Source organism: Populus alba, chromosome 18 (assembly GCF_005239225.2).
Source record: "Populus alba chromosome 18, ASM523922v2, whole genome shotgun sequence".
Classification (NCBI taxonomy): Eukaryota; Viridiplantae; Streptophyta; class Magnoliopsida; order Malpighiales; family Salicaceae; genus Populus; species Populus alba.
In genome coordinates, this window is record NC_133301.1 from 1,121,010 (window position 1) to 1,193,098 (window position 72,089).

Below are 72,089 nucleotides of genomic sequence, written 5' to 3' on the forward strand. Positions count from 1 at the left end.
AAAACAAGTCTGGCTCTTCAACCTGCTACAGTTTCTTCGTGCTGAAACTGATGGGATAAATATTTGTAGCATATGCAATTAGTAAATCCCCTATTGCACTCTCAACTTGCAGCATCATAAACAGATTTTTGTAGAAAAAGCTCTGCCATGTTGAAGTTCGATTACTGCTCATATTTTCAGACTAGGCCTAACTCCTCAGCCTACTACAATGTTTTGCTGGTGCCACTGGTGGGAAAAAGTTTCAAAGCGTATGAAATTAATACATCCCCTTTTGCATTTCCCATTGGCAGATCCACAAATAAATCTTTATAGAGAGAGCTCTGCCACGTAGAAGTTCAGTGTCTAATCATGGTTTTTCAGACCAACATCTTGTGCTGCTGAAATGGAATTAAGCTCATAATTGGGGTGGCTTCAAAGAAGACTAATGCACCATGTACAGGAGACCGGTAGTTGTTTGGTTCCATTAGATGATGTGGAGGCGATGAACATTTAACAGTGCAACACTTCAATTGGACGTGTACAAGCAGTGTTCCCACAGAAGATTGTGCAGACACTCTCTTTCCATTTAATGCCCAACACTTGTTCGAGCAAATCTGAGTCCAATTGCTTTGCCTTTGATGCTCTGAACTTTAATCTGATAATGAGCCTCTATCTGACATCTTTCTTCACTTTCATCATCTTTCTTCAATCACATGCAGCACAGCTTGTGCAGGGGAACCTACTTTTCAACCCGGTACATGCATGATAAATGTATGAATATGTAATCTATATGATGAACTCACCCTTCGAGAGGTGACAATATGGTCGTAACTCTTGTATGATGGACAAGAATCGTGATTTTTGCCCAAACTCTACAATGAAAATTTTCGGAGCAACGGCAAATGTGTCACCCACAAGTCTTGAGTTCAAGATGCTTCAAGAAGGGTTTGCCTTTATGCAAAAAACGATAGCACATACAACCTAAGGACAAGTTCTATTCATTATGTGAACATGGGTAGGTTTTCTATCTGGTCTCAAAAGGGTCTCATATCTGCCCAGTGACGTTCTTCGTAAAGACAGTATGGGGGCGTTGCAAGGAATGGTTAAGGCACGTATACCCACCATTACCAAGCAGGCACTCAGATATAAGTTGGGTGTTTCACGCATCTGAACCCTGACCAATAGTCTTAGGGCAGATCGCTGGTTCCCCACCTAACCTAGAAGCTTGTGTGTGCTTTCAAAAGTAAATACAGGTGATGCATGAGACAATTCTATAAAATGTATGGAAAAAAATATTAACAAAAAGATAAAAAATGCAAATATTTAAACACATCAAATACACAAAGCTTAGTCCAATAATGTTAGAAACAATACCTTCCCCCGTGGAGTCGCCATTCTGTCGCACCCCAAAAAAAAAACTTTAGCGCGCGGCATCGGCTGGCGATTTTTCGTCTCGTTGTTGTTTGCTTGAATTTGGTTCGTTGGAGTCGCCACCTAGTAATTGATTTCGGGCTACTAGGAAACCGGATGTACTGGTCTTGTCAGAGATTCGCATGTAAGAGACTGGTTGTGGTTAGGGAAGGTATTAGCACCCCTAACGCACCCTACCTGAGGTAAGCTGCTTCGTGGCTTTGACGTGTTAAAGAAGTTTTAATAATTGTCTTTTCATCGGAAATTAGAAATATCACTTACGTATAAGTTAATAATTCTTAACCGAGATCCGATCAAAATATTAAATTCTTCTTTAATATATTTGCAATTTTATCATAAAAAAATATATACAAATAAATAAAACAAAATACAAAGACACACACATACACTTCCACTATTTTTGTTTCTTTTTCTTTTTTTTTCTTTTACATCCATATTTACAAAATACAAATTACAAAAACTGAAAACTAAACAAATATTACATTAAACCATTTGGAAATTACAAAAATGACCCAAAACAAATTCAGGAACAATTCTGGGCTGCATTCTGGGCTGCCTGAACATTAGCGGCGCGTGGACCCCACGCCCCGCCGTGACTGGCGGCGCGTGGGCTCACGCGCCGCCCCGAAAATCAGGCAGCATGAGGGGGGCTGTAATGCTTCCTCCTCTCTTCGATCTCTTCACCTGCAAATCCAAAAAAAACACACAGCTAGGGCAGTCGATTTTAAGTTTTTCTTAGTTTTTCAAATCTGTTTTTTTTTGTTCTTTCTCCGCCGTCTTCGATCTGCCCCTCTCTGCAGCTTGTTTCTGTTTCCTCTTCTTCTGTTTAGATGGCCGGCGGTTGTGGGTGTCTTCTTCTCCTCTATTTCTGGTGGTGGATCCGGCGGTTGCAAAGGGGGAGCGACGATGCTGCTGTGTTACTGGCGGTGGCCTCGATGGTGCTGGAGCTGCTGGTTGCGCCGCGGTGGGCGCTGGGTTTCCTCTTCTCCTCTGCTTCCGGTGCGGACGGCGGCGCTGGAGGCCGATCTAGTTGCTGAAGATGAGGTCTGGTGACCGGCGAGAGGGGAGCTGGCTGTCGAGAGATGACTGAAAACGCCGAGGGGAAGTCTCCGGTGTTGATGGAGAGGAAGCCGGCGAGAGAGGATGAAGGAGTGGCCGGAAAAAAATGAGAAGCAAAGACGGGGAAGGGGGAAATGGTAATGATCTGTGATTTGGGGGAACGGAGTGGCTGATCCGGCTGTTTTTTAGAGAAAAATCCAAACCGGGGCAAAAATAATCACCCGGCAAAGGGGGGGAGTTTCGGTGGTGGTGTGGTCGTTTCGGACGGCGGTTGTGGGAAGAAGAATTTCAAACTGGGGCTGTTGTTTTGGCCGGTTGAGGGAGCTCGAAAAAAAATGAGGGGCTGGCAGCTTCTTTGGGTCGAAAGTGAGAGGGTCCGGCTGAAGGGGGTTAACAGCCGGCTGAAGGGGAGTTTCCTTCTTTGCTGCTGTTTGTTTGGCAAGGAAGAAAGGGGAACAGTGCCGTTCAAAACGGCACCGTTTAACCTTTCTTTTTTTTTTTTTTGTATTTGTCATTTTTTTATGGGGACCCAAAAATGGGTTACAACAGTTGCCCCCTCTTTACAATGCTTACGGAGCAAAGATTTGTGCATAGTAAGTGTTGTAAAGAAAAAATAACATTGGTCTTCCGAAACTGGTCGTCTCAAAATTTGATTGACCTAAAACTTCAACCGGACCCAAAGTCCTGTGTATGGTTGGGCTAAACTGAGATTCCTTTCGCTGATCCCCCAGAAAAATGTTGGTGAGGGCTCAAAGGCGCACTCAAAAGGAGGTAGGGTTAGAAAACGCACTACCGAAGGGATGAGGGCTCAAAGGCGCACTCAAAATGGAGGTGAGGGCTCAAAGGCGCACTCAAAAGGAGATAGGGTTAGAAAACGCACTACCGAAGGGATGAGGGCTCAAAGGCGCACTCAAAATGGAGGTGAGGGCTCCAAGGCACACTCAAAAGGAGGTAGGGTTAGAAAACGCACTACCAAAGGGATGAGGGCTCAAAGGCGCACTTAAAATGGAGGTGAGGGCTCGAAGGCGCACTCAAAAGGAGGTAGGGTTAGAAAACGCACTATCAAAGTGATGAGGGCTCAAAGGCGCACTCAAAATGGAGGTGAGGGCTCGAAGGCGCACTCAAAATGGAGGTGAGGGCTCGAAGGCGCACTCAAAAGGAGGTAGGGTTAGAAAACGCACTACCGAAGGGATGAGGGCTCAAAGGCGCACTCAAAATGGAGGTGAGGGCTCAAAGGCACACTCAAAAGGAGGTAGGGTTAGAAAACGCACTATCGAAGTGATAAGGGCTCAAAGGCGCACTCAAAATGGAAGTGATGAGGGCTCAAAGGCGCACTCAAAATGGAGGTGAGGGCTCGAAGGCGCACTCAAAAGGAGGTAGGGTTAGAAAACGCACTACCGAAGGGATGAGGGCTCAAAGGCGCACTCAAAATGGAGGTGAGGGCTCAAAGGCACACTCAAAAGGAGGTAGGGTTAGAAAACGCACTACCGAAGGGATGAGGGCTCAAAGGCGCACTCAAAATGGAGGTGAGGGCTCAAAGGCGCACTCAAAAGGAGATAGGGTTAGAAAACGCACTACCGAAGGGATGAGGGCTCAAAGGCGCACTCAAAATGGAGGTGAGGGCTCGAAGGCGCACTCAAAAGGAGGTAGGGTTAGAAAACGCACTACCGAAGGGATGAGGGCTCAAAGGCGCACTCAAAAGGAGGTAGGGTTAGAAAACGCAATACCGAAGGGATGAGGGCTCAAAGGCGCACTCAAAATGGAGTTGAGGCCTCAAAGGCGCACTCAAAAGGAGGTGAGGGCTCAAAGGCGCACTCAAACGGAGGTAGGATTAGAAAATGCACTACCTAAGGATGAGAGCTCAAAGGCGCACTCAAAATGGAGGTGAGGGCTCAAAGGCGCACTCAAAAGGAGGTAGGGTTAGAAAACGCACTACCTAAGGGATGAGGGCTCAAAGGCGCACTCAAAATGGAGGTGAGGGCTCAAAGGCGCACTCAAAAGGAGGTAGGGTTAGAAAATGCACTACCAAAGGATGAGGGCTCAAAGGCGCACTCAAAATGGAGGTGAGGGCTCAAAGGCGCACTCAAAAGGAGGTAGGGTTAGAAAACGCACTACCAAAGGGATAAGGGCTCAAAGGCGCACCCAAAATGGAGTTGTGGGCTCAAAGGCGCACTCAAAAGGAGGTGAGGGCTCAAAGGCGCACTCAAACGGAGGTAGGGTTAGAAAACGCACTACCTAAGGGATGAGGGCTCAAAGGCGCACTCAAAATGGAGGTGAGGGCTCAAAGGCGCACTCAAAATGGAGGTGAGGGCTCAAAGGCGCACTCAAACAGAGGTAGGGTTAGAAAACGCACTACCTAAAGAGGATGAGGGCTCAAAGGCGCACTCAAAATGGAGGTGAGGGCTCAAAGGCGCACTCAAAAGGAGGTAGGGTTAGAAAACGCACTACCTAATGGAGGTGAGGTTGAAACACTGATCTGTGAATGTTGCAAGAGAATGCATTATGATTGATATGCATGTATACTTACCTGAGAAATATAGACCCCCATTTCTTCATGGTGTCTTTCTTTTCTCTCAAAAGTTGTAGTGTTGGATAGTAACTTCGATGGCTTTTCCACTTCTGCTTACTCGGGTTTCATATTGTGATCTTGACCTCTGGGAAGGGTTTGATGTCATCATACATCTTTGTCCTTCACCCTTTATCTCAAGAGTTACCAATTTTGCCCGACACCTTCCTTAGAAAAGGAATCATGGAGCCAGCCCTACCATGTGTTTTTGATTGCCCCCCAGCTTGATCATGCCCCCCCAAGTGTTCAAGTTGGGTTTAGTTTGGGGTGAGGATATGTGAAAGTAAGTTTTGGTTTTTTGGTACAATGAAATGTTTTCATGTAAAAGTTTTGGAACTTCCAAGTTATTCCAATCACAAAAATAATTTTGACATTGGTTCAAAATAAACTTGTTCTAAAAAATTCAAGTGATTCCTATGGACAGGTTTCCTGAAGTGATGAAAGCCTTTTTTTTTGCTTTTGGTTTAAAGATGAAGTGACATCTGGTTGGTCACAAAAGGTTTAAATGTCAATTTGAGGGTTATTGAGAACCGAGTTGATTCAAAGCATTTATTTTTATTTGCATGAATAATGATTTGACTCGCATGAGAAAGCACTGCATACCGATCCAAATTGCTTGCCTTTGATCGGAAAGGGCTTTATCAGGTATGTAATGTAGGCTTTGGCTATTGGCTATGAAGAAAAGGATATTTGTAAGCTCAAAAGGTGTTTGAGGGACTTGAAGACTAAGGATCACTAGTGCTTATATCCCAAACTCTTTTGTTCAAACATTTCTGGACCTTGGAATTGATTTGTAAAATGGTCCACGATGCCCCCTAGTGTTGGGCTTGAGCTCTTTCTCTTTGTTTTTGTTTTCTTCATTTGATTTTGAGCATCATTGCATTGGCCTTGTAATTTTTGCTCAAAATTTTTGGATCCTTTGGATCTTTCTTCATGCCCCCTAGCTTTGTATGGGCACCTTTGATGATTGAGAACTTTCTTTTATGCCCCCCAGTATTGTTTGGGCATTTTCATTGTTGAAGACTTTTTCATGCCCCCAAGAGGTATTTGGGCACTTTCAATCATTATGGATTTTTTTGCACTTGCCCCCCAGTGTAGGGGTGTGATCCTAGCCAGGGTTATTTTTCAAGAAAAATTTATTAGGCTCAAAAGGGGACTGCAAATGATATATTTTAGCTTTGTGAAAGGATTATCAAAGATGGCATTTCTTCATCTCAAATGCATGCATTTAGGAGCGGTAAGCCTTGCTTTCATGCGAGTATGCAATGTGATTTCTCATTATTCATGCAAATAAAACCTAGCTTTTGGAGTCACTTAATGTTTTTTTTTTTTTAGGTGTATGGTTACCTCTCTAAGGAATCACCTGAATTTCCAGAACTCGTTTGTTTCGGACAAATATCAACACGATTTTTGTTTTTGTACTCACTTTGGAGGTCCCAAAAAAAAATATCCTTGAAAACATATGAGATTAATGTATGGGTTTGGAAGAAAGGAACACCAAAGGATTCTTCATGTTGTAGTGTTGTGAGCAAAGTTGCGCTCAAAATGTTATTTACATGTAATAACAACAAAGAAGAGTGATGTGAACACAAGAAAACACATGATCTTATTTCACAAGAGAAACTCATTAACAGAGAAAGTCTTAATAAAAGGAAATAACAAGGCAGGCTTCATTCCTCTATTTTGGCGAATTTGCTCTTAGGCTAGTCTCCTCTCAAAAGTTCTGTGCAGGGGACTCAAAGACAATGCGGAACAACACCATGGTCAAAATTTGAGTTCTACAAAATTCAAGCTATCATGCTGGACCATTGATGCTTTCCAATTCCCCAAACATTCCATTCTAATATGTTTCAAGCATGATTAGGCAGCGGGTTCGTATTCACATTGGGGGCGTCTTCCAATTCTATCCAGCCAGCCTTGATTAATTGCAGAAGCTTTCTCTTGAAGGCGTTGCAGGTATAGATGCTATGCCCAATAATACCGGCATGGTATAGATGCGTTGCAGGTATAGATGTTATGCCCAGTAATAGATGCGTTGCAGGTGATCGGTTGATTAGAAGGACCTTCATCAGAGGTATTTCTTAGTGTTTGCTTGAGTAAGCTAGTGAGGTGAGCCACACTTATTTTCAGAGACTCCAACTCTTCATGCAAATAGGCATCACGTTGAGCACGCTCTTCATTTTCCATGTTTCTTGCTCGAAGTCGGGTGTTGTAGACTTTTTGGGGACCTATATTTCAATCTGACATGTATGCATGTTAAATGTATGAACATGTAATTTATATGATGAACTCGCCCTTCGAGGGGTGACATATGGTCGCAACTCCTGTATGATGAAACAAGAATCTTGATTCTTGCACAAACTCTACAATGAAAATTTTCTGAGCGACGGTCATTGTGTCACCCATAAGTCTGGAGTTCAAGATGCTTCAAGAAGGGCTTGCTCAGATGCAAAACAATGATAGCACATGCAACCTAAGGACAGGTTTTATTATGTGAACACGGGTAGGTTGGCTATTCAGTCTCTAAAAAAGGGTCTCTTGCTGTCCCAGTGATCGCCCTCGTGGAGGTAATATGGGGGCTTGTAGGCAATGAGATGGCACGTGTACCAACTGTTACCAGTCTAAGCACTCAGCGAAGAGTTGGGGTTTACACAAACTTAAAGCTTGGCTAAAAGTCGTAAGGTAAGCTGCTAGTCCCCCACTTAACTTAAAGTTTTTCAGTACAAACTCTCATATGAATGATGCATGACACAATCTATAATGCATGAACAAATATGTACAAATTTAAAGCATATGAGCAAATAACTAAGGGAAATTCATCTTAAAAATAAAACACAATAAATCCAAAGAAAACAAAAAACTAGACAAAACAATGCTTAGTCCACAAGGTCCCCAGTGGAGTCGCCATTCTGTCGCACGTGTGCGGCGGCGCGGCGATCGTCCAACCCTTCATGAGGGTATAGTATGTTGTCTATTTGGCATGGAAAATATGGTGAGACAAGGAGTTCTTTGTCTCTAAGCTAAAAATGGACTGGGAGTCGCCACCTAGTATTCTGGTTACTAGGAACCCTTACTGGTCTTTAGAGATCAGGTACGGAGACTGGTTGCGTAAAGGGAAGGTGTTAGCACCCCAACTACGCCTACCTAAGGTAGACTGCATTGTTTTGTCTAATAAAATTTAAGTCATATTGTGGTTTCCTATTGTCCAAAATATGCATTACATGTAATGTCATACCCCGGGTTCTATTGTCCAAACAAAAAAAGAATTAAATATCCAGAATACGCATTACGTGTAATGTCATACTCCAGGTTCTATTGTCCAAAAAAAAAAGAATTAAATATCCGGAATATGCATTACGTGTAAAGTCATACCCCGGATACTAAGAGACAAACAAAATAAAATTTTTGTTGTTTTTGAAATATTGGCTAATATTCTCTTGACTTTAATAAACTGGTTATTAAAGCCAAAATGCATGCTAAAACATTTTTTTTGGTGTATGAAAAATACAATATGAATTTTTAGCTTTGAGACACTCGGCCGTATGCACAAAAACATTTTTTTCTCTTTTTTTAATTTTTTTGTATTTTGTGGAAGTTTTTGACGAAAACCGTGTATTTAAAAATCAGATTTTTGTATTTTTAACAACATAAAAAAAAAATACCACCAAATATTAATCAAAATGACATAAAAATTACGCGGGAAAAAAGTGTAAAATGCTGAAACAAATATTTTTTGATTTTTTAAATGGGCCGGATCAGGCCCAAAAATATGGGCTGGGCCGAACCTGGCCCAAAGAATGGGCTGGTTACTGTGCACATAGTAACCGGGTTACTGTGTGTACAGTAACCAGAGAATTAATCTGCGGGTTACTGTGCACATGCACAGTAAACGTTCTGCATGCAGATGAAGCTGAACGAAAAAAAAACGACGGGAAAGGCTACCTGGAGCGGTGGTGATGTTGGCAGCAACTGATGTGGCAGGGGTGACGGTGGCGGAACTGGCTGTTCGCGGTGGCCGGTGGTTTTCCTTCTCTCTCTCTCCTCTGTTTTTTCTGTTTTCTTCTCTGCTTCTTCCTTTCTCTTCTCTGCCTTCTCTCCTCTTTTCTCTCGGTCTTCTCCCTCTCTTCTCCCTTCTGTTCCCTCTTCTGTTTCCTCTCTTCTCTTCTTTCTCCTCCCTGTCTCTCCCTTCTCCCCTCTATTTATAGAGCCCGTGAGCATGTTTTTTCCATTGTGGAGCCAAGGAACAGGTTATGCGGCGGCTGGTCGGGCACGGCTGTCCAGGCGTGCCTCCCTTAGTTTCGGCGGTGCGGTAGGTGGTCGGCCAATGTCTTCGGTCGGTGGGCTAGAGGGACCGGCGGTCGGTGGGCTTGAGGGACCGGCGTCATTAAATATGCGTTCTTTTTCCTTCTTTGCTGCTGTATGTTTGGCAAGGAAGAAAGGGGAACAGTGCCGTTCAAAACGGCACCGTTTAACCTTTTTTTTTTTTTTTGTATTTGTTATTTTTTTATGGGGACCCAAAAATGGGTTACAACATGATGTTTCAGATCTCTGTCTAATACAAGGGCCAACGTTTAAGGCCGATTCAATGCACAAAATGTATCTAACCCTGCGCCCAACGGATTTAGTAATCAAATATTAAACGTTAAATTTTTGAATCAATACATTTTAAGAATATAACTCAAAATATCAAAAAGGTGAAGTTCCACTTCTATCCCTCTTCTTTATAAAAGGACAAGACTTGTGAGTTATAAATACTCTATGAATTCTTCAAGTTTCAGGTTCACAATCTCTTTATTTTTAGTTTTTTTCAATATATATATTTTAAGAGTCGACCTCTCTAAAATATCATTACACTTTTTCTTTTTACAAAGTTACTGATTTAAACAACAAAGAGTCCACACATTCATCAAAAAAAAAATTTCCAGGTACTAACTATCAGCACCACCTACTACTAGCTACTAACTATCTATGTTTTCTATATCAAGTCATCAAACATCTTGGCTGGAAAAAATAAATGAAACTGCTTAAACTAAGAGATAATTCAATTATTCAACACATCAACTTTATTTTTAAATATCTTGATTTAGGACTTATCAACTAATATTTCATATAGACTAAGAGTCCTATAAATTTTAGGTACCATTTTCTTCTCATGAAACGCTTTTTCAAGACAAAACTTGTCAAGATACTGTGAACCCGAAGGTGGAACTTACAATACCTCCTCTTGAGGATCAACCATCTAGCTGATTCAAACCAGCATCATTAAATATATTTAATTTATTTGTTAAAAAAAAATAAATTGGAAGAGGAGGATTCCGACCCATTTGCATTTACTAGGAAATTTCTCATATTGACATCTAATGTCAAGAAGACATGTAAAACAGATGCACTTGGATGTATGGATAGATCGCGTATGATTCTATATATGGAGTAGTTGCCTAGCTCGGGTTTGCTGGAGTGGGATTCATACTAATCAAAGATATTCGTTGTCTTATTTCATTGCGTTTACCTTGACTAAATCAAAGTACATGCGTTTACATCAGCATCAGATTCTAATTTTTAAGGTGTCGTTGGAAAGGGGTTACGCTCCCCCTTCATCTTCTTGAGTTTCAATTTATTAAGACGTTATCAAATTGTAAATACATTAGTACATATAATTGCGGATGACTTATTTAATATCTGAAATTTCTTAGAACATTGTGCTCGCATGTTATTACTTTGAATGTGAATTTAGGAAGCTGTAAAAAAAATACTTACAATGCAAAAATTGAATGGTTGGTGATGATGCTCTAGAATCTAGTATGCTAAGGAACCTGAGTTTTTAAATGTTTGAGTTTTTGAAAGTTTAGTTCATGTTAATTTTCTATTCTTCATAACTGATGGCTCAGAAGATTCCTGCAAAATAGTCAATGTTAGTGGGATTTTAGAATCTTCCAATGATTAAGTCAGTAACTTCATAATGAAAAGTTGTAATAAATAAGCATTAAATTCTAAAAACAAAAATATTTGTTGTTAGCTCATGTATTATAAATGCTAAGAATATATTGTAAGAGAATAAATATTGTGAACCTCTTACATGGATCGTTCAAAAAGTATTTATAATTTTTGTATCTGAACTTCTTTTTTTAGGGTTCGAAAGTCTTTTTTTTTCACATCCAAGTAGGGTGGGAGTCTCTTACATCAACATTACGTTAATGTAAGTGTCTTCTTATATAGAATTAATGTTGAGAGGAGTACCATGTGTCTATAGAAGATAGTCTTATGTCATTTTGTACACAATATTAATATTGATGGGATCAACCCTTATAATCAATATTAATATTGATTGACACATAGCCGACTTTTAGAGGAATTTTACAAAGTTAGAGCATAGGGAGATGATGACCCTGGGTTCCCCTATTTTACGTTTAGGCCTGGGACGATCCTAGACCCAAGGATATTGAGTCTAACATCATTCTAGGTTCAAAGGCATCTGGATCTAACACATAACTAAACCCAAAAAAATTGGGTCTGATATTTTGTCAAACCCACAAGCATTTGGGCTTGGCATATGACCGAGCCCATGGAAGTTCTATGTAAGCTGAATCCACCAGTGGGCTTGGCGTGACAAATTCAGACAGATTAATTCCACTGTGGTCATTCCGTTCGTTTTGTCTAGAAATTCTGTAGATTAAGTCCCTTTATATGAATTTTTAACAGTATGAACTATGTATGCACTTAAATGAGCGTAGCAAAACAGAGAAATAGGAAAGTGAACTTACAAAGCCAAAACCGCCTGTTTGAAATATAGGAACAACTGCGGTGTATTTAGTGCAATACTCTGACAGAAACACTTTCGCACATCGCAATTCACCGAAAGCAGCAGCAATACCACCATTTCCACTTCCTCTAGAGTAAAGGTTGTCGTATTCTTCATAAGATTTATACCCCATGAGCTTGGACTCTTCGAATCCCAAGCCTCTATAACAACATTTCCAGAAGAAAAGAACTTATCTGATAGCCCATATATTCCTCCTAAAATTAATGTTGTTGAAGAACTCCTATGAAGCGTTTAGGCTTGATTGAACAAAGCTTTATATTTTATAGTCATCAAGCATAGACAAAAGAGGCTTGAAAATTTTTGAGAGAATTTCTTTACTTGATGAAAAGAGAGATTTCTTGCTTAAGAAGCTTGTTTTGAAGAAAATTTGTATCTTCAAAAATTCCTTATTTCTCTTTCTAGGTTGAGACCTTCTATTTATAGACGTTTATATGGGCTCTCAGGTCTTTTTTTAATACCACATGACATGATTTTATTGATTGTCTTTTATTGATATGATCTTATATTTATGACAAGATATATCTTGAATATCTAATTTTAATATCAACCTTTCATTGACCAAGAAATATATGAAAATTCATTTATTTTTTATGTTATTTATTTCAATTTTATTTTATTTTATTATTAAAAATAAAATAAAAATAACATATATATTGGAGTACTGCTTCATCAGGAGAAGAGATTCATAAGGGGAAGGAAGATTACGTTGTGCAAAACCAATGGTTGAGAAGGAAATATTTTATTTCTTTTATAATAATAATTGAAATTAAAAAGTATTTATGTTTGTGTGGTAGTTATTTTTTAAAAAAATATTTTATTGTTTGTTTCGGCACTCCCAAACTAGAGCCAGCTAAGAATTAAGACTTAAGAGGGTGTTTGTTTTTCGTGGTTGCTTATGTGTTTGAAGCGAATCACGGAAACAAATTGTTTGGTAAAATCAAAAACGTTATTTACTGTGTGTAGGACTCACCACAATTAACGTTTGAAACGCAGGTTTGCTGAAAGTAACATTTATCTGCTTTTTCCTTAACGTTGGTGCAAAGTGAATTAATTCACTCTGCACTATTCAAGGAAACAGTGCAAAGTGAATTAATTCACCCCGCCTATTCACTTCAAGAAAAGTGATGCAGCAGCTGCATTAGTTGCCTTGAAAGATCAAGCAAATCTGCTAGTGAAGTTAGATGAATTTGGCAGAGATATCAACTTACAAAAACGGATGGATATGGAGAAAAGGGCTAAGGCTCGCCAACGCAAGGAAACTCGTTTTGATTTGAAGAGATTGTCATACATGGAGGTGGATAGTTCTAACTAGAAAGTTAAGGGAGAATTGAGCACGGATTAGAGTGACAGTGACAGTGAAAAAAATGTTGCTTCCCAGTCAACCCATGATTTGTTGCTCTGGACTGTTAGTGATGCTTCTTCTAAAGAATATTCCCAACTTTCAGTGGCGAAAGAAAGATTTGAAACGTGGAAGACAAATATTGAAGTTAACAGTGCCAATGAATTAATTTTTTTGCACTGTTTACATTAACAATGTTTTTATTGTGTATTAGACCGTCCAGCCCGGTAAAAAAATTATTTTTTTATATTGTGTTTTACTTGAAAAAATATTGTTTAATATTATTCAATAACACTACATAAATTTAAAATATATCACATAATGACATAGCATTTGTAGAATTTGATCGCAATTCCAATTTTAATTTTAATAATATTTTACCTGATTTAGTTGGACGCTCAAAAAGTCATGAAAATTATAGTTCTTATTGGATGAATTTCATACGTGATGAAATTATAGATAAGTTAATGGAACAATAAAAAATATTTGATATAAAATATTATTTATTTAATAATATAATAGTTGTACTTAAATCTATAATATTTAAATTAAAAACCATCAATATTAATATATATTTTTTAAAATTATTTTATAATCTCAATTTTAAAAACATTCTTAACCAAACACATTAAATTAATTTTTCTTCAACCTCAATTTCAACCATAGTTTTAACCAAACACCTATTTTTTCAAACCAACCTCAACTAGAAGTACTTTTTTATAAAATAATTTTTTTCAAACTACAACCACAATAGCTACCGCAATATCAAACACAAGAGTGTGTTTGGATGAGAGGTAGCTTGTGCTTTTTAAATAAATAAAAAAGTCTTTTAAGTTTTTTGCGGTGTAATTTGTGCTTAAAGGATATTGTACCTTCTAAAAAAACCATCATATCTACCTCCAAGCCAAATATATTATTAAAAATACATGGACTAGTGACAAAAGACTATTACTAGAACACATCTTTAATGTTTTTTTTAGAGATAATTTTATTTTAAATTATATGAATATATTGATTTAAAAAATAAATTTTAAAAATTTTATTTAATATATTTTCAAACAAAAAATATTTTAGAAAAACAATAATAAATGTAATTTCAAGCATTATTTAAAATTACAAAATGTTTTATAAAATATTAAGTGCTATCAACCTGCACTGTCCCATCAAAATAAAAATATGAAAACAAAAGATTCCTTTTACCCTTCACCTAACAAATAAGACAACCTTAAAATTTAGAATGACATATATTAGATGCCATGTCCCCTTCTTCCTCCTTTCAAACCGACAGACAGCCCGCAAACCATCCGATCGCTTCCCAAAATCCAAACACCATTACTAGCAGCAGAACCGTGAAAACCCAGTTGTGCCACTATCCTCGATACTAGGAAATTTATTTAATTAAAAATAATTTTTAAAAATAAAAAAGTATTATTTTAATATATTTAAAAATAAAAAATTATTTAAACCACAATAAATATCACACATACAAACACAAGCGTTACGACCTGCAACAAAAAACACACTCGATTTTGGCCAGAAATTGCAACCCAAAAGAGAAGAACTACTGGCAGCTGAGTGAGGGAAGTCGCCTCCGAATATATGACCACTGCTATGCATCTCTTTTTGGCTTACCCACAGACCCATCATCGAAACCCCAATGGCATACTAACGGTTACCTCAGACCATCCCTCTGACAGCCCCCAAAAACTGATTTCTAGGCCGATCTGATGGTGGCACTTCAGTTGATACAAGTACTTGCCATCAAGAAAATGACTAACAGCTAAAGGTATAAGAACAGGGACAACAGAAAAAATGGAGAGTTAGAGAAGGACCTGCGGCAGCTGCTCCGACAACATCTGTCTTGGTATTGGAGTCCCTAGTGGTGGGGATCAGCCTGGTTTTGTAGTCACCATGAGTGGCATATAGAAGTCTGAGAGGGACATTATAATGCAACTCAAAGCAATATTGACATCAAAACATTCCACGTCTAGAACCACACCAACGTTAACTCCAACATATGCTGTTGAGTTTTGGGCCAACCCCATTTCTATGAACAGTATCCTTAAAGAAAGAAATAAGAATACCAGAACATGCTTTGAAGGGTACCTTTTCTTCGTCCTCTAATTTGTTTCCAAACAATTTAATAAAAATCATGACAAAAACATGAAGATGGTTGGAAGTATGAGAGGGGTTTCTTTAAAACATGGTAACTTAATTTTGGATAATGATTTTGTTTTCGTTTTCACAATATAATTTATTTGGAAAGTCTGTAGAATTTATTTGGCCGCAAACAAGGAATGCAACTGCTTGCATTTTCACAGTATCTTGGGAAATTGCTGAAGAACATCTATAATTTGTGATAATAATTTACTAATTCTGAAACCCCATTTTGATCATGTTGGTGGGAGAAATAACTGATAATAGCTTTGGAATACTTAGAGGGGATAAAACACACCGTTCTATTTCAAACAACAAGATTATAAAATACAAACAAAAACTCCTAATATACACTATTTCTTTCTCTCTAGTGTTTCTCTCTTTTCTTTCACATACTCAATAGCATAAACTGAGCTACCCATTTATACACAAATTGAAAGTAAAAAAATTCAAAATTCAAGTGGTGTTAAGGTAGTCGACAATTGGTGGCTATAGGTGATAGTTGGTGGTTGATTAAGTTTACCACAACAAATTCCCTCTTTAAACTCAATTGAGGGATGTCATGTCAAGTATGAACTTCAATCTGATAAATATTTCTCCCTTCAATGGTTTTATAAAAATATCTGCAACTTGATCATTTGTTTTGCAGGATATCAGTTCAACTTTTTTGTTCTGACGTGTATAATGCTTATGTTTACGTTTTCACAATATAATATCTCTGGAAAGTCTGTAGAATTTATTTGGCCGCAAACAAGGTATGCAACTGCTTGCATTTCCACAGTATCTTGGGAAATTGCTGAAGAAAATCTATAATTTGTGATAATAATTTACTAATTCTGAAACTCAGTTTGATCCTACCTAGCTATAATTATGTTATATATAGTAATTCAATATTTAGAATTTGAAGTTCGAGTGTCACAAACGAGGAAATCGAACAGAGTAATATGTATTCTATAGCATTGCCTCCTGCATGTTCCTTTGGACTTTCCCATGAATTGCCAGGCCTCTGATGGCCTCCAATTATATTACAATGCTACAACTGCATCTACAGGTCTATAAGTTTCCCAGTGTAAAACTGTCAATGGTATCATCTGAAAGTCAATTGTGATCATGTTCTACTTCAAAAGAAACCCGTCTATCTTGATTTGGGTTTGTAAGGTGATCAATATTTATTACTACCTCTTGAGATGTTTGACTATCTGGACCGGGGAAAGAAGTAGTTTGAACTGAAGTGGCCGATGGGCTCGGCGCACCCATACTAGGCCCACTTTTTCTGAAAGTATGGGATTTTAAGTCCCTCTCAATAAAGATCCTGAAGAAATTGCTGACTTTTCTCCTTATGGAAATTGTGGAATTTAAAGGCCTCAACACTTTCCTTTCCTTGTAGACAAACATGACCATGAATATAATGAGAGCTAAGAGGGATGCTATTCCAGCAATTAAAAATAAGCCCCAGAAACTCTTGAGACTAAGGCTGTTAGATGTAACCGAGTTGCTTTGTTTTCCAAACCGAGCATTCTCGATTTCCTTCATTTTATCTCCCTCTGTTATGTTTAGAACTGCCCTTGATACATCTGGTACCAGAGGAGAACCTTTAGGGAAGGCCTGAAAATCACAACACAAAGCAGCAAGCCATTCTTTATCAGGGTTGACAATACATAAAGAGAAATGGAGAGGGGTGAATGAACTTACAAATCCGAAACCGTCCGTTTTAAATGTAGGATCAATCATGGCATATTTAGAGCAATACTTCGACAGAAAGAGCCTCGTATATGGTACTTCATCAAAAGCAGCAGCAATACCACCATTTCCACTTCCTTTTGATAAAAGGTCATCCCATTGTTCTGTGGTATTATACACAATGAGCTTGGACTCGTCGAAACCCAAGTCTAATAGGATTCCCTTAACAAAGCAACCGTGCTGGTAGCCTACATACTCCCCCTTCTTAATGAGCTCGTGTACATCCGTAACTGTAGGCCGCAGCTGCTGGACTGTAAGTAAACTAGTTAGACTGGCAGTGTAGCTTTGTGTGAGAATCAGCACAACAAAACACCATATGATTACCACTGCTCTAGACAAGTTGCTAACAACTGTCTCCCCTGCAATCATAGTTGAAAATAATAAAGTTGAAGTCAATTTGGTGTTTGAGACACTAAAACAAATATGTTAAACGAAAGAAGAAAAATTCAAAAGGGAAAGGGAAAGGAAAATTACTTTGTGCAAAAACCATGGTTGAGAAAGAAAACCAGAAGCTAGTGCCAGCTTGATGTGAAGCAGGCCCTCTAAAATCTTCATTGATTCTGTGTTCAAGAACCCAGATCACAAATCCAATGAAAATAAAGAAACAAAAACTTGTCACCCAGAGATCCCATGTCAGAGGCTTCAAGAAAACCCATGCATTTTTGCTGTTGTTGTCCACAATAGGGACGATCATGGAGACACCACTTTCAGTGTAAGGCAAAGTAAAATCAACATACTGGGATCTGTTGAAAAGAATAGTTGTATCTCCAACTACAGCATCAAAATTCTGTTGATAGCGAGCAAAAGAAACAAGATATCAATAAAAATTAGATTTGCAAGCATGAATCTGACCCAAATCTTGTTTCAGATATAAAACTGAATGTGATCAAGTACAGGAAAAGGTTGGTGAAAGTTTTACCTTCAAGTACACTTGATATATGAGATCATTGTAAGTTCCAGCTGGCTCGCCGTCAGGCTTGGCAAAGGGGATGTACTCGTAAGGCAAAGCATAAGGCAATGCTTTGACAACAGAATCAAAAACATCTATGCAGTATCCAGCGACGGTTGTGGTGTTAGAACTAGGATCTCTTGTTACTTTCACAAACTCACTGAAACCATCCTTCACAGGCACTCCTATTCTCAACTTCTTCCCATTCGTTGGAATCTCCCAGCCCTTGGGAACAGAAGTTGTATCACCCGGCCATATGACAGTTGAAAGATCGGAGCTAGAACCTGAGTACGCAGTCATACTATTTGTTGAGTTCAATGTACTTATAGCATTCACCTGAGTTGAGTCATTTTGGGTAGCTCGGAAGAAGAAGGGACTCCTGATGGAAGTGAGAGAAGGACTTGATGCAGAAAATGATATAATGGGCACCTGAGCTTTTTCTCCAAGTTCAATAACAAAATTGGCTTGCATTGATGTTGTTGGGCCTATGATTGCTTGCACTTCAACATTTTTTATCAGGTCCAGGGCTGTACTTGTAAAAGGATTAAGAAAACAATTACTCGTATAGATCAATTATTTTCAATAATCAGTAAAGATCAATCAGAGAGACTTAATTATGACTTTTTTGCGCTTTATATTAAATTAGACTTCTGATATATCATTAATATAGTGGTTATGCAGAGAAATCAAGGAATGGATTATACGATGCATTTGAGGTTCTCCTGCCCGTCCTAAACAAAGATAAGACACAGCAATCTAAAAATCAGCACACCTCATCTCCTTTCATTGATGTGATCTGGGATATCTGATGCAGCCGAGTAATTTAAAAATTTAAAAATAGATGGTCTAATAGATGCTTTTATAGAAATTTAAAATTGAAGGTTCCAAATAAAGATCTAACCCAAACAGACCAATATAGATGCTCTAATAGATGCTTTATAGACTATTAGAATAAATCTAGATTTAAAATTAAGTTTAGTCATGTCAGACCAGGTTAGTAGCTTACAACTATGATAATGAAAGATCTTGCAGTTAGATCAAGCCCAAATTTCTCCAGGTAATAAGCAGTTTTTCCACATAATTAGGCTTAGAAATTGCAATTTTTTTTTCCAGACCATTTGATCTCCCATAATTAGGCTTAGAAATTGCTATTTAGACTAGTTTTGTTCTTTTTCCTATGAGTTTTTGGATTATTTATTTATTTTGTTTTAATTCTTTTTATGCCTTTAGACTTTAAGTTGTTTTCTAATAAAGATAAGTTAATTTTCTGATCTATTTAAAAGAGGGTCACCATATATTTATTTTTCAGGAATACAAAAGGTTCACATCTTCAACTATTTTTACTCATTAAAACTTTTATATTTTTTGTGTTATTATTGTCTTGTTAGCTTCCACATACATCAATATATTTGAGATAAATATTAAAAATTTAAGAGTTTCTTCCTTACAGTTTTGCTGCTGACAACAATTAGCAAAATAATTTATTAAATGAATTAGTAAATCCTAAATTATTATCCAAGCAAAAGCTAAACAAGTGACTTCTTTGACACGGAGTATTCAATAGCTAGGTAGCTTTTAGTTACTGTTTTAAGAAAGAAAAAAACAAAGACATAGGGACACAAAATATGTTTTCATGTCCTTCATGTTTTGAAAACTCTAAAATTATAAAATTATTATAGAAACATATTTATTTGTGTGTCCGTCTCTATCCTTCTAAGCATGTTAACTTGTTAAACTTGAGGCCCAGATCATAAAACTAGGATAACCTCATAAAAAGTAAATTAAAAAAAAGTATGAAGCTCAATCCCCAATAACCCTAATATTAAATGATTGAATTGAAACTAAAAAATTGATTAAAAAAACACAAAAAACAACTCAAATCAGACTAGGTTAACCCACCAAATCCATGACTCGAGCCATAAGACTGGAATAACCTTATAGAAAGTAAACCATGAAACTTAATTTTCAATCAACCCAATGTTAAATGATGAAATTTAGATAAAGAGAAAAAAACCAATTAGAAAAAGGAGAAAAAAGCTTTAGTTAACTGAAATAACTTGTCAAATCCAAGATTTAAATTATGAGATTAAGATAACCTTATAAAAAGTAAATTAAAATAAATTATAAAGTTTAATTTTCAATAAACATAATGTTGAATGATGGAATTGAAATTGAAAAAAAAATCGATTAGATTAAAAAAACAAAAAAAAAAACCAATATTGTAGTAAATAATATTTTGCGAGAAAGAGTACAGTAAAATCTCTTTCTCTTTTAGTTTTATTTTTGATGTTTTTCATATTTAATAATATAATAATAATAATTATGAAATGAAATAAATAACAATACATCAATTAATAAAATGATGTGGACAAATATAATGATATATAATAATTTTATTAGCTTGGTCCATAATCTATATAGTGAACTAAGGCTTAATTAGATAACAAGCATTAAATCTTTAGGTGTTGGCTGAGGAGGTGATGGATTTGCTCTCCACGATATCATTTATATATATATATATATATAATAATCGAGATGTATTATTAAAACAGCTCGATTAAGGTTCACGATATCATCTTAGATTTAATGAGACATTGTGATATAGAAGTTTCTCATGAATCATCCGTATAAAATTTAACGGGAGGAGGGTTTTAACCTTACTGTATACATAAAACATAGTTTGAGCAATGATTTATAACCGAAGCAAGCTGACTACAGAATCAAGAAAGAGGAGGGAGAGAGAGGGAACCTGCAGCAGCTGCACCAGCAACATCGTTCTTGGAGTCCCTGGTGATGAGGACCAGCCTGGTTTTGTAATCACCATGAGTGCCATAGAAGTCTGAGAGAGACATATTGATGCCACTCAACCCAATCTTGCCATCCAAGTCATTGTCCAAGTCAAGAACCACACCTACTTTCACTGGGATTATAGATGTTGAGTTCTTGGCCATTCCCATTTCAAAGAAGAAAATCTTCAAAAAAAGAAGGGAAAAGAAAGAGAGAGCAGGCATTGTTGTCTACTTGTGGTTGAGCTGATTCCCAGTTTGTTGGTTTAAGCTTGAAAGAACTCTCTCTTATTTATACAAGGCTGTGGCCTGTAGGGTACTTCAAACATGTGGATCCTTAAAGCCTAGATGAAGATCTCAAATCAGTGGTTGGAGAGGGCCCAACCATTAATTTAGGAAGCATTTGGGAACGTAGTTGAAACCGCGTTTTTACAAAATTTAATTAATTTTTTTTTAAAATTTAATTAATTTTTTTTTGTTAAAATATAATACAGTTTGTATGTTTTGGATTGTTTTGATATGCTGATGTTAAAAATTATTTTTAAAAAATAAAAAATATTATTAGTATGCATTTCAGCATGAAAAGTTATTTGAAAAGTTATTAAGCTTTGAAAAAACAAAACAGGAGAGGTTTCCTGAGTTTTGTTGCAAGGAAATTTCATGCTTTGATTTTTTTTATTCGTTTGCATACTTTTTTTCTTATTTTTCTTGTTAATTGTATGATTTTTCCCCTGGCTTGTCTGATGTTACTGATCAAATATCTTCCTTGTCTCTGATTTCACTATCGGTTACCTTGACTAATTAAATCAATGTACGTATGGTTAGACTTTTTGAAGTTTTGGCTAATTAAATCAAGATTTGTATATTTAAGTCGTCTATTTCACTTACTAAGATAATGAATAGCATCCTTTCGACGAAGCATCCTTCGTCATTGTCGCACCCCAAAAAAAATCCAGGCGCGTGACATCGGCTGGCGATTTTTCTCATTGTTGCGTTTGCTTTGAATTCGTTCGTGGGAGTCGCCACCTAGTAATTTATTGAGGGCTACTAGGAAACCTGATGTACTGGTCTTGTCAGAGATCATGGGTAAGGGACTGGTTGTGGTTAGGGAAGGTATTAGCACCCCTAACACACCCTACCTGAGATAAGCTGCTTCGTGTTCTGATGTGATTTGAAAATTTAAAATATTAATTAAATTCTTAGGCTTGAATAAATCAGTTATTAAATCCCCGAATATATGTAGAAACTTGTCCTCATATTTTCATGGAAAATACAACTTGATTTTATTTGTCCTTGAGATATTTAACCATATTTAAATTAACAAATAATTCTTTTTGTCCTTTTTTGATTTTTAATTCAATAACATAAATAAATAAAAAAACCAACATACAAGCACACACAAACATTTCTTTTTTTTGTTTTTGTTTTTATTATCACTTTCCCTTTTTCTTTTCTTTTCTTTTTTACTATTTTCTTTTTTTTTTACATCCACATTTATACAGATTACACATTATAAAGAAAACTCAAAATCAAACAAATATTACATTGAAAATTACAAAACAATCTAAAACTATTCAGAACAGTGGCAAACGGACTTCTGGAGTTGCCGGAACAGTTTTCAGCAGGGTTTCTAGCGCTGGAACAGTGTCGGCGCGTGGTCCTCACGCACCACCGCAAATGGCGGCGCGTGGACCCACGCGCCGCCGTGAAAACAAACCGAAAATAGGGGGTCTGTAACTGCTTATTCCTCTCTTCAATCCCCTGCTGTCCGTCACCTGCAAATCTCAAACAACACAGCAAGGGCAATCGATTTTAAGTTTTTTCTTTCCTTGACAGATCTGCATTTTTCTCTCTTCTTCTCCGTTTCGGATCGGCTTCTCTCTGGTTGCAGGTCCAGCCGTTGATTCTCAGTCGTAGGTGAGGCTGCTTCTGTGGGCGCCGCCGTATGGGGGCTGATTGATGGAGACGGGGTGACCGGTTCTGTGGTGTGCTGGAGGAGATCGGCCGCCGCTGTGATGGGCTCTGTTCGTTGCCCGGCTGCTGCTACTGGAGGAACATGGCGCCGCTGCACGAGGATGGGGCCGTCGCTGCTGTCATTTCCCCGTTGTTCTCTGTTTCCAGCGGTGGGTTTCTTCTTCTGCCGATGGCAGATCTTGTTGCTGCTGTCGTTTGGCCAGCCGAGTGGAGCAAATCAGAGGAACAAAAACAGGGGGAGTTGTGGTGGCCAAGGGAAAAAGGAACGGCTGAGAGGGAGGATTTGTGGAGGAGGGAGCTGATTTGTGGCTGAAAGAGGAGAGAACCGGCTGTCTGCTGCTCCGGTTTTGTTGGCTGGAAAAGGAGAAGAAAATGGGGCCAGGACTGGAAGAGTGAGGGAGATGCCGGGTCCGGGGTTGTGCTGGTGAGGGAGCAGAACCTTTGGTCGGGTCTGTCAGAAAAAAATTAAGTCCGGGAAGTGCAGGCTGTTTGGTTGGTTTCGAAAGAGAGAAAAAAATGTCAAGGGTGTTTGGGGGCTGTTTGGCCGTGTGTGGGGAAGCTGTGGCTGGGGGAAGGAAGAAGATAAAAATAAAAAATCAAAGGGGCTGGTGGACTCCGGCGGCTGCCTTTGGGTAGAGATAAGTTTAGGGTTTTTTGTGTTTCTCCCCCCTTTACAAAATTGTCCTTGTCGCACGTGTGCGGCGTCGCGGCGAAAAAATATAGTGGTTGTTCCATTTTCTTATCTACAATGTAAATCTATCTATATCTATTTGGTAAATATGGGGAGACAAGAAAACATTGTCTTTGATCGGTGAAAAATGGAATGGGAGTCGCCACCTAGTATTTTGGTCACTAGGAACCCTAACTGGTCTCAGAGATCGGGTACGGGGACTGGTTGCGTAAAGGGAAGGTATCAGCACCCCAAATACGCCTTACCTAAGGTAAGCTGCATTGTTTGATTGTCTGATAAAAACTAAGGTGTTATTGTACTTCTAGTCGTTGGTCTGTCTATGGTTCAAGAAAAATCCTCCTCAGTAAGAAAGTCTTTTATCTTATCGGGTAAAATCCTAACCGTTCAAACGTCTATACCAAAAAAATATTTAGGAATACGTTTTACGTATAAATTCGTAATCCCAATTAAAAGGAAAACAAAAAGATTTTTTAGAATTTTTGAAATATTGGCCTAGTTCTCATGGCTTAAATAAACTGGTTATCAAAGCCAAAATGCATGTTAATACATATATTGTTTTGAAAATTTCCTTTGTTGTGTGAAAATATGAGGTTATAATATTTATATATATATATATATTGGAGAGACTAGGCCGTATTTTAAAACAAAAAAACATTTTTTTTGGAAAATATTATTTTTTATATGTTTTAACAAAAATCGGGTATTTTAATACTGGGTTTGTATTCTTACGGTATAAAAATACAAACCAATATTATTCCACCCTAAAAACAAAATGCAGGAAAAATCAACAATATTTTTAAGGACTTTTGGAAATTTTTTGAAAGCAAAAACATTTTTTATTTCGAAAATCTTTGATGTTTTAACGAAAACCAGGTATTTTAATACCGGATTTGTATCTTTACAGTATAAAAATACAAACCAGTATTGATCAAAATACAGTAACAAAATTGTGGAAATCACATATTTTCAAAATAATTTTTTTTTTTGAAGAATTTTTATTTTTAATAAAAAAAAGTTTTTAAGTTGGGTCCCGTTCGGCCCATATGGCTGGGCTTGACCCAGCAGGCCTAACCACTGGCCCAAGCCAGTGTCCTGGGTGGAAGCTCACGCGTGCATCCATCATATACAAATGGTATTTTTCAAGTGAATTAAAATTCACTTTGAACAGTAAAAAATGCAAAACGAAAACCACGCACAGTAACATGCAAAAGAAGACACACATAGTAACATATGGTACTGTTCAAGTGAATTATAATTCACTTGAACAGTAACATTTGCATTTCACTGTTCAAGTGAATTATAATTCACTTGCACAGTGAAAATGCTAAAGGAAATCACCTTCACAGAGACGCAAAACGCTTACCTGGACGTGGAACCGAAAGGAGTGAAGACGATGCCGAACACTCACAGTGATGCTGGTGGCGGTGGAGAGGAAACCAATGAGGGCTCACGGTGGTTCTGGCAGTGGCTGGTTTGGCGGTGGCGTTGCTGCGGCTCCTCTTCCTCTTCCTTGCTGTTTTGGCGCTGCTTTTTCTCTGTTTCCCTTTCTCCTGCTACTCCCAACTGTGCTGTTGTCAACTACAAAGACAGTGGCAGCTGGTGGTGATGGCTTGGGTGGTGGTCGAACGTCCGTGTTGCTGGTGCTGCAGCGGAGGTTGGTGGCTCCAAACGACGGTGCTCAACGGTCCGGTGACTTCTCGGGTCGTGCTCGGTCTTGGTTTTCTCTAAGCTCTCCCACGGTTTCTGTAATCTTCCCCCCCTGCTGGTTCTGTTTCTTTGAGTTTTGAGTATTTATTCCTTTAGTTCAACGGTTTCTCTCTCCTTCAGTTTCTTTCCCTCTCTTGGTCTCGGGTCTTTTCTTCTTCCTTTTTCCGTGCTTCACATCTTTCCCCTTCTTTTATAGGCGGGCAAAGGAGCGGGGCTGCATGGGCAGCGTGGGGAGCAGAACAAGGTGGGTTGAGCTGGGCAACGTGGGGGGTAGCGCCGGTCGGCTGGTCGGTGAGCGTGGTCGATCATGGCGTGGCCCTCCTGGCTTCGCGTCGTCCGAGGTGCATGGGCTTGGTATGTCAGCGCACGCGAGGAGAGAGGGGCACCGACTGATTAAACAAAGGTTTCGTCCATGCTGCTGCACGTTCGGGGAGGAAGAAGAAAGGGGAACAGTGCCGTTCAAAACGGCACCGTTCGGTCTTTTTTTTTTTTTTTTTTTATGTATGAAACGGCGTCGTTTCGGAGAAAACGCGCCGTTTCATTTAAAAATGGCGCCAGAACGCGCCCAATTTCGAATTTAGCCCTCAATCATCTTTGTTCATTTCAATTGAGTCCCTGCCAATTTCGGTCCTCGCCCCCATAGTTGGCCGCGTTTTTCACCTTGGTCCTTGGCCTCTGATTTATGCAATTAAGCCCTCAATTGATCAATAAACTTCCAATTTCTTCAATTACGCCCCTGAATCAATTCAAAACAGCCCCCTATATTTACCCGCTTTTTCCAAATTGGTCCCTGGTTTCGGATTTTCACAATTGAGCCCCTAATTGGCCATTAAACTTCAATATTTATGCAATTAAGCCCCTGATTTGACCTAATAAATTCCAAAAAATTATATTTTGGCCCCAGAACTTAAATTTCTTCTAATTAAAGCCCAAATTGACTTAAAAATCGATTTTTCTTGCAATCAAATCCTCTATAAATTCAAATAAAAATCCAATTAAGTCCATAAACATCCAAATTTGGGCTTTTCTCCTCCAAAAATTCAAATTTTCCTTCTCAACAAGGCTCTCATCCTTCAAGAATATATTGTCAAAAATCCATCTTTGTATTTTTTAACCTCCTTCGGCTATTTATTTTATTTCAATTATGGGGACCCAAAAATGGGTTACAACAGTCCTCCCCCCTTGTAAGTGTTGGAAACCAGTATTTATAGGCAAAAAAATATTGCCAAGTTTTCAAAATTGGTCCCTTAACTTTCTTTTTTTGTAAAATTTGATTTTTCTTGTTTTTTTTTGTATTTTTTTGAAAATGAGCAATATCAACGTCGACTCGATGAGGAAAATCAATGATTTTAAAAACGACGCGTGAAAAGTCGAACGCGTTTGAAAAATTAAATTCTTTTTAGACGACGTTGAAAATGCTAAAATGACGAAAATATATTAAAAACATATTTTTTTGGATTTTCTTTGTTTTTCTCTATTTTTGGAATTTTTTTGAAAATATATCAAAAACATGGGTCAAAAATTGGGTAGCAACAGATGCCCCCTCTTTACAATGCTTACGAAGCGAAAATCCTCAAAATTTTGCATAGTAAGCTTTGTAAAGAAAACAAAAGAAAAATGATTTCATTATCTTGGGCAACCTGCCTACACATACTCACTCTAGTCTATTTTCACGGGCGACCGACCCACACTCTCCCAATAGTCTATTTTCACGGGCGACCTGCCCACACATTGGGTTTACCTGAGATCCCATCTGGCGACCTCATTCAACTGGAACGAAAATATTGCGTAACTCGATTAACCTGAAATCCCTTCTGGCGATTCCCTTTAACCAAAGCTACATGAGATCCCATCTGGCGACCTCATTCAACTGGAACTAAACTGTGTAACTCGGTTAACCTGAAATCCCATCTGGCGATTCCCTTTAACCAAAGCTACATGAGATCCCATCTGGCGACCTCATTTAACCAAAACAAAAGAATGTGTAAAAAATGGTCTCATTGTACGGGTGACTAACCCTAGAAAAAAAGCTGGTCTCATTGTACGGGTGACGAACCCTAGAAAAAAAAGCTGGTCTCATTGTACGGGTGACGAACCCTAGAAATAAGCTGGTCTCATTGTACGGGTGACGAACCCTGGTGCTGGTCTCATTGTACGGGTGACGAACCTTAGTGCTGCTGGTCTCATTGTACGGGTGACGAACCCTAGAAAAATGCTGGTCTCATTGTACGGGTGACGAACCCTGGAAAAATGGTGGTCTCATTGTACGGGTGACCGACCCCGGAAAAATGCTGGTCTCATTGTACGGGTGACCGACCCAGGAAAAATGCTGGTCTCATTGTACGGGTGACCGACCCCAGAAAAATGCTGGTCTCATTGTATGGGTGACCGACCCCAGAAAAAAAATATGATGAAGTGGTCTCGTTGTGATGGGCGACCTACCCAAATAGAAAGAATATGAAATGCGGTCTCATTGTAATGGGTGACCTACCCAGATGGAAAAAATGTGGAAAACTGCGGTCTCATTGTCATGGGTGACCTACCCGGATGGAAAAAATATGAAGAACGGTCTTATTATGATGGGCGACCTACCCAGATGGAAAAAATATGATATGACAAGTGTGAAAAATAGGACTTACCTGGCGAAGTCCTGAGGGGATGATAGAAGAAGGGCTGGAAAACTTGGTGCTTCCTGATAAGTCCCGATCATAGGATTTGAAAACTCGGTGTTTCCTGACTGCGAGGGTTGAAAACTCGAGACTTCCCGATTGCAAGGTTGATCTTGTCATTTCTTTGGGATTTTCCTAATGTTAGGGTTCATCCATCGTCCTTTTATTCCATGATCAAAACCGATTCTTTATTATCATCACCACCATGCTTCTTTCTTTTCCAATATCTTGCTGGACCTCCTTAAGGATTTTTCCTGTAACAATTCAAAAATATGTGCAAAATTTTTTTTTTCTTTTGTTTTTTTTTTTTTAGGTTAGATGACATGCATGCATCCTTACTGTTTTGAATATAGGTCCCCCCCTCTTTGATGCTCCATCGTCATAGGGTGCCTTTGTTTTCATTCCAAAGCTTTCCTTGCTCTTTCGATGCATTGGCTCATTCATGTGCAAGCCATCCAACTCAGCTGTAAATGTAGTGCCCAACCCGGGCTGTCTTCGACAATTACTGCTTGCATCGTTCATCAAGCTTGACCTGCCCCAAGTGTGGTACTGCTTGATTCATCATGAAGGATTTTCTCCTGGCTTCTTCTGAGAATTATCCTCTGATTGATTGTGTGCATCATGCCAATACCCATCACAATTGTTAATCAGTCATGAACTTGCCTCTATTTGAAACAGTACTCTTTAAGTACATGTTATCATCAGCCTTCTTGGAACTCATTCAGTCATCCAATCATGCATCTCATAACTTGCAGTACAAAGGCTCATGGTTGTATGCTCAGTGCTCTTCTCATAGACTCCTTTCAACTCTTCTAATCAGATTGTGAAAAGAAATGCCTCGGCCTCATCAATGATGCTACTTCTATCACCCATACTCATGCGGTGAAGTGCTCATCTGGCTTCAAAACAAATTGTCCCACACAGTCAATCTTCGGGGTGGGTGCCTTTCTGACATTCATTCAATGCAGTTGCGTGGTAACGTCTGTCGATAACCATGTTTCAAAGGATGACAATATGAGATTGTCCTTCAAGTGCATCATTGTTCCACAGTCAGTCTTGGTGGTGTGCATATGTTCGATGTTCATTCAAATGCACTCACCCGATAACATCTGTTAGGAGTCATAGCCATGTTTCAGAGGGTGACCCAAGATGGAGATATGAAAATATCCATCAAGTGCAGCGTTGCTCATCAATTGCTGCTGAAGTTCACTGAATCATGGATTGTCTTTGAACAACATTTGCCCAGCAATGATATGAATGCTCGTTCATCAGTTTATACTCAATGATGTTTTCCTTTGTCATTGTCAAATGATAATCATAACTTTCCGGGACTTTGATGACTCATCATCTGATTCTTTCTTTGCCCCCAGCTGATCTGGATACTGTTTGTTTTCCTTCTTAAGGTCCACTGTATTGCCCCAGTTGCTCAACTTTTCAAGGAGTGTCGAGGACTTCAATGTCATTTCTATCAACGATTTTGCATACTCAATCAATGTTTCTTCTGTGTTTGATAATCTTCCTTGTTCTGGAATCAACTCTCATATTTCAAAGATCATGTCTATTCAAAGTCTAGTTTGTTGAAATGAAATCAAGAGATGTCCTTTTTTGGAAATCTTTTGAAAATCAAGCTTTTTGATCAAAGACCCAACACACGTTATTCGAAATACAACAGTCCTTTGATTGTCTTGTATTTTGAAAACAGAAATCGACCCGTTGTAGGATTAAAATGGCTTTTTCCATGGTTCTTTGTATCAATTTGAATCCTTGATATTGGGTATATCATTTGATGGTCTGTGTGATGGTGACATTTTTTGTGAATTTCAAAAAACAAGATGCTCAGGCTTTATCAAGAAAAGTTGTTTCTTTTCTTAGCTTTATTTTATCAGCATGCATAATAACCAGTAGCTTAATTCATGAAGTCACGACCCTTATGGAAAAGCTCTTTAAGTTTTGAGAGCGCATTTATCGGTTCAAATTTCTTGCTTGATTAAAAGGGCTTTTAAAAGCACGTAATGCAGGCTATGGTTCATGGCTATGAAAGAAAGGAATTTCAAACAGGCTCAAAAGTGTTTGAGGGTTTCAAAGACTAGGATCAACATCAACTATTCATCAACTCTTTTCTATTGTTGTCTTTGTAGAGGAAACGACATATAACCTTGTTAACCTCAAAGTTTAGACTTTTCTTAACATAAGTCATAATGCAAATCCACATTTCCTTGATGAATAAACAACCTTAATCATCTGATAAATCAGAGGCTTTATAATGGACACCAAAAGTCACGTTTATAGCTTAGTCTTTTTTTCTGGTATTGACTTTTGTTGTCCTTGATTGAAATTGCTTTTGCTTTTCATAGACATGATAGGCGTTTTCTTTCCTTTATCTTCGACTTGCTTCTTTAAGTGAAGGCAATTTCAACTTCTTCCTTTTTTTTCATTTTTTTTTTCATAGCCTTCCTCAAAACTTTCTTATATGCCCCAGTCTATGTGTCTTCTTCTAGCTCTCTTTCAATCATTGGATTTTTGTTCTAAGCCTTCTCTTTATCCATTAATTATATCAATGTCTCAACATATCTCTCATCTGCCCCAGTATGGGGTGTGATCTAGTCAGGGTTTTCATGAAAGAATATTCTATTCAGCTCAAAATGGGACTACAAGGGATATAACCTTTAGAAAGTGAAGGGATATCAAAGATGGCCTTTTCTCATTTCAAGCAAGGTCAGTTAGAACTGATAAATTTTGACCTCATCCAATGAATGATTTGGACTTGTAAGAGTCATGATTCACGAGTCCATAACTATTGAATCCACTATATGTCATTATGCATATACTGCTAAAAACTTAGCTATATGATGTTGGTTCAGTTTCAAAAGGTATGAGTTCAAAATTGTTTGGTCACGTCATGTCATTTCAACAAGATCGAGTCATTTCTGCAATCAAAACACTTTTAATCTTCCAGATTGATTAACCTTTATCGCATGTTGGAGTTTGATCAAAATATTTTGTCAGAATAAAATGTTAAACATCTATTGATTTCAAAACAACAAAAAGATAAAAGCAAGGCATGTTTCGTTGAAGGATGAGATGTGATCCCAAAACAAAATGCAGAATTCCAAAACAATATGATTGATTGTTCATCACCATTCTTGAATCAGCTTTTCTGGCAATATTTGCGTTTTGCAAGCATTTCGATCAACATGTCATTCTGAAGATGTTCGGGGGACAATATAGCCAATGACACCCTCCTTCACTGACTCCACTTGTCTCTTGCTCACCAACTTTCAGACTCAATTCTTGCAATTCTTTGAAACTGTTCATTGAAATGGTTGAGGACCCCACCACGACAATCACATCTCTTATCTGGATTATACCAAACTAGAAATTGGTGGTTGCATGGGATTTGTCGGAGTCAAGCAAAATTATGGAATCTGGCAGATGCTGGTCGACAAACTTAAACGGCAGAGGAATGTCCCATCTTGGCAAAGACATTTGAGCAATTGATGCTACCGTGAGACCTGGCTATACCCCATAATTAAGGGTTCACACGTCAAAGTCATCTCCTGATTCAACCTCTCATCATTGTTCTGGAATCCATGGCAGATCCTTCAATCTTTCCTCTCTTCATAGCTTGTTCAAATCTTCGGCAAATCCTCACAACATTATTTCAATCTTCCAATGTTGCTATGGTTGGTTGAGGATTGTTAGAAACTTTCCAACAGCTTGGTAATCTTGGCAGCGCCCAGAAACTTGTATTATTGCCACTACCTGACGTGTGGAATCACACATTGTCTTATTGGAAAGAAAACGATGAACATTAATCTCCTCTATTTCTTCTTCGATTTCTCTTGAACGATGCAGCAAACAAGCACCAATAGAGGGAGTTCTGCTATGTTGAAGTTTTAGTCTTCTTCATGTTTTTCAGTCTAGGCATGTCTCTTCTCTCTACTTTTGTGTTTTAATACTGACATTGTTGGAGAGAAATCATAGATGATCTGAAACTACTGTATTCCTTCTTGGATTTCCCACTTGCGGATCCACAAACAGATTCCTGCCGAGAGAGCTCTACAACGTTGAAGTTTGAAGTCTGCTCATATTTTCCAGACCAGGTCTGGCTCTTCAACCTACTAAGATGTCTTCGTGCTAAAAACTGATGAGAGAAATATTTGTAGCATATGCAACTTATAAATCCCCTCTTGCATTCCCAATTTGCAGAGCATAAATGGATTTTTGTAGAAGAGAGTCTGCCACGTAGAAGTTCAGTGTCTAATCATGGTTTTTCAGACAACATCTTGTGCTGCTGAAATGGAATTGAGCTCATAATTGGGGTAGCTTCAAAGAAGACTAATGCACCATGTACAAGAGGCTAGTAGTCATTTGGTTCCATTAGATGATGTGGAGGCAATGAACACTTAAGAGTGCAACAAAGCAAGAACCAGAGTTGTCATTAGTTGATGACTGAAGGCATTGTTGCTGTTGTTCATGACTGAAAAGGAGAGGCAGCTTCAATTGAACGTGGACAAGTAGTGTTCCACAGAAGACTGTGCATACATTCTCTTGCCATTTAAATACTCAACACTTGTTCAAAAATCTGAGTCTAGCTACTTCATCTTTGATGCTCCCAACCTCAATCTGGTAATGAGCCTCTATCTGACATCTTTCTTTGCTCCCATCATCTTTCTTTAATCACGTGCAGCACAGCTTGTGCGGGGGACCTAACTTTCAACCCGGTACATGCATGATAAATGTATGAATATGTAATCTATATGATGAACTCGCCCTTCGAGGGGTGACAATATAGTCGTAACTCTTGTATGATGGAACAAGAATCGTGATTTTGCCCAGATGCAAACAACGATAGCACATACAACTTAAGGACAGGTTCTATTTATTTTACGTGAGACAGGGTAGGTTTGCTACTTGGTCTCTAAAAGGGTCTCTTGTTGTCCCAGTGATTGCCCTCGTAAAGGCAATATAGGGGCCCAGTAGGTAATGGGTTGGCACGTGTCCAACTATTACCAGTCTAAGCACTCAACGAAGAGTTGGGGTTTACACAAACTTCAACCTTGACTCAAGTCATAAGGTAAGCTGCTAGTCCCCCACCTAACCTAAAGCTTGTGTGTGCTTTCAAAAATTAAAACTTGTGATGCATGAGAGAATTATATACAATGCATGAATAAAACACAAATAAAATAAAACAAAGTACAAAAAAAAACTTAAACACATCAAAACACAAAGCTTAGTCCGATAAAGTTGAAAACAATACCTTTTCCCCAGTGGAGTCGCCATTCTGTCGCACCCCAAAAAAAATCCAGGCGCGTGACATCGGCTGGCGATTTTTCTCGTTGTTGCGTTTGCTTTGAATTCGTTCGTGGGAGTCGCCACCTAGTAATTTATTGAGGGCTACTAGGAAACCTGATGTACTGGTCTTGTCAGAGATCATGGGTAAGGGACTGGTTGTGGTTAGGGAAGGTATTAGCACCCCTAACACACCCTACCTGAGATAAGCTGCTTCGTGTTCTGATGTGATTTGAAAATTTAAAATATTAATTAAATTCTTAGGCTTGAATAAATCAGTTATTAAATCCCGAATATATGTAGAAACTTGTCCTCATATTTTCATGGAAAATACAACTTGATTTTATTTGTCTTGAGATATTTAACCATATTTAAATTAACAATAATTCTTTTTGTCCTTTTTTGATTTTTAATTCAATAACATAAATAAATAAAAAAACAACATACAAGCACACACAAACATTTCTTTTTTTTTGTTTTTTGTTTTTATTATCACTTTCCCTTTTTCTTTTCTTTTCTTTTTTACTATTTTTTTTTTTTTTTTACATCCACATTTATACAGATTACACATTATAAAGAAAACTCAAAATCAAACAAATATTACATTGAAAATTACAAAACAATCTAAAACTATTCAGAACAGTGGCAAACGGACTTCTGGAGTTGCCGGAACAGTTTTCAGCAGGGTTTCTAGCGCTGGAACAGTGTCGGCGCGTGGTCCTCACGCACCACCGCAAATGGCGGCGCGTGGACCCACGCGCCGCCGTGAAAACAAACCGAAAATAGGGGGGTCTGTAACTGCTTATTCCTCTCTTCAATCCCTGCTGTCCGTCACCTGCAAATCTCAAACAACACAGCAAGGGCAATCGATTTTAAGTTTTTTCTTTCCTTGACAGATCTGCGTTTTTCTCTCTTCTTCTCCGTTTCGGATCGGCTTCTCTCTGGTTACAGGTCCAGCCGTTGATTCTCAGTCGTAGGTGAGGCTGCTTCTGTGGGCGCCGCCGTATGGGGGCTGATTGATGGAGACGGGGTGACCGGTTCTGTGGTGTGCTGGAGGAGATCGGCCGCCGCTGTGATGGGCTCTGTTCGTTGCCCGGCTGCTGCTACTGGAGGAACATGGCGCCGCTGCACGAGGATGGGGCCGTCGCTGCTGTCATTTCCCCGTTGTTCTCTGTTTCCAGCGGTGGGTTTCTTCTTCTGCCGATGGCAGATCTTGTTGCTGCTGTCGTTTGGCCAGCCGAGTGGAGCAAATCAGAGGAACAAAAACAGGGGGAGTTGTGGTGGCCAAGGGAAAAAGGAACGGCTGAGAGGGAGGATTTGTGGAGGAGGGAGCTGATTTGTGGCTGAAAGAGGAGAGAACCGGCTGTCTGCTGCTCCGGTTTTGTTGGCTGGAAAAGGAGAAGAAAATGGGGCCAGGACTGGAAGAGTGAGGGAGATGCCGGGTCCGGGGTTGTGCTGGTGAGGGAGCAGAACCTTTGGTCGGGTCTGTCAGAAAAAAATTAAGTCCAGGAAGTGCAGGCTGTTTGGCTGGTTTCGAAAGAGAGAAAAAAATGTCAAGGGTGTTTGGGGGTTGTTTGGCCGTGTGTGGGGAAGCTGTGGCTGGGGGAAGGAAGAAGATAAAAATAAAAAATCAAAGGGGCTGGGGGACTCCGGCGGCTGCCTTTGGGTAGAGATAAGTTTAGGGTTTTTTGTGTTTCTCCCCCCTTTACAAAATTGTCCTCCCCCCTTGTAAGTGTTGGAAACCAGTATTTATAGGCAAAAAAATATTGCCAAGTTTTCAAAATTGGTCCCTTAACTTTCTTTTTTTGTAAAATTTGATTTTTCTTGTTTTTTTTGTATTTTTTGAAAATGAGCAATATCAACGTCGACTCGATGAGGAAAATCAATGATTTTAAAAACGACGAGTGAAAAGTCGAACGCGTTTGAAAAAATTAAATTCTTTTTAGACGACGTTGAAAATGCTAAAATGACGAAAATATATTAAAAACATATTTTTTGGATTTTCTTTGTTTTTCTCTATTTTTTGGAATTTTTTTGAAAATATATCAAAAACATGGGTCAAAATTGGGTAGCAACAGTCATGTCACAAATTTTTTTTCAACACACAACGCCATCTCATATCAAGTTTGCAGTTATTTTTTAAAATATTTTTATATATAAATGTATTAAAATAATATTTTTTTATTTTAAAAAATAATTTTTAACATCAACACATCAAAATAATCTAGAAACACCAAAAAATTAATTTGAAATAAAGAAAAAAATAAAAAATCAATTTCTTTTAAAAACGCTTTTGAAATGCAAAATAAATAGAGTTTATACTGTCACCTACTTCTTGTTTGCTATCTAAATCTCAATCATCCATCTTCTACACTAGCTAAAGATATTGAAATACTTCATATAAGCTCACATTAAGTATGCTACTGAGCTTGTATTTTTTATATATATATATATATATAATATATATATATATATTTCTGGACACGAATCACGACTTGTTATCCACGATGGCTATTTTCAAGAGCCAAACTACTAGGAAGAGCCCGCTAACTCAAGGTCCCTAATCAATTGCACACTTACATCTGGGTTAGAAAATTCAAGTAATGAGATTCAAACTAGGAATGTCATCTATACTAGTCTTGGTAATTAAGGGAAAGATACTGGAATTTTTATTATAACTTTTCTTGAACCTGAGCGTACAAGTAAAAATTAGGGAAATTGAAACAACAACTAAAACAAAATATTTTAAAAAAACTTGAATTGAAAGATGAATCTCATTTTGATAATTGATGTGTAATTTACTGTTTAGTCCATCAATTTTGGAAATCTACATTTTAGTCCCTAAACTTTGAAATTTTACAATTTGGTCCCTAGAACGTAAATTGAGATTCTAGATCGAGTTGAGGATGGATTATGGATGAAATTTTAGTATAATTATGTATTTATAGTTTGGTCCTCCAATATTGGTAAAATCATGTTTTTGGTTCCTGTTTTTTGGAAATTTGTTATTTTAATCCCTAAACTTAGTAGACTAAACCTGATTCTCTTATATGCATTAGAATCTTTTATTTGTGTTGTTTTTTTAGTTTAATATGTATTTTTATTGTTGGTTCTTCTAACGATCTCTATAGAATTTTTCGGGTTTTTCATCTAATATTCTTTTTACTTCTATATTTTTTCGAGTGAGTAGGATAATTTTTAATATACATGTAATAGAAATAAATTATGCATGTTGATTATATGATGAGTATAGATGATATTCTTGAATATCTATATATATGTTGATTTATTTTCCAAGTACTCATTAGTTTCTTGAATATGTATTTGCTTTAATTATATTTGATATAACACTCATTGCTTTGATAATCTGTTATGTCTAGATATTGAACTTGTTAGTAACTTCATACTAACGGAGTGTAGTTAGTCTTTATGCACATCGTATCTGTATTCCTAATTGGTGAGAGAGACACCAGCATGTGCGCGCCCAATTATCCCAAAATGGTCACCTTTGGTGTCATCGGATTATCTTTGGGTGTCATCTGATCTTCAACATGTATTTCACTACCATATGTTAATATGCTTAGTATGTATATTTATATTAAGATATGTATGACTTATAAATTATTAATATTTAAGATGTATATTAAATGTTATTCCTCGTTGAGTTGGTTGAACTCATCCCTCATTTTATATTAGATGTTATTCCCTCATAGTTTATGTTAGCAGGTTGATCTTGTTGTTTGTTCCTCCTTCTTCATTTTTGTTTGGCATGTCTTGCTTGTTTCCACGATGTTTACTTTTAATTTGTCTTAGAATGCTTCACTATTACACTATTTTATCTAAAGTTTGGGTGTTATATAATGTAACACGTATTATGAATCCTTGTTTTGTTTTTATATGATGAAGAGATATTTTGAAAGTTTATAAAATGCTATGTATTTTATATAATTTGTTTTATGATATGTATGTTCTAAAGGTTAGCATAGGTGTGTTGTTTTGATGGTGTCGCTTTTGCGTTGCTAATTATAAACCCGAGATTCCGATAGTAAAAAAGAAGGAGAGAACAGCTTTTGAATGGTTTTTCTTCATCATATTGTCCACCTATGGTCGTGCTGACTCTAGCTTAGCTAATAGTTTTTGTTTAAGCTTGGAAGGAGATATCCCTTATTTGTAAAGTTGTGGACCTTAAAAAGTCTGGTTTCCTCACCGTTATTGCTAGGATATTCATGATTTGGAAGAGTCAAAGCCAACCATTTTAATAAATTGGTTCAAGACTTGGATCTGAGGCGAGACAATATCATATATTGATAAAAAAGGAATCTCCCAGAGTTTAGCAGACTTGTTTTTTATTTGTTTTTACAATAATAATAGAATTTTTGTTATTTATTTATGATTAAAAAAGTATTAAGTTATTTTTTAAAAAATAATTTTTTTTGTAAATGTATTAAAAATATATTTTTTTTATTTTTTAAAATTAAATTTTAATATGAAAATAATAAAAAAAATATTTTAAAAAATAAATTTTAACAAATCTATCATTTCAGCACTGCCAAACTAGAGCCAGCAACAAAAAACTATTTCTAGACCAATTTTGTTTTTTCAATGAATGGGAATGTAAACTACAACTCATTTTTTTTTTACTTTATTTTAAAATTATTTTAATGTATTAATATAAAATAAATTTTAAAAATAAAAAATATATATTATTTAATATATTCTTAAATAAAAACCATTTCAATAACAATAGTTATTGTAATTCCAAACATTATCTAAAACTAAAAAATGTTTTAATAAATATTAATAGCTATCAACCACTGTCCCGTCAAAAAACTAAATGAAAACAGACTCTTCACCTAACCAATAAGACAACCTCAAAAATTAAAATTACATCTCTACCCCTTCCCACTTCTCCCTCCACCAGAAGAGAACCAGTTGCGCCAGACCCACCAGCCGTGCCACACTCTTCCTCCACACCATCAAGCCAACGCCAAACTCCAGCTGATAACCCATAGATGCCCTGCCCCCTTCTTCCTCCTTTCAAACCGACGGACAGCCCACAAACCATCCGATCTCTTCCCAAAATCCAAACACCAGATATCTCCGCACCATTACTAGCAGCAGAACCGTGAAAACACAGTCGTGCCACTATCCTCGGCACTATAAAATTACAATTACATTACAAAATTACAATTACATTACGAAAAAAAAAAAAAAAAAAGTTTTTACTGTAGCACGCACTGCGGATACAGACTCATCTACACTGTGGATTTATAAGGGTTGATGATTTAATCCTAAAAAGGAATGGAGGGATACAGAAAAGATTGTGTGTTTGTTTATTGCTTAGATATCATCAAAGCATGTCAAAGGTGCCATTCTTTCTCTTGATTCTGGTTTCATTTAGGGTTTGATTTTGTTGGTCTCATTTAGGGATTGACTGGCTCTGTATTTTGGAGAAAGACCCCCCTCCCCAATTCCCTTTTATCTGTCTAGGCTGATTTTTGAACCGTGAGGATTTTACTTGCTTGCTTAGTGTATTGTTAGTTCAAAATACAATAAAAATGATTCTTAATTAATGGTAGTCTTAAATTTTAAGATTTATCTGGTTGAATGTTCTTTCCTTTAATTATAATTTTTGTTTCAATATCGCAACTGGAAACTTGAGCCTGAGCCCTATAACAGAGATACTCGACTGCACAAGCAAGCTGCTTTCAGGTTTTTGGGTCAAGCCTTACGGGAATGCTTTGAAAATGCAAGTAGTGGAAAGCTCTAATGAAGGAATATTACTAGATTACTCCTTTTGCACGTGTTTGTTCAAAAGATGGATTTCTTTTGTTTGCAAAACACTTGGAACTTGGATTGCTTAGCATGCTGATTTTGTTTTCTGAATTTATGCTCATTTTCCAAAATTACAATTTGGAAGTATCTGTTTTTCACTTGATTCTTTGCATTCCATTACTTCAGAGATCTCATTCGAACAAGCACAAATCCGTGATCAATCCCATGCACATCATTCCCGATTCCCAACATGCCTGCTGTTTTTTGGATTTCGACAACTTTTTTTTCCCTCTTTTCTCCCTTTGTAGCTGACACTAACAAAGATCACCGTGTTTCAGGTCCGGTCGGTTTTCTGAGCGTGTTCGAAGGAGGCTGTCCTCAGCAGATCTGGAGTTGTCTTCTCTGCTGGAACTGTCCCAGGAAACGTTCGGTAATCCATGAACTCGAGACTTTTCTTTGAGTTTCATGGTTCATATTTTTGTTAGATAAGCTATGCAAATTCATCCATGCCTGTAAACAAAACTGATTGAATTAGCAATTTTTCCTTTGATAAATTGCAACATTTGTGCATCCTTTTTTAAAATTTGATGAAAGAAGAATTTTGATGTTTCAGATCTCTGTCTAATACAAGGGCCAAAGTTGAAGGGAAACACGTAACAAGTGCAAATTAGATATAATTTTTTTCTCCACCGGGGAGGCCAGACGTGAGACTTTCTTTTAACAGACCAGTCATCAAGTAAATCTGGGTCAACATTATTACTGGTGGCGTTTATAGAAACGTGCACTCACCTCCAGTCCACACGTAGCGCCTAAACCCAATTAATTTTCTGGTGCTGGCCCAAGCACCCCTTAATGGGTCCGGATATTGTACATGGACCCAATTATTTTAAGTGGAGCATGACGCAAGTCTAGATGGTCTAGGCATAACACCTAGACCCATTTAATTAGGGTGTTAGGTGCGACACGTTCTAATTTTTTAGGGGTGCTGAACATGTACCCTCACACCTTTATGAACTTGGGCACACGCCTCAAGCTCAACATGTTTTTCAAAGTTTTTTCTAGTACTCCACACAAATTTTTTTAGTATTTTATATTAATTCAATACATATTATTTTTAAATAAAATATAACTTAAAATATTATAAAAATGAAGTTATACTTCAACTCCTTATCTTTATAAAAAGATAAGATTTATGGATTATAGACTTTTTATATCAGATCATCAAATATCTTGGCCGGAGAGAATAAATAAAACTGCTTAAATTAAAAATTAATTAATTATCTAACACATCAATTTTATTTTTAAAAATCTTGCATTTAGGGACTTATCAACTAATATTTCATATAGACTAAGAGTCGAGGATATACCTTAAAGGAATCGAGATTCCTATAAATTTTAGGTACCATTTTCTTCTCATGAAACGCTTTTTCAATACAAAACTTGTCAAGATACTGTGAACCTGAAGGTGGAACGTGCAATACCTCCTCTTGAAAATCAACCGTCTAGCTGATTCATACCCACATCATCAAATGTGAAAATAAAAAATTTGGAAGAGGAGGATTCCGACCCATTTGCATTTACTTGGAAATTTCTCATATTGACATCTAATGTCAAGAAGACAGGCAAAGCAGATGCACTTGGATATATGGATATATCGCGTATGATTCTATGGAGTGGGATTAATACTAATCAAAGATATTTGTTGTCTTATTTCATTGCGTTTACCTTGACTAAATCAAAGTACATGCGTTTACATTAGCTTCGGATTCTAATTTTTAAGGTGTCGTTGGTAAGGGGCTCCGGTCCCCGGCCCCTTATCTTCTTGGGTTTGAATTTTCTAAGATATTATCAAATTGTAAATACATATAACTGCGGATGACTTATTTAATATCTGAAATTTCTTAGAACATTGTGCTCGCATGTTATCACCTTGAATGTGAATTTAGGAAGCTGTAAAAAAAATTCTTATAATGCGAAAATTGAATGGTTGGTGATGATGCTCTAGAATCTAGTATGCTAAGTAACCTGAGTTTTTTAAACGTTTGAGTGTTTGGACGTTTGGACAATGAAGGATGTACATATTCATGTTAATTTTCTATTCTTCATAACTGATGGCCTAGAAGATTGGAGACAGAGGCCTTGGTTCCTGCAAAATAGACTATGTTAGTGGGAGTTCGGAATCCTTCAATAATTAAGTTAGTAACTTCATAGTGAGAAGTTGTACTAAATAAACATTAAATTCTAAAAATAAAAATGTTTGTTGTTAGCTCATATATGATAAATGCTGAGAATATGTTGTAAGAGAATGAAGATCGTGAACCCCTTACTTGGGTCGTTAAAAAAGTTTTATAACTTTGTACCTTGAAGTTTTATTTTAGGGTTCGAAAGTCTTTCTTTTTCACATCCAAATGAGGTGGGAGTCTCTTACATCAACATTACGTTAATGTAAGTGTCTTCTTACATAGAATTAATGTTGAGGGGAATATCACATGTCTATAGAAGGTAATCCTATGTCATTTCGTACACAACATTAATGCTGATGAGATCAACCCTTATAATCAGTATTAATGTTGATTGACACATAGCCAACTCATAGAGGAATTTTACAATGATAGAGCATAGGGAGATGATGAACCTGGGTTGCCTTATTGTACATTTAGGTCTGGGACGATCCTAGACCCAAGGATATTGAGCCTAACATCCTTCTAGGTCTAAAGACACCTTGGTCTAGCGTATAACTAAGCCCAAGAAAGTTGGGTCTGACATATTGTCAAACCCACAAGCATTTGGGTCTGCCATATAACTGAGCCCAGGGGAGTTAGGTCTGGCATCTTGTCAGATTCACAGTGCTTGGCCCTGGTACGTGGCTGAGCTCAAAGAAAATGAGTTTGGCATCCTCCTAGATTCACATGCGCTTGAACCTGGTATATTGTGGGGCCTAAAGGAGCTGGGTCAAACATCTAATTGCCAACCCTTTTTTCCATGAGTTTTTATAATGAGTCATCTTTTTCTTGACCTCTTTATTGATAGACCTTTTGAGTAAATGCATTTTAATACAAAATAAGTTGATTGATAAGTGGAATATTTGAAGATTTGAAAAATAAAAAGCATCAAGTCCCAGCCTCCTCAACCCAATTCTCTAGATTCTATAATAATGTAAGGGGCTGTTTGGTATCCTTTTATTTTTTATTTTTTATTTTGTTTTTTGTTTTTTTTTTTAAATAAAAATAAGATACAGAAAGGTATTGGTGTTAGTTTTTTTCCCTTTTTTTTCAATAAAATAAAAAGGTAGTTTTTTACGCTGTTAGCTTATTATTTAGAAGTCGGGTTTGGTTCCGCATTTCAGAAAATAGATGTGAATCATGCCTAAGCTTGACTAATATTTATGTAGGTGGACTCGAGTCCTCCTCAGTTAAGGATGGATCTCCAGGAAGTTCTGTGTAAGCTGAATCCACCGGTGGGCTTGGCGTGACAAATTCAGGCAGATTAATTCCACTGTGGTCATCATTCCGTTCGATTTGTCTAGAAATTCTGTAGACTGAGTCCCTTTGAAATAAGATTCCTAACAAATTTCGAATTCTAGTCCATATGGAAGCTCTGGAATCGAAGATAATAAGAGCAGAAAGTGCAGCTATTCCTGAAATTAAAAATAATCTCCCGAAACTCTTGAGACTATGGCTAGTAGATGAAATGGACAACTGCTTTGCTTGCCTAACCACGCATTCTCGATTTTCTTTATTTTACCTCATCCAGTTAAATTTAGTATTGCCCTTCATATATCAGGCACAAGAAGAGAACCTTTAGGGAAGACCTGAAAGTCACAAAACGAAGAATCGTCTCAACGCTGAGGCCCAAGAATGGTTTTTATGAATTTTCTAACAGTATGAACTATGTATGCACTTAAATGAGCATTAGCAAAACAGAGAAATAGGAAAGTGAACTTACAAAGCCAGAACCGCCTGTTTGAAATGTAGGAGCACCTGCGGTGTATTTAGTGCAATACTCTGACAGAAACACTTTCGCATATCGCAAGTCGCCGAAAGCAGCAGCAATACCACAACTTCCACTTCCTCTGGAGTAAAGGTTGTCGTATTCTTCATAAGATTTATACCCCATGAGCTTGGACTCTTCGAATCCCAAGCCTATATAACAACATTTCCAGAAGAAAAGAACTTCTCTGATAGCCCACATACTCCCCCCTTCTAATGAGCTCATTTACATCTGTGGATTTTAGGCAGCAGCTTCTGGACTGTAAGCAAGCTTGTTAAGCTGACAGTGCAACTCTGTGTGAGGATCAGCACAACGAAACACCATATGATTACCACTACTCTAGACAAGTTGCTAACCACAGTTTCTTCTGTAAATATATATAAACATAAACTGGTTAATTTGATGCATGAGCCAGACACAATTTTGAGAACCTGAAATTAAATAAGCATATGTTTATAAATATATGATTTTATTAAATATATGACCATGTATGATATCTATATAAAATATTCTTTCAAAAAATAAGACAATCATTTGATTTTTCTCTTGAATTTGGTATATGCTGACTTGATTTATTTGTGAAATTAAACCAAGATTTGTGCTTTGCAAGAACTCCAATTTTGGTGTGTATTGTGAAGTGAGATTTAATAATTTAATGCTTTGAATGAGTACTTTTGATTTGTTTTCAAAGTGTTATTGAAGAACTTCTATAGAGCGTTTAGTCTTGATTCAACAAAGCTTGTTTTTTATAGTCCTCAAGCGTAGATGAAAGAGGCTTGAAAACTTTTGAGAGAACTTCTTTAATTACTTGAAGAGAGAGATTTCTTGTTTAAAAAGCTTCTCTTGAATAAATTTGCATCTCCAAAAATTCCTTACTTCTTTTTCTTGGTTGAGACTTCTATTTATAGAGGTTTATATGAGCTCTCAAGCTTTTTTTAATACCACATTACATGATTTTATTGATTGTTTTTTATTGGTATGATCTTGTATTTATGACAAGACATATCTTGAATATCTAATCTTACCTTTCATTGACCAAGAAATATATGAAAACTCATTTATTTTCTATGTTATTTATTTCTATTTTATTTTATTTTTTAATTAAAAAAATTGAAATAAATAACATAGTGTGTTATTTTTATTATTTTTTTTAATAAAAAATAAAATAAAAATAATACATAGTGAAATTTTAATGGGTAGAAATTTTTTGCTTCTATCATTTGAGACATATATATTGGAGTACTGCTTCATAACAGGAGAAGAGATTCATAAGGGGGAGGAAGATTACGTTGTGCAAAACCTATGGTTGAGAAGGAAATATTTTATTGTTTTTTTATAATAATATTGAGTTGTAGTTATTTTTTTTTAAAAAATATTTTATTGTTTGTTTCGCACTCCCAAACTAGAGCCAGCTAAGAATTAAGACTTAAAAGTGTATTTGGATGATAGATAGCTTGTGTTTTTTTAGAATAAAAAGTAATGTTTTTAGTTTTTTGAGATGTGGTTTATGTTAAAGGATGTTATACCTTAAATAAAAAAAAAAAAACCATCACATTTACCTTCAAGCCAAACACACTATTAAAAGTACATGGATTAGCGACAAAAGACTATTCCTAGACCACATCTTTAATGTTTGTTTTCACATATAATTTTTAATTTTAAATTATTTGAATGTATTAATTTAAAAAATATTGTTTAATATATTTTTAAATAAAAAATATTTTAGAAAACAATAATTAATGTAATTTCAAGCATTATCTAAAATTACAAAATGCTTTATAAAATATTAAGTGCTATCAACCTGCACTGTCCCATCAAAATAAAAATATGAAAACAAAAGATTCCTTTTACCCTTCACCTAACAAATAAGACAACCTTAAAATTTAGAATTACATATATTAGATGCCCTGTCCCCTTCTTCCTCCTTTCAAACCGACAGACAGCCCGCAAACCATCCGATCGCTTCCCAAAATCCAAACACCATTACTAGCAGCAGAACCGTGAAAACCCAGTTGTGCCACTATCCTCGATACTAGGAAATCTATTTAATTAAAAATATTGTTGAAATTATATTTGTATTTAATTACATTAAAGAAGAACCACTGGCAGCTGAGTGAGGGAAGTCGCCTCCGAATATATGACCACTGTTATGCATCTCTTTTTGGCTTACCCACAGACCCATCATCTAAACCCCAATGGCATACTAACGGTTACCTCAGACCATCCGACAACATCTCTCTTGGAGAGGTAGAGGTTGTGTATATGAAGAAACGCAATGGCTGAGTGTTTGGTTAAATAAAAAAAATAGTTTATTATGTGTGGGTCCCTCAATTTATTGTGTTCTGACAACAGAAAAATAAAAAGCAGCAAATTGCTGCTTTTTCTATGGCAGCTCTACTGTTCAGTGAATAGTGGAGCATGCCTCCACAGTTCAGTGATCATGTTTTTTTTTTTTTTTTTAACCAATGTAGTTAATTGATTTCACTTAACAATTTTTTTTATTTTTTTTAAATTAAGGTGAATTAAATTTACTCGTAGTGTAATTTTAATTTTATTCTTGATAATATTTTATCTAATTTTGTAGTTCTTGTCGGATGAATTTTGTACGTAATGGAATTGTAGATAGTTTTTTGTTAAAGTAATTTTTTTAAGTGTGATTTATTTCATGATGTAATAACAATAGTTAAATCCATAAAATTTAAATTAAAAACCATTAATATTAATATATATTTTTTAAAATTATTTTATAACCTCAATTTCAAAAGCATTCTTAACCAAACACATTAAAACTACTTTTTCTTCAACCTCAATTTTAACCACAGTTTTAACCAACATCTATTTTTTCAAACCAGCCTCAATTAAAAATACTTTTTATAAAACAACTTTTTTCAAACACAACTATAACAGCTACCGCAATACCAAACACACTCGTAGAAAAGGACCTGCGGCAGCTGCTCCGACAACATCTCTCTTGGAATCCCTAGTGGTGAGGATCAGCCTGGTTTTGTAGTCACTATGAGTGGCATATAGAAGTCAGGGAGGGACATTATAATGCAACTCAAAGCAATATTGACATCAAAACATTCCAAGTCCAACATATGCTGTTGAGTTTTGGCCCAACCCCATTTCTATGAACAATATCCTTAAAGAAAGGAACAAGATTACCAGAATATGCTTTGAAGGGTACCTCTTCTTCATCCTCTAATTTGTTTCCAAACAATTTAATAAAAATCCAGACAAAAACATAAAAATGGTGTCAAAGAACCATCTCAACCCAATAACTTAAGCTATTAGGTGAGGTTCCAGGATATGATTTATATTATTCTCTAACACACCCCCTCAAGTGAAAGCCCTTTAGGCTTGAAACTTGCACAAGCCCACATTACCTTGTGCTTAATTTTTATCAAATAAATAGGGATGGTGAGATTCGAACTCGTGACCGCTTGGTCATCAAGGCTCTGATACCATGTCAAAGAACCATCTCAACCCAATAACTTAAGCTATTAGGTGAGGTCCCAGGATATGATTTATATTATTCTCTAACAGATGGTTGGAAATATGAGGGGGGTTTCTTTAAAACATGGTAACTTAATTTTGGATAATGCTTTTGTTTACGTTTTCACAATATAATATCTCTGGAAAGTCTGTAGAATTTATTTGGCCGCAAACAAGGTATGCAACTGCTTGCATTTCCACAGTATCTTGGGAAATTGCTGAAGAAAATCTATAATTTGTGATAATAATTTACTAATTCTGAAACTCAGTTTGATCCTACCTAGCTATAAATATGTTATATATAGTAATTCAATAGTAGAATTTGAAGTTCCAGTGTCACAAACGAGGAAATCAAACAGAGTAATATGTATTCTATAGTATTGCCTCCTGCATGTTCCTTTGGACAATTATATTACAATGCTACAATGCATCTACAGGTCTATAAGTTTCCCACTGTCAAACTGTCAATGGTATCATATGAAAGTCAATTGTGATCATGTTCCACTTCAAAAGCTGCTAGTCTTTCTTGATTTGGGTTTGTAAGTTGATCAATATTTATTACTACCTCTTGAGATGTTTGACAATCTGGACTGGAATCAACAAACTCTGTAGAAGAATGATCTCCATCTCCAGGGAAATAACTAGTTTGAACTGAAGAGGCCGATGGGCTCGGCGCACCCATAGTAGGCAGACTAGTGCCATTGCGGTCATCCAGCCCACTTTTTCTGAAAGTATGGGATTTTAAGTCCCTCTGAATAAAGATCCTGAAGAAATTGCTGAGTTTTCTCCTTATGGAAATTGTGGAATTTAGAGGCCTCAACACTTTCCTTTCCTTGTAGACAAACATGACCATGAATATAATGAGAGCTAAGAGGGATGCTACTCCAGCAATTAAAAATAAGCCCCAGAAACTCTTGAGACTAAGGCTGTTAGATGTAACCGAGTTGCTGGAATCTGGACAATTGCTTTGTTTTCCAAACCAAGCATTCTCGATTTCCCTCATTTTATCTCCCTCTGTCATGTTTAGAACTGCCCTTGATACATCTGGTACCAGAGGAGAACCTTTAGGGAAGGCCTGAAAATCGCAACACAAAGCAGCAAGCCAGTCTTTATCAGGGTTGACAAACTTTGCACTTACATTACATACAGAGAAATGGAGAGGGGTGAATGTACTTACAAATCCGAAACCGCCTGTTTTAAATGTAGGATCAATCACCGCATATTTAGAGCAATACTTCGACAGAAAGAGCCTCGTAAATGGTACTTCATCAAAAGCAGCAGCAATACCACCATTTCCACTTCCTTTTGATAAAAGGTCATCCCATTGTTCTGTGGTATTATACACAATGAGCTTGGACTTGTCGAAATGCAACTGATCTAATAGGATTCCCTGAACAAAGGAACCCCCCCGGTAGCCTACATACTCCCCCTTCTTAATGAGCTCGTGTACATCAGTAACTGTAGGCCGCAGCTGCTGGACTGTAAGTAAACTAGTTAGACTGGCAGTGTAGCTTTGTGTGAGAATCAGCACAACAAAACACCATATGATTACCACTGCTCTAGAGAAGTTGCTAACAACTGTCTCCCCTGCAATCATAGTTGAAAATAATAAAGATGAAGTCAATTTGGTGTTTGAGACACTAAAACAAATATGTTAAACGAAAGAAGAAAAATTCAAAAGGGAAAGGGAAAGGAAAAGGAAAATTACTTTGTGCAAAAACCATGGTTGAGAAAGAAAACCAGATGCTAGTGCCCGCTTGATGCGAAGCAGGCCCTCTAAAATCTTCATTGATTCTGTGTTCAAGAACCCAGATCACAAATCCAATGAAAATAAAGAAACAAAAACTTGTCACCCAGAGATCCCATGTCAGAGGCCTCAAGAAAACCCATGCATTTTTGCTATTGTTGTCCACGATAGGGACGACCATGGAGACACCACTTTCAGTGTAAGGCAAAGTAAAATCAACATACTGGGATCTGTTGAAAATAATAGTTGTATCTCCAACTACAGCATCAAAATTCTGTTGATAGCAAGCAAAAGAAACAAGATATCAATAAAAATTAGATTTGAATGCATGAATCTGTCTCAAATCTTGTTTCAGATATAAAACTGAATGTGATCAAGTACAGGAAAAGGTTGGTGAAAGTTTTACCTTCAAGTACACTTGATATACCAGATCATTGTAAGTTCCAGCTGGCTCGCCGTCAGGCTTGGCAAAGGGGATGTACTCGTAAGGCAAAGCATAAGGCAATGCGTTGACAACAGCATCAAAAACATCTATGCAGTATCCGGTAAAGGTTGTGGTGTTAGAACTAGGATCTCTTGTCACTCTCACAAACTCATTGAAACTATCCTTCACAGGCACTCCTATTCTCAACTTCTTCCCATTCGTTGGAATCTCCCAGCCCTTGGGAACAGAAGTTGTATCACCCGGCCATATGACAGTTGAAAGATCGGAATTAGAACCTGAGTACGCAGTCATACTATTTGTTGAGTTCAATGTTTTGACAATCCCTTTGGTTGATGTCCAGAATCCTATCTCTCTTCCCCCATTGCCATTCACATTTATTATCTGGAAAGCTGATGACTGTAACTGTCCATTATCGAAAAGATATTCTCCTGTAAGACCTTTGAAAGTAATGTTTGATAAAGCTTGAACGAGGTTTGGACCATTTAAAGACACCCCAAGAGTTGCAAGATCTGTGGATGAATTGCTAGAAACGTTTGCCTTTTGGAAGCCTAAATTTGCAGTTCCAGCTTTCTCAACTGCCAAGGCCAAAGCTGTTGCTGCATCATATGCCCGTAAGCCAAAAATATTCAACTCAGCATCAACAATATCTGGATTATCTTGTTGGAATTTTCTTTTCCACCGAACTCGAAAAGTTTCGAGATCTTTTGTTCTTGGCACATAAGGTGTCAAACCCAATGCACCTTGCATTGTATTAGTGACAGAAGCATTTGGTGAACTAAAAAATTCAGCTGTTAGACCATCAGTCATGATCCAAACATAGCCTTCACTCACCATGCCAATCTCTTTTGCTTTGGCAAAAACCCGAGCGCCAAGAGATGGAAACATGTGCACAATGAAAACTCTAGTTTGCATTGTCATCAACTTGTAAAGCTCTGAAACAATTTGATCATCAGTGGCTGATGGAGAAATTACACTCCGGTACGGTACACGAGCATCAACTGCTTGCAGAGCATCAGTTAAATAAGGTATCACTCCCTGTCCATACTCATTGTCAATGTAGATGGGCACTGCTTCTCTCCATCCAAAGGCTTGAACTAATGCACTTATAGCATTCACCTGAGTTGAATCATTTTGGGTAGCTCGGAAGAAGAAGGGACTCCTGATGGAAGTGAGAGAAGGACTTGATGCAGAAAATGATATAATGGGCACCTGAGCTTTTTCTCCAAGTTCAATAACAAAATTGGCTTGCATTGATGTTGTTGGGCCTATGATTGCTTGCACTTCAACATTTTTTATCAGGTCCAGGGCTTTACTTGTAAAAGGATTAAGAAAACAATTACTCGTATAGATCAATTATTTTCAATAATCAGTAAAGATCAATCAGAGAGACTTAATTATGACTTTTTTGCACTTTATATTAAATTAGACTTCTGATATATCATTAATATAGTGGTTATGCAGAGAAATCAAGGAATGGATTATACTATGCATTTGAGGTTCTCCTGCCCGTCCTAAACAAAGATAAGACACAGCAATCTAAAAATCAGCACACCTCATCTCCTTTCATTGATGTGATCTGGGATATCTGATGCAGCCAAGTAAAGATCTAACTAAACAGACTATATAGATGGTCCAATAGATGCTTTTATAGACTAATAGAATAGATCTAGATTCAAAATAAAATTTAATCGTGTCAGACCAGGTTAGTAGCTTAAAACTATGATAATGAGAGATCTGGCAGTTAGATCAAGCCCAAATTTCTCCAGGTAATAAGCAGTTTTTCTACATGAAACTATTTTGTTTTTTGTTTTTCAGACCATTTGATCTCCCATAATTAGGTTTAGAAATTGCTATTTAGACTAGTTTTATAATTGTTCCTACGATTTTTTGGATTATTTAATTATTTTGTTTTAATTATTTTTAAGCCTTTAGGCTTTAAGTTGTTTTCTAATAGATTAATTTTCTGATCTATTTAAAAGAGCGTCATCTATATTTATTTTTCAGGAATATAACTATGAATGAAAGGCTCACATCTTCAACTATTTTTACTCATTAAAACTTTTATGTTTTTTGTATTATTATTGTCTTGTTTCTTCCATACAGTTTTGTTGTGTGTTATTTTAAGGGTTTTAAGCAATAATAAACCTTGTTTCTTGTTGTATCCTGCGTCACTAATCCAATCCTGTATCATGTCCACGGATCTCAATCCCAGCTGCACTAATTATTATAGAAACATATTTATTTGTGTGTCCGTCTCTATCCTTCTAAACATGTATTTGTTTTTTTATATTTTTATTTTTTTTAATCCTAATATTGAAGGATAAAATTAAAAAAAAATCGATTAAAAAAAATAACCTAAGTAAACCTAGATAAACTACTAAACTCACGATCTTAGTCATGAGACCTAGATAACCCAATAGAAAAAAAATTAAAATAAATTATGAAGCTCAATCCCCAATCAAACCAAGTATTGAAATATAAAATTGAAAAATATTTGGATTAAAAAAGGCACAAAAAATACTCGAGTCAACCTAGGTTAATCTATCAAATTCATTACCCGACTCATGAGATGAAAATAACCTCATAGAAAGCAAACCGGAACAAATATTGAAACATAACTCGCAATCAACCCAATGTTGAAGAAAAAAATTGAGAAAAAAATTCAATTAGAAAAAGGGGAAAAAAACTCAAGTCAATCAAGTTAGCTCATCAAACTCGCAGCCTAGATCATGAGACTGGGATAACCTCATAAAAATTAGATTAAAAAAATTATGAAGTTCAATCTTCAATAAACCTAATATGGAAGGATGAAATTGAAATTAAAAAATCCATTAAAAAAACGATACAAATAAACAACTCGAGTCAGTCCAAGATAACGCATCAAACTCATGACTTGAAACATGAGATAGGAATAATCTTATAGAAAGCAAACCAAAATAAACCACAAAACTTATTCTCAATCAACCCAATGTTGAAGGATAAAATTAAAAGAAAAAAAAAGTTAATTAGGAAAAGGAGAAAAAAACTCAAGTCAGTTAACTTGTTAAACTCGTAGTTCAGGTTATGAAACTAAGATAACCTCATAAAAAAATTGAAAAACAATTATGAAGTTCAATCCCCAATAACCCTAATATTAAATGATGGAATTGAAACTAAAAAATTGATTAAAAATAAAACAAAAAACAACTCGAATCAGACTGGGTTAACCCACCAAACCCATGACTCGAGTCATGAGACAGGAATAACCTTATAGAAAGTAAACCATGAAACTTAATTTTTAATCAATCCAATGTTAAATAATAAAATTTAGAGAGAGAAAAAAAAACCAATTAGAAAAAGGAGAAAAAAACTTTAGTTAACTGAGATAATTTGTCAAATCCAAGATTTAAATTATGATATTATGATAACCTTATAAAAAGTAAATTAAAAGAAATTATAAAATTCAATCCCCAATAAACATAATGTTAAAGGATGGAATTGAAATTGAAAAAAAAACATAGATTGGATTAAAAAATATAAAAAAACACTATTATAGTAAATAATATTTTGTGAAAAAAAGTACAGTAAAATCTCTCTTTTAGTTTTTTTTTTATAATGTTTTTCACATTTAATAATATAATAATAATTATGAAATGACATAATTAACAATACATCAATTAATAAAATGATGTGGACAAATATAATGATATATAATAATTTTTATTAGCTTGGTCCATAATCATATATAGTGAACTAATAGGTTTAATTAGATAACAAGCATTAAATCTTTTAGTAAAATCTATTACTCTTTTAGTTTTTGTTTTTAATGTTTTTCACATTTAATAATATAATAATAATTATGAAATGACATAATTAACAATACATCAATTAATAAAATGATGTGGACAAATATAATGATATATAATAATTTTATTAGCTTGCTCCATAATCATATATAGTGAACTAATAGGTTTAATTAGATAACAAGCATTAAATCTTTAGGTGCTGGCTAAGTAGGTGATGGATTTGCTCTCCACGATATATATATATATATATATATAATAATCGAGATGTATTATTAAAACAGCTCGATTAAGGTTCACGATATCATTTTAGATTTAATGAGAGATTGTGATAGAACTTTCTCATGAATCGTCCGTATAAAATTTAACGGGAGGAGGGTTTTAAGTACCTTAGTGCATACATAAAACATAGTTTGAGCAATGATTTATAACCGAAGCAAGCTGACTGCAGAATCAAGAAAGAGGAGGGAGAGAGGGGGAACCTGCAGCAGCTGCACCAGCAACATCGTTCTTGGAGTCCCTGGTGATGAGGACCAGCCTGGTTTTGTAATCACCATGAGTGTCATAGAAGTCTGAGAGAGACATATTGATGCAACTCAACCCAATCTTGCCATCCAAGTCATTGTCAAAGTCAAGAACCACACCTACATTCACTGGGATTATAGATGTTGAGTTCTTGGCCATTCCCATTTCAAAGAAGAATAAAATCTTCAAAAAAAGAAGGGATAAGAAAGAGAGAGCAGGCTTTGAAGGGTACTTTTTCCTGATCATATTGTTGTCTACTTGTGGTTGAGCTGATTCCAGTTTGATGGTTTAAGCTTGAAAGAACTCTCTCGTATTTATATAAGGCTGTGGCCTTTAGGGTACTTCAAACATGTGGATCCTTAAAGCCTAGAAGAAGATCTCAGAACAGTGGGCGGAGAGGGCCCGACTATTAATTTAAGCGTTGAAAAACAGGAGAGGTTTCCTGAGTTGTTGCAAGGAAATTTCATGCTTTGATCAAATATGTTCCTTGTCTCTGATTTCACCGTCGGCTACCTTGACTAATTTTAACTAATTTTAATTTGAAATTAAGTAATATGTTATTGCGGTTGATTTTTAAAGTGTTTTTTATTTATAAATATATTAAAATAATTTTTTTTATATTTTTTTAAAAATTATTTTTGATATCAATGTATTAAAATGATCTATAAACACTAAAAAAATATTAATATAATGTATGGTAGCTTCATATATACTTGTTAGACTGATTGAAGTGTCGGCTTAAATGATAAATATAAACAATGTAAGGTATGGGTGCTTCATACTTGTTAGAGAAGTGTTGGCTTAAATGATAAATATAAACAATGTAAGGTATGGTTGCTTCATACTTGTTAGAGAAGTGTTGGCTTAAATGATAAATATTTTTGTTTTCAGGATTATTTTTTTAAATTTAAATTTAGAAAAATTGCAAAAATAAAATAAAATATGAATACTTCAATCCGACTGTGAATAATTTATTTAAAACTTGATTGAGAGGGAGAGCTGCTAGAGAGTGCCCTAATCATACTTATAACAACAAAACAAAGAAAGAAAGGTATCCGATTGGTTATTGCAGCCAAACAATTGCCTTTATGGGAAAATCTAATTCAATAAATTAATTATCATCCCATTAAGTCTCAATCCTATTATATTATTTTATGCTTAAAAAACACTAATGTGTTGTCTAGCATGCATTTTCTCCCTTACATCATCCTATTGTTTTGGATCTTTTCGAATGTTTTCTTGTAAACAAGCATCAATCAGTGCACGCTTGATTTTCTTTAACTCAAGACAAGATTTGTATATGGAAGTCGTCTATTTCACTTACTAAGATAATGAATAGCATCCTTTCGACGAAGCATCCTTTGTCATGTCACAAATTTGTTTTAAACACACAACGCCATCTCATTTCAAGTTTGAGGTGTTTTTGAGTATGATAACGATTATTTTTTAAAATGTTTTTTTTTTTATAAATATATTAAAATAATATTTTTTTTTTTATTTTAAAAAAAATATTTTTGACATCAACACATCAAAACGGTGTAGAAACACCAAAAAAATTAATTTAAAATAAATAAAAATAAATAAAAATTTTAAAAAAAAACGCTTTTGAAATGCAAAACAAATTGGGTTTATACTCTCACCTACTTACTTCTTGTTTGCTATCTAAATCTCAATCATCCATCTTCTACACTTATATATATATATATATATATATAGAGAGAGAGAGAGAGAGAGAGAGAGAGAGGCGACTCATAAGCGGGTATTCGTGATGGCTATTTTCAAGAGCCAAACCACTAGCAAGAGCCTGCCAACTCGAGGTCCCTAGTCAATTACACACTTACATGTGGGTTGGGAAATTCAAGTGATGGGATTCGAACTAGGGGTCTTCTCCCCCTAGTTGACTCTTTACCAATTGAGCTACTAGCTCACTTGTAGTTTGTAGTTTAATTGACATCCATTTCTCGTTTCTATCACGACAGACTTGGGGTTCAAGTGTGTAAGAGAACAATTAAAAAAAAAAAGTTGGATAATTTGTATTTTCATCTCAACTCAACTTAAGTTATTAGAAGAAGTTTTAAAATATTATCATCTAGCTCTCTTTCTTATTTCTTCCTCCTTGTCGTGACCTAAACCCATTTACACAAAGAGATTTCATTTTTAAGCTTTAGTTTAGTTCAAGGTTAAAGAAGCAAGTATTTCCTTTTCATACTATTTTTTATTATGGTTTGTTTATAGAAGGATTAAAGAAGATATTAATGTTTTATTATGATTTTGATGATGTGTTATGGGTTAAGAAATTTGTTTCAACTTTGATAGAAAATATGGACATAATGCATTGGAGGTTGAGGATAAAAAATTTAATTTTAGTCCTTGATTTATGATAAATAGTGTTGGCTTAAATGATGAATAGTTTTGTTTTTAGGATTATTATTTTAAATTCAAATCTAAATAAAATTGTAAGGAGTATTAGAGAATAATATAAATCATATCTTGAAACCTCACCTAATAACTTAAGCTTTGGGTTGAAATGGTTCTTTGACATGGTATCAGAGCCTTGATTACCAAGCGTCACGAGTTTGAATTACATCATCCCCATTTATTTGCTAAAAAATCAAGCACAAGGTAATGTGAACCTATGCAAGTTTCAAGCCTCAAGGGTTTTCACTTGAGGGGGTGTATTATAGAACAATATAAATCATATCTTGAGACATCACCTAACAGCTTAAGTTTTGTGCTGAGAAGGTTCTTTGATAAGGAGTTATTTTTTTTTTTATTAATACATCAATCCCACTGCGAATAATTTATTTAAAACTCGATTGAGAGGGAGAGCTGACAGAGAGAACCCTAATAATAATTACAACAGCAAAACAAAGAAAAAAAGGTATCTGATTCCTTATTGCAGCTACTTTTCTGGGAAAAATGCTAATTCAATAAATTAATTATCATCCCATGAAGTCTTAATCGATCCTATTATTTATGCTTAAAAACCACTAATGTGTCATCTAATATACATTTTCTCCCTTACATCATCATATTTTTTTTTGGATCTTTTCGATTTTTTTCTTGGCAAACAATCATCAAACAGTGCTCGCTTGATTTTCTTCGATTCAAGACAAGATTTGTATACTTTAGTCGTCTATTTCTCTTACTAGTTAAGATAATGTAGAGCATCCTTTCGACAAAGCATCCCATGTTGAATGGCTACTGTGGAGCTATATGTGCTGGAAATGACAATTGTCACAAGATGGAAATGGGAAGGCACATATATCTACAGGAAGAAGCAAGATAGTTGAAGATAATATTAACAGTGTTAAAGAATAATATAAATCATATTTTGAAACCTTACCTAATAGCTTAAACTATTGGGTTGAGATGATTCTTTAACAAATAGTAACAACCATTTTTGTTTCATTTGTTGTAGAATCAACTTCAAGTACTTGTTGTTTTCTATTCTTTAACTTCGTTGACTTGAACTAGTTTGCAGTAGCAGTGGTTGTAGGAGTATATCTCAAGACCGAGACCAAAATCGATGAAATCTTATATTTTTAAGGATTAATGTCAATTTTTTTATTAAAGGTCAAAATCAATGAAATCTCTTGTTTTAAAAGCCAAAATTGATGAAATCTTTTATTTTTAGGGATTAATGTCTAATTTTTTTTTTATTAAAAACCTAAATCAATGAAATCTCTATAGCCTTGTGATTCCTGTAGTTCAGGAAAAAAAAATGATAATAGCCATTCAAATAGAAACACAATGAATTTAAAGAAAACTAATAAAAGAAAAAATTAAAAACAAGTCCAGTTATAGTATATCTGTAACATCAAATCTAAGCTTCATTCCTTGCACGCTTCTTGTCTGTGTTTGTCCAGAGATGAATGCTTTAGCAATTCAAATGAGGTCACTTCAAATCAGACTTGTTAACCTTTATCCAACAAGACAGGCAATGTAGAATCAAGCCAAAGACCGCATCCTAATCCACTGTTTTGACATTAAAATTAACTTTATTACGTGTGAGCCAAATGTAGGGGAATCCCGATTGGTGATGTACTGATAATTACTCATAGGAGGGTAAGCATACTGACATAATATTTAACGTGGTTCGGCAAACCACCTACATCCACGGGAGAAGCCATTTGATTATATAGGGAGAGAACAAGATTTACAACAATAGAGGAGGAGGAATCATCCCCTCTTTGGCAACTCTCAACCTCACTCTATTTCTCTCTTCTCAGTGCTGCAATGGCAGCTACTGCTGGCTGTCTTGGTAGCCCACTCTCTCCTACATTTCTCACATCTTTGGCTCTACTTTCCTTCTCATTTTGCTCTCTAACGTATGCCTCTATATATAGGCATCCATGACAGCTTCTCTTGCTTTTTTGTCAATAATGGTGGCTGCACCAGCAGCCCTCTTTGACTCTCAAAGGCTGGCCTATTTATTTCCCATCGTTTGTAGCCTTCTTTCTTTGACAATGGTGGTTTGCACATGGTTGGTGCAGCTCCAGCTCCAGTTGCTGCATTTGTCAATGGACGGTGCCATCCATTGATAATTGCTGCACATTAATGGTAACAATCCTAACAATCACCCCCTTTGCCATTTATATGGGTAATTGTCTTCTTGCTTCTTCAGCACATGCCTACATCCTGCAGCTCTTCAAAGCTTACCATTCCAAGAGCATTTTTGGCCAAGTTTACAGGTACTCGCCTAACCTTTCAATCACCAGAGTTACCCAAGCACCCCTATGCTCACTCCAAAGGATCATTTCAACCAGATGGTTTGTCACATCTCATCTGAAGAGTGTTAATGCTTTTCTCTGGGACACAACATTCCCCTTCGAGTGTATCAACCATGCTCGATCCGGAATGATTTATCAAGCCTCAAACCAAGGCTTACAACACCCCCTCAAACGGATATTTCCAAGTGCGACAGTCATTGAGTATTTCAATGTGATCACAAGCTCACCACTCTTCCAAGAGTCTACTCATCCAGGAGTTGCGTTGAGTTGGCAAAAAACTTTTCCTTATCAATTTAGGTTTTCCTTTTGTTAAATTAATTCATTAACTATCTTGGACTTTGTCGCACATGGACGCATGGAGTTAGGGGGTCAAAGGAGTCGCCACCTAGTTGTGTGGTTTAGGGTCGCTAGGAAACCCAAGTATACTGATCTTATCAGAAATTCTAAAGGTAAGGGACTAGTTGTGGCTAGAAAAGGTATTAGTACCCCTAGTGCACCCTACTTGAGGTAAGCTGCATTGTGTGGTCTGAATGTGGTTTTAAGGTTTGATGGATTCCTAACTGGTGGTTTATCTATGACTTAGGATGAAGATTTAGTCGTGTGAATAAATTTGGCATTTCAAATTTATTATTGGCTCGTGTACCCAAATGAATTCTTATAAAAAGGATCCATGTATATACCCTAATAGGGTTCACCTATCCTGGAAGGCAAAAGAATTTTCCACAACTCGAATGTTGCGATCAAAAATACTCCCAATTAAAATTGGTGAATATCCAGAATAATTTTGAGAATTTTTTGTTTAACTTCTCATATTTAAATACCAACCTACTTGTAGGTCCAATATTTATACCAGAATATTGACCATTAATTCTCATGAATTAATTGAGGTATATTTAAATACTTGTCTAATCCTTATTGGACAAATAATGCAACTGATCCTCTTATGATGGTATCTTTCTTTGTATAGTTAGCTTGTTTATATACCTCTAATGGAGCTTTCCCTCGACATTCAATGCTATAGTGCCCAAACTAATTGCAGTTATAATACTGGAAATTCCTTTTCTCATTATTATAGTAACCACATCCTCTTCCTCTAGGAGTAAATGCTTGTTGTGCTCATCCTTCTCTAATGGTATTTCTACCACCTTTTCCTCTGGATCTTGTATTCTAAGATCCTTTTCCTTAAAATCACTAAAATCCTCTTCGTCCCTATTGATTTTTTTTTCAAGTGGTATATCCATTTGTTGAAGTCCCCCTTGCTCATATATGTCTTCTTTGAGGGACAATTTTGATTGCAAGGCATGCTTTATTTCCTTATCTACATTTCCTTTCACAATCTTTTGTTAATGAGCTTGTAAAGAACCCATAAGCTCATCCACCATCAACTTATCAACTTCTTTGGATTCTTTAATAGCGATAACATAATCAAATCTTGGATTTAGAGATCTTAAAATTTTCTTAGTAATCCAAGCATCTGTGAAGGCTTCTCTATTTCTTCTCATATGATTGACTATCACCATAATTCTTGTGTGATAATCAAAAATAGTTTCCAAGGACTTCATTTGCAGTGATTCAAATTCACCTCGTAATGATTGGAGATGAATTTTTTTTGTTCTGTCAGCACCTTTGTATTTTTGTTGGAGAGCCTCCCATATTTCTTTTGACATTTCTGCAAAATTGATGGTCTCATATGTGGCTTCATTAAGACCTTGATAGATGATGGTCTTGGCTTTGTTGTCTTTCTTTCTATTGGCTTTGAGGACTTGCTTTTGCGCCTCTTTTAAAAAATCTTCTGCTTCTTTAGAATCTGTTTCATCATAACCATATTCCATAATGTCTACACACTCTTGTGAGCCAATAAATGCCTTCAATATGATACACCAATTATCATAATTGTCTTTGGTCAGATATGAGATGAGTCTTTGTGCATTTTTTATAGTTATTTTATTCTTTGAATGACTATATCACCTTCTGGGAGTTGAATTTTGAAAAATAGACACCACTAACAAATCTAAAATGGTCAAAATAGAATTGAATGTAGGGTTGAACTAGTAAAAAAATAGATTTTAGATGTCGGTTGGTTCACTAGGGTTGAATCAATAATATTCTTCAGTGGCGGCTTGATGGCTCAGCTCGGCGCATATCACGACTTGGCTAAATAGCTTGGAGGCTCAGCTATGGCTTCAACTTAGATGGTTCGGCTCTGTGAACCCTAGAAATTTTATGATTTAAATATGCGGATGTATAACCTGCCATGTAAACATAAGACTGAAAGTGATATATAATGGAGGGGATGACCTTTATAAAATGAATTTTGTTTTAGAATTCATAAAGACAGAGAAACTGGTAACGTGTTTTGATGAATAAAATATTGAGAGAAATGACAAAATGAATATATTCCAATGACCTTAAAGGTTTAGAAGGATAATTGATATTATTTTATGTGAAAATTGAACAAGAAAATTTGGATAGTTGATGAAAAGTCATAAACTGACCAATTTTACATTAGAAAGCAGAGCTCTCAATCCAATCGTCGGATTGGGATGGAATTTTGCATGAAGTCTATTAATATGTTTTCCTACATTGGTGAAAGATATCATCTCAATGGGAGTTTGGTAAAGACTAACGATTTAAGCAGAAACAAACCGGATGGTTTGCATGAAAAAAAAAAACAAAAACAAATAATATATAAATACATAAATGAGGGACATAAATGTAATTAGGAAAAAATGGTGCCTTTAAAAACAGAAAAAGGCTACCAGATTAAATAAATAAGTAAATAAATAAATAAAAAGAAAAATGAAAAGGGGTGAGAGACAATAGAGAATTCGGTTACAGAGAGGTGTAGGATTTGGATGAACCAATAATGCTTTAGTGGCCATATCTCTGGAATGCACCGTTGGATCATGTTGATATTTGGATATATCGTTCTTCTCACACTCCTCTATTAACTGACCGGAGGGACTTGAATGAACATAATCCATTGAACAGAAACATCATCGGAAGTGTCCTGGAAAACAAAAGGAAATATACCTACAGGGCAGTTTTGGTCGCCGGCCGATTTCTCTCTCTTCCGCCGTTGGATCGTTCCTATTTTTGGATATGTGGTGTGCCTAGATGTGGCCTGCATTCTGGACGGTGGAGATCGGAAACGCAATCTCCGGAAAGGTTTTGTTCATGTTGAACAGTAACTCGTCCATTTTCAGGTTAGTTCGGTTTTATTCCGATCTATGGAGATCCAACCGTTGGATTATTCTGATTTTGAGATATATTGTACACAACACAATGATATATATTATGACCGTTGGGTTCAAGGAAATAATCGAAGGTGGATGAGTTGTTGCTATTTGAATCTATTGCTAGTCTTAGTAAAACATTTAGGAAGCTTGATTTAATTACATGTTTTGATGAAATTAGAATTGTGTGAGTGTAGGGTTTATGTAAGATGTAATGGTAAAATGTGTTCTTGTTACTAGTGCTGTTATAGATTAATAATGTTGTAAAATGTGTTAGGGAAGTTTTGAAATTTGGATGAAGGGACATTGAGTTTGTTGATTTAATGGATATATGTTATTAGGCATTAAAATGGATTGGGTCTAGTGGTAATTGAAAGAAAACTTGAAGAAAACTTTATCCTCCATTTAATGCAAAGATTCGGCCTAGACATATAAATGAGAGGATGAGCTTGATTGTTTTAATTGCTATGGAATTTGAGTTGAATGAGGTTAGAATAGATATGAAATGAATTGGTAAAGGTTTATCTGGAATAATTAAAAAGGGAATCATCCCTCACCATGAATGAAGGCATTCGGCCAAATGAAGAAGAAATAAGGAGATAAGACTTTGATTCATTTTCTATGAAAATTAGGTATGGATGCATATATTTGTATAAGAAAATTAGGTAGAGTGTCAATTGGAAGAATTTTAAAAAGATCCAAATTCTCATCATAATATGGAATCCAACCAAAAATGGAAATCTTGAACTTGAGTTTATTCGACCTAATGTTATGGGGATTTTTATGGGATTGTGGTTTGTTGAATGCAGAATTTGTTTAGTAGCATGGGACTTTTGCGCGAGTTCAAGCATTAGGTAGGTGTCTTACACCTCAAACTTTTTTTTTTACAATACTTGTTAGAGTTAAATAAATGGTATTTTCTATAAATGTACTTATGCTTGTGTAATTGTGAATGTTATGTCGTGGAAAATATAGTGGACTAGCTGGTTTGAATAGAGTTAGTGGCGCTACTGTACTGACTGTCGAGTTAGATGTATAATAACAAAAATGAAGTGTACCGACTTTAGGGTGATAAATTAATGGTATATTATGATTAAATTATTGATGCTCGATTTATATATGTATACTAATGATGTGTTGTGTTTAAATAATTTATGTGAAGGAAGCAGGTGTATCGCACCTTGTCCTTTTAAGTTGAGTAAACTTATTGGTAAATTTTAGATTTTATTGTTTTATTGCTTTGATGATATTGAAATGAGTAAGAGTACCTTATGTGCAACAGTATACCTCTATTGGTTAGGATAATGTTTGAACGAATAGGAGTGACTTGCGTGTGTTGTTATGTATCGAATTAATTATGTTATTATGGTCGTAGTGTCGATAACTAAGTTTGTGTGGGAATGATGCTTAGCAACAGTTACATATAATGCATATGATGTTAAAAGAAAAAAGAAAAAAAAAAAAGAGGGGGGATCGATACGAATGGAAATTTCAAGTGACATTGATTAGCTATCTGGGTTTGGATAGCTAATGGTATCAATGAGGTTTCATTGGTACCGACATTTAGGGTGACATTGATTAGCTATCCGGGTTTGGATAGCTAATGGTATCAATGAGGTTTCATTGGTATCGGCATTTCAGACGACATTGATTAGCAATTCGGGTTTGGATTGCTAATGGTATCAATGAGGTTTCATTGGTGCTGGTATTTCTTAAATTGATTAGTCGATCCCGAGCAATTTGGTGACTAATGATGTTAGTAAAGATTACTAACATCGGCATGGTTACTCCTGGTTCAGTGAAAAAGATAGGTTTATTAACTATTCTGGGTCGAGAATAGTTAATGATATCAATGGGTCACATTGGTATCGGCAACCATTTCTGGTGTGATTAGCTACTCCAGGCAAAGAGGCTGATAGTGTCAAGGGTTCTTGACATCAACAACTTTGATGGTGAATCAGATATGAATAAGATTTGATACTCCAGATAAGAATAATTAATGACACTAATCGGTTGTGTTAATATCGGTACGTGAATGTAAGTGATTAGTCTATCCCAATATTAAAAGACTAATGATACTAATGAGATTTATTAGTGTCGGCGATTACTTTCTAGAAAATAAAAGGAAAAATATTAATTAGTTATTCCAAAGGAATGAGATAAGCTAATGATATCAAGAGAGAAATGTCTTGGTATAAAGAGAGAATTGATTTATAAGGAGATGGTGTTCGAAAATCATTTAGTTGTGTTGAGATTTTCAAGATGAAATTATTCTCAACAAATGGGAAAGGATATTAGATGGATATTGGTAATAGATTGAAAATGCATGTTGTAAAAGAGGTTTATGCCTAATTTTATGTCTCAAAAGAAATTCTATGAAGATTATTACCTATCATTGTTATTGTTTGTTACTATCTTTTTATATTTATGTGTACATGTTAATTTTTATTTTCAGGTCCATCAAGGTCTCGTCCAAAATGATATTAGTTTAGTTACCTTTTGCTTTTGACCATGTAATTATTTGTAAATTAAGAGTCTTATATCCTAAAACTTGAAATGTAATATTAATTTGTAAATTTGAATGTATGACTTTAATTTAATGTTTGTAACTTTAAGTACCTACTTAACCATGCATGTTTAGAGTTGGAAATCGAATCTTTAACTTGAATTACATTATATGATGTTATTGAATAACATGTGTTGTGTTGATGATGTTGAGTTGGGTTGAGATCCAGGATGATTGGATTATGATGTGAATTAAAATTGGAAGTGTAATATGGTTTTGTCGATAACTTGGGACCTCCTATTATAGGGGAGACTCAGCCGAAATTTTGGTAGAAATTTGGTGGAACTGGTATATATATATATATATATAAAAAATTTAACTGAAAATTTCCAATGTATCACGAAAAAGGATGTGGGAAATCGTGGTTGTTACAGGCTCGGCTCGGCTAGGCTCAAATATGGCGCGCATGTAGCTTAGTCGTCTTCTTCCTCTAGGCGCATGGGCTGGTGGTGGTTGACAAAGGTAGTGCTTTAGGCAGCGCATATAGTTTACCCCTTGCTCCAATAAGGCTGATTTTTGCACCGTTGAGTTCATATTGAAGAACCCTACATTATGGAATGATCAAAATGTGTTTTGACAACTTTGAAAATTTGGATGCATCTCAAAAACTCCTCTATTTTTTTACGAACAAAGCTCTAATACCAATTATTGGTGGGAGAAACCGTTGGTGATGGTTTTAAAACACTCAGGAAAGATAAAACAATAATGTTTTATATCATAAACAAAAAGCTTACATAAATTGCAAACTCTCAAACACTCATCTTCTCTTTCTCTCTTTTATTTCTCACACTCAATAGCAAAAACTTAGTTGCTTATTTATACATAAAATAAAATTATGAAAAATCATATTTCAAGTGTGAACACAAATGGTTGGTGGTAGTGTGAAGGCGGCTGGCGGCTACGATTGGTGGCAGCCATCCTTGTCCTTCTATAGTGGAGCTTGAGTTTACTGTAACATGCATTGATGGTTATTTCTTAAAGAATGGATTTGTAAATGTCCCCATGAATATGTCATCTATGTAAAGATAAAAGAGAGTGATGATACTCTTATTATATGCTTGTATATGGATGACATGATCTTTATAGGAAATAATCCATAGATATTTGGAGACTTCAAGCAAGCAATGATCAAGGAGTTTGAGATGACGGATAGTGGTCTTATGACATACTACTTAGGGATTAAGATCAAGTAAGGAGAAGATGGAATTTTTGTGATCAAGAGAAGTTTACAAAAGAGATTCTCAAAAAAATTAAAATGAAGAATTGTCTAAAAGTGAATACTCTAGTTGAGTGTGGAGTGAAGATGTCAAAGAATTATAAATAAGAGAAGATAAACTTTACAACATTTAAGAGTCTAGTTAGGAGTTTGAGATACTTGATTTGCACTCATCCAAATATTCTCTTTGGAGTAGGATTTGTGAGCAGATTCATGGAGAGACCAACTATAACACATTTCAAAAGCATTAAAGTGAATCCTTCGGTATATCAAAGGTACTGTTTATTGGCTTGTTCTATGGATATTCTAACAATTTTGAACTTATGGGTTATAGAGATAGTGATTAGACTGGAGATATGTATGATAGAAAAAGCATTACAGGTTCTGTTTTCTACATAGGAGACACAACATTTACATAGAGTTCAAAGAAGCAACCTATAGTCATATTATCAACTTGTAAAGCTGAATATATAGCTATTACAGCATGTGTTTGTCATTTCATACGGCTAAGAAAATTTTTGAAAAAGTTGTGAATGCCATGAGAGAAGCCTATGAAAATTTATGTGGACAACTCATCAACCATTGCTTTAGTAAAGAATCCTATGTTTCATGATAAAAGTACGCATATTGACACAAGATTTCATTACTACGAGATTACATAACAAACAAGAAAGTTGAAGTCAAGTATGTGAAGATCCAAGATCAAGTCGCAAACATTTTCACTAAGCCACTCAAACATGATGTTTTTGCCAAGACAAGAAATATATTGGGAGTTATAAAGAAATTAAGTTTAAGAAGGGATGTTGAAAGTAAACTAAATTTTGATTTTTTTGAAAAACAAAAGAACCGGTCAGCCGGTTGAATTAAATAAATCGATCGATCAATTTAGAAATTGTCAATCGGTTAAGTCGGTAGAATATTTTTCCTTATTAGTTTAGGTTTTTCTTTTGTTAAATTAACTCCTTGATTGTCTAAAATTTTATGCCTATAAATAATTTTGTAATTAGAACATAAGAGATGTAATACAAAAGAGAATAAGAATGTATCTTCGAGAAAACACTTAATGCAAAAACATCTTTCTCTCATATTTTTCTTGTTCTTAAGTTTTGTTTTTTTAAGATTATCTTCTATCACTCCTTCAAACAGATCATTCTTGATTTGGGACGACAAGCTGATTGATATTTTGTACTTCCTCTTGATCGGGTTGTTGTGCATTTGGATCTTGATCATCATCATTGTCTGCCGGTGGAAGATCTCCAGGGATAGCTATGTGGATCAGATTCAGTTCAGTTCTACTGGATGTTAAGTCCATGTGAATGAAGATTCTGAACAAAACAAGAACTCTGCTCCATGTTGTTGCTCTTAAATAAGAGGGCTGCAAGAGTACTGCTCTGTGCTCGTAAACAAATATGGTTGCGAAGATCATGAGAGCTGAAATTGAAGCAATGCCAGTACTAAGAAATAATCCCCAAAAACTCTTGAGACTAAGGCTATTAGATGAAACTGAGGTGCTGGATTCTTGACAACTGCTTTGTGTGCCAAGCCATGCATCCTCAATTTCCTTCATCTTATCTCCTTCGGTCACATTTAGAACTGCCCTTGATACATCAGCTACAAGAGGAGAACCTTTAGGGAAGACCTGAAACGCAAAAAAGAATGATCCCACATGAGAAATTTTGTGTGCTCATACACGAATGATATATCAGACAGAAACAAGAAGAGCAGGAGGAAGGAAGAGAAGTGATCTTACAAACCCGAAACCGCCTGTTTTAAATGTAGGTTCAATTATTGTATATTTCGAGCAATACATAGATAGAAAGAATTTCATATATGGCACTTCATCAAATGCGGCAGCAATACCACCATTTCCACTACCTCTGGAAAAAAGCTCGTCGCATTCTTCTGGAGTATTATAAGCCACAAGCCTCGAGTCATCAAAACCCAAGTTTTTCAGGATTCCCAACACAAAAGAGTTCTGCTGGTATCCCACAAACTCCCCCTTTTTAATGAGCTCATGAACACTAGTAACTGTAGGCTGGAGCTGCTGAACGGTAAGCAAGCTACTTAGGCTGGCAGTGTAGCTTTGAGTAAGAATGAGTACAACAAAACACCATATGGTTACAACTATTCTAGCCAAGTTGCTAACCACCCTCCCCTGTAACATAAAGAACATAGGTATCATAAACATCAAGTCAGTGTTTGAGATTGAAGTGCTTTGAGAACTATAAACTCAGAAGGTGAAGCGAAATTACTGTGAGCAAAAACCATGGTTGAGAAAGAAAACCAGAAGCTAGTGCCTATTTGATGCGAAAGTGGCCCTTGAAAATCTTCATTTATTCCGTGTTCAAGAACCCAGACCACAAGTCCAATGAAAACAAAGAAACAAAAGCTTGTGACCCAAAGGTCCCAAGTCAAAGGCTTCAAGAAAACCCAAGCATTTTTGTTTCTGCTGTCTTTGATTGGAACGATAATGGAGACGCCACTTCCCGTATAAGGCAATGTAAAATCGACGTACTTGGACCTGTTGGCTATGATAGTTGTATCTCCGACCACAGCGTCGTAGCTCTGTTTACAGTAATGCGTTACCTATAGGAATGGTGCTAACGTGATGAAGCATAATATAGAAACATGAGAGGGGTTTTACCTTTAAATACACTTGATAGACCAGATCATTGTAAGTTCCAGCAGACTTCCCATCAGGCTTGACAAAGGGGATGTACTCATAAGTTATGGCATAAGGTAATGCGTCAACTGCAGCTTCGAATATAGCTATGCAGTATCCAGTGACTGTTGTCATATTGGAATTGAGATCTGTTGTATCCTTCACAAATTGACCGAAATTGCTTGAACTCGGTACTCCTATCCGCAACTTCTTCCCATTTGTCGGAATCTCCCAGCCCTTGGGAATAGAAGTTGAATCCCCTGCCCATATAACAGGTGCCAGACTGGACTTGGAAGTAGAATAAGTACCAGTGGTATTTGCTATCAAGTTAAGGGTTTTTGCGAGTCCCTTTCTCGGCATCCAAAATCCTATCCTCCTTTCTCCATTTCCATTCATATTAACTATTTCAAAAGCTGATGGTTGTAACTGTCCATTAATGAAGAAGAAATCTCCAGTTAGGCCTTTAAAACTAGTGTTTGATAATGCTCGGAGGAGGTTTGGACCATTTTGAGAGATTCCCAGATTTTCTAGATCAGTCACTGAAGTGTTAGAAACATTTGCCTCCCGAAAGCCTAAGTTTGTTGTACCAGCTTTCTCAATTTCCATGGCCAATGCTACAGTAGAATCGTAGGCTTGTAGTGCATAAATGTTTAACTCAGCATCAACCATGTCTGCATTATCTTGTTGGAATTTCCTTTTCCACCGTAACCGAAAATTTCCTAGGTCCGTTGTTTTTGGAATATAAGGTTTAATACCCAATACCCCATGCATAGAATCAATGACAGAAGGATCTGGTGAGGTTGAGAGACCTACAGTCGGTCCATTGGTCATGATCCAAACGTAGCCTTTACTCATCATCCCAATCTCTTTAGCTTTGACAAAAAGCCGAGCGCCAAGAGAGGCAAACATGTGCACAATGAAAACTCTTGTTTGCATTGTCATCAGCTTGTAAAGCTCCTCAGCAATTTGATCATCAGTGGCCGATGGAGAAATGACACTCCGGTAGGGTACATGTTAGAAATAATGTTCAGGACTGCTGAGCTGGAAAATCTTATTCTTTCTTTAATTTTTGATTTAGTCAATTCTGTTCCTATTTTCTTGTTCTTGCTGCTATTTCGCAGCTCTGTTATTTCCATTATCAATTGATCATGGCTTGAATGTAGGACCATGATCGTAGGAGTTTGTTATGTATCAGCTCTATAAATTGAGCTGCAGTTATGAATAAAGTATTCAAGCTTTTCATTCATCAATCTCTTCTTAAACACAAGCATTATCCTTTGTTATTTTTGTTGTTCAGAATCACTGCAACAACGACAATTGGTATCAGAGCATCTTGATTTAAAGGGATCTGTGTTGTAACCCATGGAGACAGAAGTAAGCTTCTCATCAATTGCTCCACCAGTGTTCAATGGTGATAATTACCAGTTTTGGGCAGTACGGATGGAGACATACTTAGAGGCTCTGGATTTGTGGGAGGCAGTGGAAGAAGATTATGAAATCCCTGCACTTCCAAACAATCCCACCATGGCGTAGATCAAATCACAGAAGGAGAAGAAGACAAAAAAATCAAAGGCAAAGGCGTGCTTGTTTGCTGCAGTAGCATCCAACATTTTCACTCGAATCATGTCTCTGAAAACAGCAAAGGAGATATGGGAGTTTCTCAAGACTGAGTATGAAGGGGATGAAAGAATTCAAGGTATGCAAGTGTTGAACTTGATGCGTGATTTCGAGTTGCAGAAGATGAAGAAAACTGAATCCATCAAAGAGTACTCTGACAGGCTGCTTAATATTGCAAGCCGAATCAGTTTACTTGGCTCGTCCCTGCCTGAGTCAAGAATTGTTCAAAAAATTCTTGTAACAATTCCTGAAATCTTTGAAGCTACAATTACATCCTTGGAAAATACCAAGGATATGTCAAAAATTACTTTGACAGAAATGCTAAATGCATTACAAGCTCAGGAGCAAAGGAGGATTATGAGACAGGAAGATGAGATTGAAGGAGCTCTATTCGTCAAGCATAGAGAAAAAGGAAAGAATTACAAGAAGAATGGAAGCAGTCAAGCATCATCAGGTGATTCCAGGAATTTCAACCGGAGCAACACTGGAAATAAAAAAGGACCTTTTCCTCCATGCCAGCATTGTAAAAGGAGATCACATCCACATTTTAAGTGTTGGAGAAGACCAGAAGCTAAGTGCAACAAATGCAATCAAATGGGGCACGAGGCTGTCATCTGCAAAAACAAAATTCAACAGCATGGTGAAGAAGCTCAAATTGCTGATCAAGAAGAAGAAGATCAATTGTTTGTGGCCACTTGCATTTCCAGAAATGACTCAAGTGAAAGCTGGCTCATTGATAGTGGTTGCACCAACCACATGACACATGACAGAAACATATTCAAGGAGCTGAAACAAACAACTTCAAAGGTTCGAATTGGAAATGGAGAATACCTTGCTGTTGAAGGAAAGGGAACCGTGGCAATCTTGACTTGCTCAGGTACTAAGTTCATCTCTGATGTATTGTATGTCCCTGGTATAAATCAAAATTTATTCAGTGTTGGTCAGCTTATTGAGAAGGGTTATAAAGTAGTGTTTGAAAACAATTGCTGCTTGATCAAAGATGTGAATGGTCATGATATTTTCAAAATAATCATGAAAGGGAAGAGTTTTGCTCTAAATCCATTGGAGGAGGAGCATACTGCTTTCCCAATTAAAGAAAATATCACAGATATTTGGCACAAGAGGCTCGGGCACTATCATCATAGAGGGCTGATGCTTATGAAATCCAAGATGATGGCTAAGGATTTCCCAGCACTTGATGATCACATATCCAGCTGCAGAACTTGTCACACTGGCAAGCTAAACAGGAAGCCCTTTCCAGAAGCCACATGGAGAGCAACAAGGAAGCTGCAATTGATTCATACTGACATTGCAGGACCACAAAGGACACTCTCTCTAAATGGGAGTCTGTATTATGCTGTCTTCATTGACGATTACAGCCGAATGTGCTGGATTTTCTTCTTGAAGCACAAGTCAGAGGTAGCACAGGTGTTCTGGAATTTCAAGGCCAAAGTTGAAAATGAAAGTGGCTGCAAAATTCAAGCCCTCAAATCAGACAATGGCAAGGAATACACTTCCAATGCCTTCAATGTTTTTTGTGAGGAGGCAGGCATTCATCATCAGCTAACAACTCCGTATACTCCTCAGCAAAACGGAGTTAGTGAGAGGCGAAACAAGTTCATATTAGAAATGACAAGATGCTTGCTACATGAGAAGAATTTACCAAAGAAATTCTGGGCAGAGGCTGCAAACACTGCTGTGTTCTTGCAAAATCGACTGCCTACAAGAGCCTTGAAGGATCAAACACCCTTTGAGGCATGGTATGGTTACAAACCATCTCTGAATTTTCTTAAAGTATTTGGATGTTTGTGCTTCACCCTTGTTCCACAGGTCAAGAGGGATAAACTTGACAAGAAAGCACTTCCAGGCATTTTTGTTGGCTACAGCTTAGTTTCAAAGGCTTATAAGATTTTCCAGCCACAAACTGGAAAAATCGTTATAAGCAGAGATGTCCAATTCCTGGAAGATGAAGAATGGGACTGGAACGATGCAATCAAAGAAGATTCAGCCTCTCCAAAAGGCAATTATCTTGTTTCAGACACAGATGATCAAAGCATGGAAGATTGGGACATCAACATGACAGATGACACTCCTGTTAGAGGCACACGGTCACTCCTTGATGTGTATCAAAGGTGCAACATTGCTGTGTGTGAACCTGCAGACTTTGAAGAAGCCAAGCTAGATCAAAATTGGCTTGCTGCGATGAAGGAGGAGCTTCTCATGATCACGAGAAACAACATGTGGGAGTTGGTTGACAGACCTCAAAACAGAAATGTAATCGGTGTAAAATGGGTGTATCGAACAAAACTCAACGCTGATGGCTCAATCAATAAGCTCAAAGCCAGGCTAGTGGTGAAGGGTTATGCATAAATCTTTGGCGTGGACTACTCAGACACATTTGCACCGGTAGCAAGACTTGACACTATCAGGCTGCTACTTGCCATTGCAGCACAACTGAATTGGAAGGTGTATCAAATGGATGTCAAGTCAGCGTTTTTAAATGGTGTTTTGCAGGAGGAGATCTATACTGAGCAACCAGAAGGCTTTGCAAATGAAGGAGAGGAGGACAAAGTCTGTCTTCTTAAGAAGGCACTATATGGATTGAAGCAAGCTCCAAGAGCTTGGTACAGCCGAATCGATGAACATTTGCAGCACTTGGGATTCACTAAAAGCCTCTCTGAATCGACTCTTTACATCAAGCAAAATGGTGATAACATCCTTATCATCTCACTTTACGTTGATGATTTGCTTGTAACAGGAAATAACAACAATAATGTGGAGACGTTCAAGCAAGAGATGATGAGTGTATTTGAGATGACAGATTTGGGTTTGATGTCTTTTTTTCTTGGAATGGAAGTTAAGCAAGCTGAACATGAAGTGTTCATATGTCAGAAGAAGTATGCCAAAGAAATCCTCAAAAAGTTCAAACTTGAAGATTGCAAAGCAGTAAGCACTCCTATGAATCAAAAGGAGAAGCTATGTAAAGAAGATGGAGCCGAGAAGGTTGATCAAGCACAATTCAGAAAAATTGTTGGATGTTTGATGTATCTCACTGCAACTAGGCCTGATATTTTGAATGCTGTGAGTATCTTGTCTAGATTCATGCATTGTGCTAGTGAATTGCATTTCAAGGCTGCTAAA

The 72,089-nt window shown here is 36.4% G+C and overlaps 3 protein-coding genes and 1 long non-coding RNA gene across 4 annotated transcripts in view; 1 reads left to right on the plus strand and 3 right to left on the minus strand.

Annotated features, from left to right (window-relative positions):
* Nucleotides 1-16,320: 16,320 nt before the first annotated feature.
* LOC118051299 (glutamate receptor 2.8) lies at nt 16,321-18,340 on the minus strand. Its single transcript, XM_073406372.1, has 4 exons — nt 18,011-18,340; nt 17,566-17,878; nt 17,044-17,450; nt 16,321-16,956 (listed from the first exon to the last, which is right to left on the minus strand). The coding sequence occupies exons 1-4, from the start codon at nt 18,338-18,340 to the stop codon at nt 16,450-16,452; spliced, it is 1,557 nt and encodes a 518-aa protein (XP_073262473.1). The 3' UTR covers nt 16,321-16,449.
* A 19,663-nt stretch (nt 18,341-38,003) lies between these two features.
* On the plus strand, nt 38,004-39,546 carry LOC118051176 (uncharacterized). The gene is made up of 2 exons (XR_004687999.2): nt 38,004-38,525; nt 39,273-39,546. It is a non-coding gene; the product is annotated as an uncharacterized lncRNA (long non-coding RNA).
* Nucleotides 39,547-46,859: 7,313 nt separating this feature from the next.
* LOC118051175 (glutamate receptor 2.8) lies at nt 46,860-53,191 on the minus strand. Its single transcript, XM_035061742.2, has 5 exons — nt 52,876-53,191; nt 48,573-49,918; nt 48,128-48,440; nt 47,597-48,006; nt 46,860-47,494 (listed from the first exon to the last, which is right to left on the minus strand). The coding sequence occupies exons 1-5, from the start codon at nt 53,162-53,164 to the stop codon at nt 46,904-46,906; spliced, it is 2,949 nt and encodes a 982-aa protein (XP_034917633.1). The 5' UTR covers nt 53,165-53,191; the 3' UTR covers nt 46,860-46,903.
* Nucleotides 53,192-65,816: 12,625 nt separating this feature from the next.
* Nucleotides 65,817-72,089, minus strand: part of LOC118051297 (glutamate receptor 2.7-like) — a 9,706-nt gene continuing 3,433 nt past the window's right edge. Inside the window, exons 4-7 of the mRNA XM_073406373.1 lie at nt 67,335-68,344; nt 66,900-67,234; nt 66,420-66,819; nt 65,817-66,308 (exon numbers count right to left, since the gene is read on the minus strand). Coding sequence (XP_073262474.1) covers nt 65,817-66,308; nt 66,420-66,819; nt 66,900-67,234; nt 67,335-68,344 — 2,237 coding nt within the window. The remainder of the gene's footprint in view (nt 66,309-66,419; nt 66,820-66,899; nt 67,235-67,334; nt 68,345-72,089) is intronic.

What these genes read in the sequence shown, in the direction of transcription:
- LOC118051299 (XM_073406372.1), bottom strand. Translation starts at nt 18,340, where the DNA reads ATGACTGCGTACTCAGGTTCTAGCTCCGATCTTTCAACTGTCATATGG. An exon ending in AACCATGGTTTTTGCACAAA is followed by an intron (nt 17,451 to 17,565) that starts GTAATTTTCCTT and finishes CTATGATTGCAG; the next exon opens with GGGAGACAGTTGTTAGCAAC. An exon ending in AAACGGACGGTTTCGGATTT is followed by an intron (nt 16,957 to 17,043) that starts GTAAGTTCATTC and finishes TGTGATTTTCAG; the next exon opens with GCCTTCCCTAAAGGTTCTCC.
- LOC118051175 (XM_035061742.2), bottom strand. Translation starts at nt 53,164, where the DNA reads ATGATCAGGAAAAAGTACCCTTCAAAGCCTGCTCTCTCTTTCTTATCC. An exon ending in TATATCAAGTGTACTTGAAG is followed by an intron (nt 48,441 to 48,572) that starts GTAAAACTTTCA and finishes TGCTATCAACAG; the next exon opens with AATTTTGATGCTGTAGTTGG. An exon ending in AACCATGGTTTTTGCACAAA is followed by an intron (nt 48,007 to 48,127) that starts GTAATTTTCCTT and finishes CTATGATTGCAG; the next exon opens with GGGAGACAGTTGTTAGCAAC.